The following is a 71684-nucleotide window of genomic DNA, read 5'->3' as shown; positions in this document are numbered from 1 at the left end:
GGGATGTTTCCAGCCTTTAAGCACAACTTTCCAAGTCCTGGTCATGCTATCAATTGATTTCAGGAAAGCTACCATGCGTGACTTCCAGTAGTCATAGTTGGAGCCATCCAGTAGAGGTGGTCTGCTCACATATCCTCCTTCCTTGTCCATATTGCTAGAAAATATCTTCCCTAGAGCTCACCCAAATAGAACAGGGTGCCTGCTCTGATGTCAATTGAAATTCCTGGCACGCAGTCGACAAATGTTGTGACAGGTGCTACAGCAGTTGTCTATATATGTAACACAGCAGACAAACATAATAATAATAAAGTGCAAAATAAAAAAAGACACAGTACGTTTGTTAACTCAGTTCAGTGTAAACACACCTACTCTGGGGGATACCAATCTAGGAGGAATCCACTATAATAGCCCTAGTTCTAAGCCATCGGCAAACATCCAAGTTTACGACTTATCACCTAGCAACTACCCGTGCTATATTTTACCTAGGAACTCCTAGATATGAGACTCCGTCTCACTCCCTTTCACTACCACACAAACTGTAATAGTATACAAACAACAACGATGGCGAAGTCACCCTTCAAGACACAATCGATCTATACCCGTATTTAAAAGCTTAAGGTAACGATCATAAACTACCTAACCTCCTTGCTTACAAGCTTCGGAGTTAGTACACAACTTACAACTCAAACCCTAGTCCTAAGCTTGCATCAAAGTGATGCAAGAAAGACTCACAATTAACAATAAACACTCTAAACCCTAAAACTCACGCTTTGGTAAACACGGTTTAGATTACATACGTAAAACAAGGTTTAAGCCTTCGTATTTATAGCCTTGTATAATCTTGATGCTCAAGTTAGGTCTTTAGAATAATTTGCTTAAATCTTCAATGGACAGCTCGCAAAATTTGCTTGAAAATAATTCTTCAACAAACTCATCATTCTCAAAAATATTTCTTTGAAAAAAGATTTACTCCAAAAAAAATATTTCTTCAACTAAAAGATTTGATACAAAAATATTAAAACATATTTTTGTAACAAATAAAATAAATCGCCTTTTAATTAACTTGCAGTAGAAGGCGCGTTTAGTTTGCTGGATAAGCGCGAACATATTTGTAAATCAAATCTTCAAAAGATATTAAAACAGAGTATTAACACACGCAGCTTCAGGAGACACATGTTGTACAAACATGCTACAGCATCTTGGTCCAACATTTGGCTATTGTTGTTTTTGCAAAATTGTAGTCAACATTCAAAACCCAACAAAAAATATTTGATAGCTTGTGTGTGAAGGATCAATCAATAGTTATGTGTGTCTCACACTCATGGCATGAAAGCATCCTGTATAAAACATTACCAAACGAGAACCCACAAAAAATCGTTGAGAAACTTGTTCCCAACCCCATATCTAAATGAGTTTGCAACAAATATTTCATTGGTGTTCAAGAGTAATGTGTTGCAAGGTCAAACCTAATAAACTTACTGACACATGAAACAAATTTCTCTTGTTTTGTCACAACAATGTTGGGGCTCATAACCTCCCAAGAGGTGTTTATCACTACTATGTCATGAATTATATCACAAAATAATGTTTTGACGCCTATGAGACAAATTTCTCGAGGGTATTCATATGGAACCCCAGTATATATGATCCCATAGAGTCTTGGTTTTTTAAAATTGTGCGTTTTTAAGGTCACCACCATGTCAATGTTTTTCCCTCTGAGAGCGGTGTTTGGACTACGCCGACTCTTTGTTTGCGTGATTATATTATTCCACCTTGTTGGATCAAAAAACTTTATTTACTTAAAGAGGTCTGTCTACCGACTCTCTCAATCAAGGCATTTAGTTAGGATTATAGTTGATCCTAGGAGAATGTTTCAGAACAAGCTGAGGTAATAACTCTCCCTCCTGATTGTACTTTTGATCATTGTCATTGGGAATTAAGTGTGAAAGGTAACAAGCTGTTTATTGTCATGTCAAGCTGTTTATATGATCCCATAGCTGTTGGGAATTAAGTGTTACAAGGGTTGACAGTTTTGTAAACAATCTTTTCAACAAGTTCGTAAACCACAAAATTCACATCCGTTGACATGACAAAAAATTTTTGTTACATTTCACACTTAATTCCCAAATGACAATTATCAAAAAGACAGTCACAAAGGGAGAGTTATTTCTTCAGCTTGATATGAAACATTCTCCTGTGAATCAACTACAATTTTAAATAAATGTATTGACAGTGAGAGCTGGTATAATTATTTGTTTAATTAAAAAAATTGATCCATCTCTACCAAAATAAAATAAAATTGATCCAACAGGATGCAGTAATATTATCAGGCTAACAAAGAGTAACGATAGTCCAAACACCACTCATAAAGGAGAAAAAAAAATCAACATGTTAATGACCCTAAAAACACACTCATAGGAGAAAACAAATTAACATGTTAGTGACCCTAAAAATGCACAATTATGAAAACCAATACTTTGTGGGAACATATACTTGGGTTGCATATCAGTTCTCAAGAAATTTGTTATGTACAGTGTTTTAAAAACCGGACCGGACCGGCCGGTCGGACCGGTCGGACCGCAAACCGGAGGTATATCGGTCTGGTTCGATATCTGGACCGGGTATGCAATTGAACCGGTGTAAACCGGAAAAAACCGAAAAAACCGGAAAAATCTGGCGAACCGGCGGTTTTGAAAACCGGCGGGTTGACTACTTGACTGTTTTTTTTTTTTTCCTCTTCATCGGACGAACAGAAACATCAACAAACAAGTCCAAATCCAGATCTAACAAATTCATTATACATAAAAGTATCAATAAACAAGTCCAGATCCAGATCTAACAAATTCATTATACAAAAAAGTATCAACAAAGAAGTCCAGATTTAACATTGAGATTTTTATAAAGAGAAGAAGATTAGGAAATAGCAGGACGAAGGAAGCCAATAGATCAGTTTAATCATGATGTTTTTGCCTGCTTTGATGTTTAGCTGAGAGGAGAATAAAAATACAAAGAACATGACAACATACATTTGAAAGAAAACCAGAGAGAGAGAGATTGAAACTAGGGTCTCAAAAGAAAAAGTATAAATGGAAGGTAAATATTTGACTTGGAAAAAAAAAAAAAACAAATACTCCTAATAAAGTGGTAGACAGCTGTGTGTGGTAAATAGTAGTTTTTATTATGAATTATTATAATACATATATCTTGTATCTAAATTGAGATATGAATTTATTATATAAACTTTTACCTTTTTTTTTTCCTCTTAAACTCAAACTCCAATTTCTTAAACAACATTTTTCGTTAAAAAAAATTCCCTTATTTTAAATATTTTTAACTTCATTTTAATTTATAGCAATAGTAATAGTAATATATTATAATTAAAAACACATTTCTTACTAACTTGGTTGTTAATTTTGTTATAGAGACCAATTTATTCAACTAAATTTTACGATTCGACCGGTTTAATAACTATATAATTTTATTATGGAGACCGGTTCATTCCATCGGTTTAATTCGGTTTAATCCGGTTTGTCATGCGGTTCGACCAGTGATCTAGTGGTTCGACCAATGAACCAGTGACCCAGTGCCCTCGCCGGTTCGATGACCGGTCCGGTTTTTAAAACACTGTTATGTAGGCTTCGAAACAGCCACACATTATTTTGTGATTTAATTCACGGCATAATAGTGATAAATATCACGTGAGAGGTTAAGAGCCCCACCATTATTATGACAAAACAAAAGTAATCCATTGCATATGACAATAAGTTATTAGGTTTGACCCCGCAACGCATTACTCGTGAACATCAATGGAGTATTTGTTGCAAACTAAGATCTAAAAACGGGGTTGGGAACAAGCTTACCAACAATTTTTGTGGTCGTCATTTGGTAATGTTTTATAGAGCACACATTCACGCCATGAGTGCGAGATACACATAACTATTGATTGATTCTTCCTAGACAACCTATCAAATGTTTTTTATTGAAGCTCTATGAGGATATTGTTGAAAACGAACTTGGGCTTCCTGCCCCGCATGATACTATTCTTTTATTATATAACACTTCACTCTACTGGAAGTGTCACTATATATGTGGTTTTTAGAGAGAACTGACATAGTAGGGATGGAAGAATACTTTGATAGTGAGGTGTTTGTTGTTGAAAGATCTAGCTCTTATATAGAAGCATATGAAACCACGCCCAAAGAACAATTTCAATTAAAATAAAGATTCGTTCACTATTTGAGTCTAACTTTTTTCTTCATTTCCTTTTAAAACAAAAAATTGTTTAGAAAATATTTATTTCTTGTCATATTTGCACCACAAGATACATTGAACAATTTGAACTGTAAGTTTTGATTTTGAATTGTTTTTTAAAAGTAACTATTCATTATTACATATATATCAAAAAAAAATATTTTGACTAATATATATTAAATACTATATTTTGCCTTAAAAGTATTTAATACTATAAAAAAGTATTCAAAGATAAGTAAAAAACTTTAATTATTTTCACTTTTGACTTTATTCTTTAAACATTTTAATTTGTAAAATTAGAAAACTATTTTATATGAACTTTTTGCAGTTTCCCCAAAAGATGCAAAGGTTATAGAGCTAACTACGACGAGTTAGTGCAATTGCCATAATAAATTGGCCAACTGCAGCGGGTTAAATGAACGGCCGCGATAAATTGACTAAGGCAAGAACTATCTGTGGCTAGTGTTTAAATAAAAATAATATTTAAATTGAACACTATTAGCTCTCTTTTTTTCCCCTAAAAACAATTAAAACAACATTTTCAAAAAAAATAAAAAAAAACACCAAAAAAATTAACTTCTCAAGAAAGAAAGGAACAAAATAAGATTATATAGAAAGGAATGAGCAATTTCACTGCCATCAGCTCAAACTCACACGACTCTCTCTGTCTCTCGAACTCTCTTTTGAGCTCGTTCCTCATCATCTTCTTCCTTCTTGTTACTCCGGACCCTTAATCCTACTGGAAACACTTAATCTTATATTTTGCTATTTAAAAAGGATGATTTCTCTCCCGATCCCCCGCATTTCTTTTCTACCCCCTGAATTTCCGTTTTTGCTCTCGGGGGTACTGCGGTTTATACGAACCAAATCTATAATCTATAATATGTAATAAGCCAGACATATTTCTCTTTCTCTCTCCTCTCCTCATTCAACCTCATTCCTCACATTTAATTCCTCACATTTAATTCCTCACAATAATTTCTTACCTCCTTTATCTCTCCAATTCCTCACGTTTATCTGTATATTGATTCCTCACGTTTTTTTTATTGATGCAACAATATACACATTACGTTTATCTCTCCAATTATCTTGCCAATTAAATGATACAGCTATTAAATAATTGATGCAACAATATACATTACGTTTTTTTTTTATTGATGCAACAATATACACATTACATTTATCTCTCCAATTATCTTGCCAATTAAATGATACAGCTATTATCATGATTACTTATTATCCTCATGTTTATCTCTCCAATTCCTCACGTTTTTTTTTTATTGATGCAATTACTGAATTTTGTCCAATTACTCATTCCCCTATTCAATTTTGTCCATATCATGTTATCGTTTACTATTATTAAGGATCGCATCAATTTTGACTAATAATATTAATGATAGTTTTTGTATATATGGTAATTAAAATAATGAGTAAACCATTCAAGTTGGTCAAACTATCATTAATCTCTCCAATTCCGTTTATGGTATTAGTATTACTATTATTAATATTATTGTCAAATTCCGTTTATGCACATTAATATTTTATAATACCCTTTTCAGTATAATTAAGTCACCCAAATACTCTCTTTTAGTTTCTGATTTTATATATGGTAAACAAATAAAATAAAATAAAAAAAACACGTACAGAGAGAATTTTATATCCATGTGTTTTTTATTAATGCATATAATTTTATATCCATGATTACTTATTATCCTCACGTTACCTTAAAAAGCTATTAAAAAATATATGATGCAATTACTCCAAAAGCTATTATCATGATACAGCTATTAAATGCCCCAGCTATTATCAATCTCTCCAATTCCTCACGTTTTTTTTTTATTGATGCAATTACTGAATTACTGAATTTACTATTAAATGGTATTCTTAATAGTGCAATTCTTATTACTATTAAAACGATCATTTATTGGTACAAAGCAATTCTTATTCTTATTCTTATTACTATTAAATGGGTCTCTCAAATCCGTCAAAAATGAACGGGTATTAAATAGTGGATTTGTCCAAATACTCATTCCCCTATTCAGTTTTGTCCATATCATGTTATCCTTTACTATTATTAAGGATCCCATCAATTTACCATTTAATAGTGAATTTGTCCATATCATGTTATCGTTTACTATTATTAAGGATCGCATCAATTTTGACTAATAATATTAATGATAGTTTTTGTATATATGGTAATTAAAATAATAAAATAATAAAATAATGAGTAAACCATTCCCCATAAAATAATGAGTAAACCATTCCCCATAAAATATTTTTAACGTACACATTTTTTTTTACAATATTACAAAAATTAATTACAAATAATGAGTAAACCATTCCCCATACGAATTTTACTAATTATTTAATTTATTTTTTTAAAACCAAAATTCAGAATTTTTTGTAAACACGTAATTTACTAATTTTAATTTATATTTTTTATATAATACACATCAAAAACAAAATAAACAAAACAATCATTGTGCTCTTAATAAATATGAAATTAATTTATTACACAATCATATTTTTATATTTATGTAGTTATGTAATGTATATGAGTGTATATGACATCACAATATTCATTCTCATAATAATGCCACCTAATTTATACGATTTTCATAATTATACTATAATGTCGGTTTCATGTATTTTTGGTTGAAATTAAATTTTAAAGATTACGACTTAAAAATATAAGACACGCATAAACCATTAAACATATTATTTGAGAGCTTTACACCTATAAATAGACTGTCTACAACAAGTTTATATTCATCAAGACCAAAACAACCATATAATATTTTTGCATCATCAACCTTATTTACAATATATCATGGCTTCATCATATGATTCTGTTGCTTCGATCAATGCTTTGAAAGAGAGCTGGAACCTGATGGTTCGTGTCGTGCATTTGTGGTACGTCAAAGATCTTGATTCTTGAAAATTATCATTTTCCATTGAAATGGAAATGATGTACAAGAATGTAAGTTTTTTTCAACCAAACTCCTTTTTTTTTTATGTAATTGATATTTTTGCGTTTTTTTAAATCAAGTGTACAAGTCCTGTTCAATAATCTATTTTAATTTTATATTTGATATTTGATTTTTGATTTTTGATTTTTAAGGGTGATCGTATTCAAGTATGGGTGAAAGGAAGCAAACATTTTATTATGGGAGAAACATGTAAAATATCAGGTTAGCTTTGTAACCAATAAATTATAATTCTTAAACGCAACAATTATTCGTAAGTTTTTCCTCTATTTTATTTTTAATCTATTTACCTTTTGATGTGTGAACATTTGAGTCAAAGGGTTCGACTGATTTTGTTTTGCTCTTTTTTTTTTTTTTGAAATTTAAAAGGGCCAAAAGATCCAAAAGAAGATGATACGGAGATCAAACAATAAAGAGAAACTCCCATAACATTGGCAACAACTAAAGACTTAACCTCAGTTATTGTTAGAAGAATTATGGTGGAAGGATTGTGTTCGTGATATAATTTAAGTTATATGTGTTATTATTTATATGTAAAATAACTGTAAAAAAAATTGATATGTAAAATTTATATTTGATAAAAGTAATCAAAATGATATTATCACGCGGGCCACAATTTTGTTGTTTCTTCCTTATTTTATTTTTTTGGTAGAAATTTCTTCCTTATTCAGTTATTCTTTTTGACATGAATATTTTTTTTTTCTGGTACAAGTAATTTATTCCTTTATTTAGTCAGATTCTTTTTTCGTGTCCCATTTATATATCTTAATAGTTTTTTTTGACATGGTTCTTAATAGTTACATATATATATATATATATATATATATATATATATATATATATATATATATATATATATATATATATATATATATATAAAATTACATATTTAAATTATATTTAGATATTTGTCAACAATCAAATATAAAATAATGTTGGGAGAGGTCGATCTCTAAAATAGATCTCATTTATCTCGAGAGAATTAGTCTCTGCAGTTGAGCATGGAGGATACCTTTGGTTTACCAAAAAGATATATAAAACAATGTACAGTAAAAATATACAAACAATGAAAACAAAAATTAGGAAATAAAAGATAATCTTTGTTGTAGCATACTAATAAATGCTATTTCAAAGTTCTTTAAATTTTATTCGATAATTTATCAAAAAATTTCAAAATATAGAATATGGTTTTATTTTAATACTTAGATGGAGACTTACTTAAGAATTTCTTTATATGGTTTAATTTTAAAAATGCATAAGATAATCCATCTATATCTATAATCTATAATATGAATAAAGCCAGACCTATTCATCTTTTTCTCTCCTATAAAATACTTGCTTCTCATGCATTCTATTCTCTGATGCATTTGACAATTAATTTATTTGTCTATAATAATTGCCAATAATTTCAAATTATCTCTACACAAATGGCCTTCTATAATTTTGAAATATAATTGATGCATTCTCTTTTTGTACTCATGTCTAATAATAAGTAATTAATTCTAGAAACATAGAGTATTTGGGCCACGCCTCATATGTCTTTTCCTTCTAATTTTCAAATTTATTTGTATTTCAAATTAAAATTCCAAATTTCTTTTTTGGACGAATTTCGAAGCTTTCAAACATAAGGAACTTTAAAAAAAATAAAATAAAGAACCTTATTTTATTATTTTAAATCATGCTGTATTTTTTAATTTTATAAATAGACCAAATAACAAGTCATGAAAATTGACATACACAAAAAAAAAAAAAACTATACTTATTTATAATGCAACAAAAAAAAAGTTGTACTACAGGTTATTTTTGCACTACCATATATATCATTATGTTTCACTAGCTTATTTGTACTACAAATATATTTTTAGCATATTTTCTATTAATTTCTATTAATACGATTATTAAACCAATTAAAGCAAATACGTTTTTAGCATATTTTTAATGCAAATACATTTTTCATTTCTATATTCATAATATCAATTAATTGATTGATATTAATTAATTGATTCACTCATCAATAAAATAGAATGAATTAAAATCATATAAGGCAACAATTCAAAGAATTCTAATTCTAATAAATGTTTACTAGCTCATTTTTTCCGGTAAATAAAAAAAATGAAATTGAAATTGAAATATATTTATTTGGGCGTAAATTAGCCACACGTTTTGTTTAATAAAAATATAAATATCAATCTCTATAATTATAGTAAATTCGAATTCAAAGAATAAAATAAAATCCTCTAAATAATTTTGTATTAATCTTTGACATAAAATAAAAAACTAATTAAAAGAAGCATTTATCTAAATGATTTTTTTATAGTGTAAGGAAAAGGTTTTTAATTTTTATATTGTAAATAAAAGCTTTTTAATAATTTTATTTTTTAAAAAACTATAGGTACATTAAATCGAAATATTTTTTTTAAATGAAATATTTTTTATAAATAATTATAGCAACACTAATTTCTTTTTCTGAATACATTAAAAAAAAATTGACCGTAGTAGTATATATTTATTGACCGTAGTATATTTAAAATAGTTGGAAAATATGTTAATGCAATATATTTTCGGAAATGTTAAATATAGAATGAACCTCATAAATTAAGGCAATTTCAAAAATTAAGGGATTAGTAAAAGCTTGAGGTGGTAAACGATTTCTCTATCGTAAATTCATATTACTCACCTATTTTATATATATATATATATGGTAGTTGGGATGCGTATGAAAATTGCAAAGATCTCACTTATGATTGATTGATTTTTATTTTATATTTTTATTTTGTACAACACTTTTGGTTTATGTGTGAGACATGTACTTTGATATCTTTGGTCATATGGTAAATAGTGCTTACGTGGGATATTATGAAATTATGAAATTAATTTAACTTTTTCTGTTTGCTCGGGGGCTTTATTTTAAGACATTTATACGAGATTTTATATTTTTACTCATATATTCATACATTGATCTATTTTTTGTATTTTTTATCGGGTCTGTGTTCATTTTCTTTTTGTTATTTATATATGACTTTTTTTTTTGTTGATTTATATGAAGATTATATATTTATATTCATATATTAAGACGGAAATCTATTTTTATTTTATAATTTACGTGAGACTTTTGTATTTATAATTTACATGGGCATATATTTTTGCACATGTATTACTTTGGGGCTATACTTACCTGACAGTCGAACTGTGAATTATCAGCGAATTCTTCCATGAGAACAAGAGTGTTAATACTACTTAATACCAAAAAAAATATATTACAATAAATACGTTATTTTTATTCATATATTAACACAAAGACATATTTTTTTTCAATAATTTATACGATGTTCTATATTTATTTTATTTGGAGGATATTGATGTGGAAATTAAATTAACTAATATAAGATATATTCAAATAATTTTTTTAGGGTATTTTTGTTTCATATTTATTTTACTATGGGTATTATGAGATTATTTTAACTTTTTTTGTTTGTTTGGGGGGCTTTTTTTAAAAAAGTTTACGCACGAGTCTATATTTTTACATATATATTAAGAGACATGATTATTTTTTTTGTAATTTATACGGGGCCTACTCTTTTTTTTTTTTTTGTTATTCACGCGGGAAATATATTAAAATTGTACGTTTAATTTTCCGTAAAATAAAAAATCAGAGGTACAATTTTAATTGAATTGTATATGATTTTAAAACTATTTTAATTGACTATATTTATATATTAATACGGGATCTTATTTTATTTTATTTTATTTTTGACAAATACGGGATCCTACCTTTTTTATGTTATAGTTTTTCATTTTTCATCCTTTTTATTTCAGAATGATGAAAATTTTAATATTAAAATGTTAATTTTTTTGTCTCATTTTACCCGTGCTTGGCACGGGTCCGGATACTAGTATGTAATAAGCCAGACTTATTTCTCTTTCTCTCTCCTCTTCTCATTCAACCTCATTCCTCACATTTAATGTTGATAATAATAATTGCCATCAATACCTATATAAGGAATTATTTTTGAAGTGCTGTATATAGCAAGAAATTATATAGTCATTATTTTTGTTGACGTAAATCATAAATTTACTCTAATAATAATTTTTGTGCCAAAGCAATTGTTTCTATTTTTTTTTTATGAAAGGAAGATTGCCAGCTGCATATAATAAATTAATAATTAACACGCGAAATTAGTGTTGCGTTTTTAACACACAAAATTTACAAATTGTTTCAATTTTAAATAATTTTTTTTTCGTCAAAAAAAAAATAAAAAATTTGAAGCTATTATATTATAAATTTCGCATATTAGAATTTTTTATAATTTTATAATTTTTTCAAACTACACAAATTATTATCAAATATTTAAATCATTTATTAAAAAATTAATGCTTTTAATTAAAATAACACTATAAGAATTTCTCTCCTATGAAATACTTGCCTCTTATGTATTCTTCTCTGTGGTTCATTTGACATTTAATACAATTATGAGTTTTAATGTCCATTTTCTCACATTTTGAATTTAAAAAATATTTCCTTAATTTTCACGGAGCAATAAATATGATATAATTTCAGTAATACATTTATTTCTAATTATGGTAAAAATACGTTTTTCTTGGCAATAGAAGAAAAATTCTTATATTATTTGTGAATGAAAATCATACATAATGATGGATGAGATGTTTGAACTAATTTATTATCATACGTTGTGTTTTTGTTGATTTTTATGTATATGTTTTTTAATATTTTTACTTTTAATTTATACAATATACTTTTTTATGTGGTTTTGCATTGGTAGAATTTTATGTTATGGTTCTTATTGTTAATTTGATGTAAATATACATGTTTTGATTTCCAGGGATTCCCATGGAGATTGATTTGTGGAGATAAAGTTGAGATTCATGAACAAAATATATGCAACATTCATATTATTGAGGTATTATTATTTTGTGCAATTGTTTATTCTTCTATTTTTCCTACAATTATAATTAATCATGCTATGAAGGACTAAACATATACTCGATTCATATATGAGTTAAGATCCGTTGACACCAGGTGTCAAACTAAAGTTTAACACCAAATCTTAACCATTTAAATAATTTAATCCTACCGTTCAAAATATCTCATTGAAAAGAAAAAAAAACTACCAGATCACTTTAGTCACTCTTTTCTCCTCTCGCTTATAAAAAAAAACTCTTTTCTCCTCTCTTGCGCTTTGCCGTCGCCGATAAGGACACGGAAGTCTGTTTTCACAAATATCTTTCTTTTTCTCATGATCAATATACATTTATTATTCGAGGATAGATGCAATGATATCCACTATTTTATTCATGGGTGGATCAATATACCTTTCTTTTTCTATTATTTTGATATGTAGATATCACCATTTTATTTATGTGATAGGTATTTCAGGTATAGTAATATCACTCTTTTTTTGTCTTTATTTTTTTTTATTCACTTTCTCATCAAATTTTCCTCACATCAATTTTAATCTTCTTATACTTTTGTTTAATCTATTTTTTTTTTCAGCTACAACAATCATAGGTATTCTCCTTTTCTCTTCACCTCTTTTGTGTGACTTATTTGTACGACGTTTTTTTTGGTCTAATTTTTAATACATTTCTATCATAATTGAATACCCTGATTCGAGTGTTTGCAATGTGTATAACCTTAATACATGGTTTCTAATTTTGATTATAATTGTTTTCATTGTTTATTGCAGATTCATGATCCAGTAAAAAGATAAGAATGTTATACCATCTATATATGTGATTGATCTGTGGTTTTTATTTATTTATTTGGTCAAGATATGTTGTTTTTATTTTATATTGGTATTTCTAGACATCTATATCTTTCTTTTTTTTGATAATAGACATCTATACCTTACATGTTAAGAAGATGAAATAATTACATGTAGTAGACATCTATATTAATGGACCTCTCTGTTATTGAGAAGATGAAATATTATATTTATCTTACATGTTTACTGAACCTCTCTATTGTTATAAAATAAAAATTTGGAACTCTCTATTTTTTTTAATTCTTTTTATACGTATTTTTTCATCTCTCATTCTTTATTCTTTTGGTTCAATCTACATATATATACATATATAAATTATTATTCTTTTATTATTAAAGCTTAAGTAAAAAAAATGTAGAAACTTTAAGTAATTTCTAATTTATATAATTTTCTATAAGCAATCATATATAAACCGATTTCATTTTTTCTCTCCTATATCATATGGCCTGATTAAAACAACCAACACATCTCCTTTGATTTTGCCTTCAATGAAATCTATCTATATCTATAATCTATAAATCTATACATATAATAAAACCAGATTTATTTGTCTTTCTCTTTCCTCTTCTCATTTATTCTCATTCCTCATGCATTTGAAATTTAATGTGGTTATTAAAATTAATGACAAAAAATCAATCTGTCCAAAGTGATGATAAAAAATGAAAATGGTACATGTAGAAAAAGCTGTCCAATGCAGTCCATTTGTATATTTTTTTGAACAACCAATTATCCTGTCCAACCCATTTGCGTATTTTATTTCATTAAACCAAATTAATAAAATTGTTGACCACACACCATTTGCGTATTTTTTTGCCTTTTTTTTTAAAACGCATCATTGATTTATTGATTTAATGAAATAAAAGTCATTCCATTTGTTAGACCAATAATGTGTTTTTAATAAGGAAAAGTTTTTCTATAACATTAAACTGATATAAATACAAATAATAAAATGACTTAAAAATTTATTTGAATCTTTTTATGACAAGAAAAAAGTTGTCTAAATATAGCAATAGCAATAATAAATTCCACAATTTTATGCGAAAAAAAAAATTCACATAAACTGTTCAATTAATACTTTTATTTTTGGCCAAAATCGTATAAATGATAATCAATTATGTAATTAAAGAATGACATAAAAAAAAAGCTGTACATATGAGAAATATATGCCATTAAAGACTAATGAATTAATGAATGATGAATATACATAACCGATAAAATAAGAATTATTCTTACTATTAAAACAATTTAAAATAAGAATTATTATTAGTCATTGCAATTGTAATAGGATAAAAAAAATGATTGTAAACATGTTTATTAAAAAAAAATGTGTGATATCCTCTTTTAATTTATTTGTAAAAATTGAGAAGCTTTATACGATTTTGTTTATAATTCAAAATTACAAATTTAGAAAATGACTACTATTGTACATATTTATTTGTTAGTATTTATTTACACTTTTAATTTTAAGATATTTCATCCATAAATCAGGGAAAATAATTAATGTGATTATTTGATGTCTTTCTGTTCTTATTTTTTATTCTCATATCTTATTTTTCTTGCAAATATATGATGTATTTTTTTTATAAGTATTTAATCCCGATTTTTTTATTTTTATTATGATTTTGAAATATTGGATTTAATCATCTGTTATATTTCATTTGCATATATGTAGAAATATTGGATTTAAGACATTTATACGGGATTTTATACTTTTACTCATAAATTAATACATAAACTTATTTTTTTGTATTTTTATGTGGCCTGTGTTCTTTTTATTTTGTTAATTATATATGATCTATTTTTTTTATTTATGTGAGAATTTTGCACATGTATTATTTGGGATATATATGCACATGGCGGTCGAACTATTAATTATCAGAGAATTCTTCCCCTAAGAACAAGATGGTAAATACCAAAAAGTATATATTTTTGATAAACGAATACCAAAAAAATATATTATTATAGGAACCGTATGTTTGTTCATATGTTAATACAGAGACATATTTTTTATTTATAATATATACTAGGTTCTATATTTATTTATTCGGGGGATATTGACGTGAAAATTAACTAATATAAGATATATTATATTATTTGGACTTTTTTTTAGGGTTTAAACTTTAATGTACACATGACACACTCATATCAATCCTCTTCTATCATTATTATGCTTCAAAAAAATAAAAGGAAACAGAGCAAATATTATTTATTTTATCATTATACATTTTGATTCAAATTTCACAATAAGCAATGGTGATTTATTTCTAATTGCAACGTCAATTGCTATTGGAATCTATTGATATATTGTTTGATAGCTGTTTTTCAAAGACTTTTGTACACATGACATTTCGATAGTGATCCCCTTCTCATATGATTTTGACAATAAATTCACGTAAGCAATATCAATCTCATTCAATGTAAAACGCTGCAATTTATTGATCTTTACTAATAATATATCTTTTTTTTTACAAATTTTTACAAAAAATTACTAATAAGCCAAATATATATGAGAGAAAAAATATAATATTTTTTAATATAATTAAATGCTTTAAATGCTATAATTTGAGTATTAATCCTTTCTCAAAATATTTGGTAAGGATTGGTTAAAAAAAAATATTTGGTAAGAAAATACTACAATGACGAAAGAAAAAGTATTTAAAAAAGAGATTTAGTAAAAAGTACTATATATAATTAGTAAAAAAAAAGTAGTGGTTAAACGGGAAGTTAAATTTGAGGAAAAGTATTCATAGTAGTTTTGAAATTTTCCTTCGTCTTATATTATAAATAAATAAATAAATAAATTCATATTTATTAAGAAAAGTAAAATAGAATAATTTAAAATATGAATTTTTGTGTTTTACTTGCTTGAAATAAGTTTCATGGGAAAAAGAATTTACAAACACGTTTTTACCCGTGATTTGAGTCCTTTTTTTCAAAGAATTTTGGACACATGTCATGTCCAAAAGGCTTCTCTTCTCATATAGCTTTGACAATTAATTCACATAATTCACATGAGAAACCAAAAATTCAAATTCTACATAGACAATTGATGATTTATAGCTGTACCATTAATACTAATAATATGCAAATTGGACGTTATTAAAAACATTCTATAATGAAATAGGCGATGCAACATTCTATTAATAGTTGTACAGAAAATTCACATCGTTAAGGAATATTCTTTTTATTGCAAACATTAATTTTATTATATTTATTGTACCTTAAAAATATCCAAAGCAATGTTTTATATTGAATTTAATCATTTATTATATTTTATTTGCAGATGTATAGAAAGACTATGAAAGGAATGAATTAATACCAAGTTGGTTGCGATAGAACTTGACGGGATCAATGATATTCTTTTCTTAGAGTGGATTAAATTTATTTGATTAGGTTAAGATTATTTTCTGTATTAATTTTTTATTTATTTAGAGAAGACCAATAATTTGTACCAAAAAAAAATAGAGAAGACCAATAATAAAGAGGAGGAAGAGAATTGTTCAAAAAAAAGAATGAGGAAAATAGTACAATTATTTGAAGACATTTATACGGGATTTTAAGACATTCTCCTATTTTTTATTAATTTACTATTTTTGTTTATCTATTTTATTTGTTATATTTTTATCGTGGTTATATACTTTTATTTTAAGACATTTATACAGGATTTTATACTTTTACTCATATATTAATACAAAGACCTATTTTTTTGTATTTTTATGTGGCCTATGTTCTTTTTATTTTGTTATTTATATATGATCTATTTTCTTATTTTTGTGAGAATTTTGCACATGTATTATTTGGGGATATATATGCACATGGCGGTCGAACTATTAATTATCAGAGAATTCTTCCCCTAAGAACAAGATGGTAAATATCAAAAAGTATATATTTTTGATAAACTAATACCAAAAAAATATATTATTATAGGAACCGTATGTTTGTTCATATATTAATACAGAGACATATTTTTTATTTATAATATATACTAGGTTCTATATTTATTTTATTCGGAGGATATTGATGAGAAAATTAACTAATATAAGATATATTATGATAATTTCTTTAGGGTATTTTTTGTTTCATATTTATTTTACTATCGAATTTAACTTTTTTTGTTTGTTTTTTTTTTTTTAAAGTTTACACACGAGTCTATATTTTTACATTGAGATTTACACGGGATTTATATTTATATATTAATACGATATCCTATGTTTTATTTTTTTACTAATACGGGATTTTTTTTTTATGTTTATAAATTTCCATTCTTTTTATTTGAGAATTTTGAAAATTTTAATATTAAAATATTATTTTTGTAGTCTCATTTTACCCGTGCTTGGCACGGGTCCGGATACTAGTTTTATATATATATAAACCGAAATATTGTGTTCCAAATTTTTTTCCAGATTTCCTGCATAAATTCTGCATGAGACCCTCAACTTCCACAATTTATTTGAAATACTAAACGATGTCCGATTTGAGTAAACGACCACTTGTTGGAAATCTTAGGGTGTCAAGAATACAAATATAATTTTTGTTTTGAGGGTTAACTATCCAATTGGTTCAGTTTGACCAAATAATGGGTACTGGTACAGAAACAGAGCAGAAACTTTTCTCAAACTTGCAGGTAGATTTTCACATACTATACTTAATGAAATTTAATAATTCCGGCGTCAATCTTGTAGTAAATGTTGTCTTCTTTACATTAGATTAAAATCCATTAGCATACGACTTATATTCAGAGAGCTATGATAAATTTACCACAGGTATCTCTACAACATTTTGCAGAAACTTTTCTCAAACTTGTAGGTAGTTTTTCTCATACTATACTTAATGAAATTTAACAATTCTAATGTCAATATTGTAGTAAATTTTGTCTTATTTACACTAGATTAAAAATCATTAGCATACGACTTATATTTAGAGAGATATGCTAAATTTATCATATGTAGCTCTACACGAATTTTCACATAAATTTTTCTTCTTTTAGGGGGGGTATATGTTATTTTGGTTTATATAAACTGAATTTTTTTCCATGTTTAAAAACTTCGGTTCGTAAAAACCGAAGTTTGTTGGCAAAATTTTTTCAAATCGCAAGGGGCAAAATGAGATTTTTGGGGGGTAGAAAAGAAATGAGGGGGGTTGGGAGAGAAGAGTTCTTTAAAAAAACAAATTGAACAATTTTTAAAGAGATGTTAAATAAAAAAATACACCCATTTTTCATCTGGATAGTTTCTCTCCCAACCCCCCTCAATTCTTTTCTACCCCCTGAATTTCCGTTTTTGCCCCTGGGGGTACTGCGGTTTATACGAACCGAAATAAGCTGACATTCTGATAAATTTCGGTAACCACTTACCGAAATCTGGGACATTTCGGTTCGCAGGTACCGAAACAATTATTTCGGTAAACTTCTACCGAAAATGGCCTAATTCCAGCGACCAACGTACCGAAATCTAGGACATTTCGGTTCGCAGATACCGAACAAGATGACGTTCGTTTTTTGTGTACCGAAAACGCTAATGTTCGGTTTGCAGTTACCGAAATGGTCTAATATTTGGCTTCGGTGAATACGAACCGAAGTTTTTTGGCAAAAATGTTTCAAACCGCAAGGGACAAACTTGGATTTTTGGGGGGTAGAAAAGAATTGAGGGGAGTTGGGAGAGAAACCATCTTTCATCCGACTTTTCAGCCCAACTTGCTGTGGCTTGCAGCCCGTATGGGCCGACTTCAAACAAGTCGGGTAGTCCGTTCTGACATAATTAGTTTTGCACACTAAAATTTAAGATATTATTGATTTATATGTTCACCTCTTATGCTTATTGGACAAACAATTGCTCCAAAACACTAAGACATAGTTTGAATAATTTTTTTATTCTTATAAATATCTCAAATGTTATTTTTAGTCTCTATAAAAAATTTCACAAACTTTTATTCCCCAAATATTTTTTGCCACAACTGTTGATTCATTCTTTTAAATCAATTCATGTGTATCATTTGAAATTTTGAATTTTATTCTGCAGTCTTGTTTCGCATATTATAGAAATCTCTTTAACAAAAGGTTACCTTACTTTAAAATGAAATGAATTAAATATGAATTTTTATATTTTTTGTGCTTAAAAATTTGGAAATTTTTCCGCTGTCTGCATTTTTTTTGTAAGAAAGCTAAAAAGGAAAGGAAAAAATAAAATTAAAAAGAACTATTCACGAGGAAAAGAAGGTTTTCATTGCTTCATTTTTAAGAAGATCACAAACGTCTTCTCGAGAAGAAGCATATGAGTTAAGTAATCGGCATCTGAGAAGGCTTCAAGTCTTGCGAAAAAATCTTAATAAAGTTTTGTATCGGATATTGTGCATTATAGAACCTCGACCATGACGTCCGACCTAACAATTTTGGCATTTTTATCAGTTGAGCTAGGACCTACGGATGATCATATTACATGTTTTAAATCAACTTTATAAAAGTTTTTTCAAACTAGTGATCAAATCTACAAAATCATAATAATAATACTAATAAAAATAAAAGAGATAAAAACTGTCTTAAAAAAATAATGATTCTATATCCCATAATGACATATCCTCTCCTTACAAATTGGGCACGTTTTATGAACGCGTTATGTTGTCTACATGTCACTCTGTCTTAGCCAATATTTACCCAAATTTATTGCCCTTTTTAATATTGGTCTGTCATCTCATCTTAACCCTCAATATATATATATATTATATCTACCGGTTTACGTTGCGCCTCTCTGTCTCTCTCACATCCTCTCCTTAATAAAGTTGTCGTTTTCTTGATCCTATTGTCTCCACGGTTTTGTTTCAACCTATAGTTCTTCAATCCAACGTAGACACATGGTTCTTACAAATCAGACCACCATTTTCTGGTTAGAGGTACACTTCATTACCCCTTTTTTTGTTTTATGCAAATGTTTTTCAATTCAATTAATTAACAATTCTTTTCATTGTTCACTTTTTGTTCTTTTCTCCATTGAATGTATTGAAAATTGTTTTTTAACTACATCATAATGTAAAAATTGGTCAAATCGATCAGATCATATTAGATTCTTGACTCTAATATTCTTTTTTGTATAATTACATTTGTTTTCTAATATTTCGTATTTAATTTCATAATCTCGAGTATATGTGTTTAGAGTATACTAGTTACAAAATAAAATCAAGCGATCATGTCACGTTTTGGATCTATTTGCATTGTGAATGCCAGCTTTATTTTCTACGATGGACGTGAAACATTTTCCTTTTTCATAAAAGCCAATATAGAAGGAAATAATCAAATTAATTATGTTATTTTTCTATTTTGTGTAAATTTCCTTTTTTATAAAACATTACTACCGTTTTAGAAATTACATATCAAATAAATTTTATTACGATAAGTACAAATTTAAGTACAAATTAGAATGAAATCATTGAATGGAAACCAACTGGAATTGACCAATGCATGGAATAGCAATTAACACTTGGTTCAATTCACCTCCCAATGTGTATAGTCAAACAACTGCATTTCATGTTAACTCTACTTCTGTTCATCTGAAATGATTTGATGTATGTAGTGCTACTAGTATTTTTTTTTCGCTTTTTTTTTTTTTTCTGTTCTCTAATAATTTATTGGCTACAAATTTAAGTTTAAAGATAAATAAATACAGTGTTTGAAGTTTGAGGTAATGAAATCTCTTAAGTGTGAGAGAGAATAAAGTGTAATCTAATACCATCTAAATTTATTTTATCTAAATTTTTATATGTTTCTTTCTCTTGATCAATGGTAACAAACCACACTTTATTCTCTCACGTGTAAATTACACTTGAGAGAATCTATTCCCGAAGTTTGAACCCAACAACTACACAATGCAGTATATGCGATATTCCTATCAACTAGTTTATCTTTATTTTTTTTTAGGCTTAATTAGTCTATTGGTCTCTTAAAAACATTTTAGGTTTCACAATTTTCCCTTAAAGGAAAAAAAGGTCTGAATTGGTCCCTTAAAGACATATATGTTTGTCATATTGGTCATTTCCGTTAAATTTTAACTTCAAATATAACAAAAAATTTCAATTGTTAAAATTTTAAAAATTAATAAGATTTTTGGTGGATCATTTAAACTTAATGACATCTACAATCCAGTCAACTAAAACCAACGTTTTTTGTAAAAAATTGACGGAAAGGACCAATGTGAGAAACAGACGTGTCTTTAAGGGACAAATCCAAACTTTTTTTTCTTTAAGGGACCATTGTGAAACCTAAAATGTCTTTAAGGGACCAATAGACTAATTAAGCTTTTTTTAGGCTTAATTAGTAAAATGGTCCCTTAAAGACATTTTTGTTTCAAATTGGTCCCTTAAAGAAAAAAAGAAAAAAAAATGTTTGAATAGGTCCCTTAAAAAAAATGTTCGAATAGGTCCCTTAAAGACATATCCACTAATCAGTTTGGTCCTATTCGGACCTTTTTTTATAGACCAAACTGATTAACGGAGATGTCCTATTCGAACCTTTTTTTCCTTAAGGGACCTATTAAGACTTTTTTTTATTTAAGGAACCAATTTGAACCAAAAATATCTTTAAGGACCATTTTACACTAGTTTTTTTTTTTTTTTTATATATAGAACTAGTCTATGTTTAATTACAAACTATTTTTGTTAAAGAATTTTATAATTAAGGTTATATTTGATGAAGGACGACTCAACAATTTTTTTTATGGAACAACTCAACAAATTGGAGCACTTTGATACCGTTTAATATAATATGCGATACGATTAGGATATATTCGTGTCATAAATATATTTATATATTAGGATATAATTATTTGATTATTATTCATGTCATAAATATAAAAATCAACTATATTAATTAGTCCAAATTTAGAATAAAATATTTAAGATAGGTGACAATTGATTTAAATTGCCAATGCTATTTTCTCTGAATATTTTATTTGTAAAATCATTTTTATTTTTTTATTTTATTTATAATGGAGCCGGGAATTAAACCTACAATTTTTAGCATATTACTCAAGCCTCTCACCGTCGGATCAAACCTAGTAAATTTACCATGTATAAATGGAGCTAATTATAGTAATTAAGTTAAATTTTAGAAGAGTGAGGATCTAATTACTACTTATAAGTAACTTTACCATAGTAATAAAAAACTGAAGTGATTTTTGTGTCAATTCATGATTTTAGTAGTAGAAAGACAATACCTACATTACTTTGATTTCATTGTTTTTTATTGGTTCAGAAATCATTTCTTTGTTTATTGACGTCACTAATATTTTATTTAAATATATTTAAAATAATATATTATTAAAATTTATGATTTATAATTCACCTGAGTTGGTTCGGTGATATTGAAAAGAATAATGCTAGCAACACACTCTTTAACAAACACACTCCAACACACTCTTTTTTATTGGTTGAAATTCACATGGGTCCCATAAAAAAATGTGGACCCATATAAATTTTAACCAATAAAAAAAAGTGTGTTAGAGTGTGTTTGTTAAAGAGTGTGTTGCTAGCACTCCTCTATTGAAAATAATATATTATTAAATTTATGATTTATTAAAATTTATGATTTATGATTTACATGGGAGTGTGCTCTATTTATAGTCTGATGTTCAATTTTCTGATTTACTATATTTTTATTCATATCATGTTAAGATTTTTATTACAATTTAATTCTCTATATATAGAGCTATAGAGCCATAACTAAATTCATTCTTCTTATGTGTCCTTAGTTTTCTGATTTTTGAATTTGAAATTTTCACAGGAACCTGGTCACTGGAATCAGATTTGGATACACTTTCTTCCTTTTTAATTCCTTCTTCATTGCTTGCCACCACCTTCACCAAAACTTAGCCACTACCTCACTTCCTCTCCCCGCTATCTCTTCATCCAAAACACACCCTAATTAAAACCCTTCACTATTCATATAACTCACTAACAATTTTTTTCACACCCCCCCCAGTCCATTTTTTTTCCTCTCTATATATTTCCTTCATTCCTTCTCATTAAACAAACCAACCAAAAAAATTTCAACTCCTTACATTATCATGAAACGAAACTTTAACTTTACATCTACAATATATCCTACAGAAGACTATGACTTCATTGGGAACGAGAGTTGCATCGACTTTCAATCCGAAAATGATGTCTTTAACATTGATCATCAGAATACTCTAACTTCTTCCACGGACAAGAAGATTACAAGGTGCATTAGATATAAGGATAAGAAGAGAGAGTTTCCTCCTCCTATACATTGTCTAGCTCAAATAGAAAACCACGCTTCGCTCATGCGATATGCTTTAACAAGGTACTATACTAATGAGGGAAGGTTGATCATCAAGGAAGAGAAGTTGCATCATGAGTATATTCAATCACACAGAGAGAATGGTAGACTCACCTTGCAGCTTGTTTCACTAGACAATGAGGATGATGAGGAAGAGGAACAAGATGAACAAGAAGAAGAATTAGCATCATTGCCAACTAGTCCACAAGATATTAACAATGTTACTTTTGATCAAAGTGTTGTTATTAATGATGGTTTTGAAGAAAAAGAAGAAGAAAACAAGGACAACACTCAAAAGAGTGTTAGTATTAGTGATGAGGTTGTTGTGGAAAATGAGAATGAGATAGTAGGGGGTGCAAATAGCAGGGGAAATTGTTTGAATTGCAATAGTATGATATCAGCTCCTTCGGGTATTTTTGGGGTATTGCCACTGCATCCTCTGAGAATAGTTCGTGGTTGATTTTTTAAACTAATTTCTTATTTGTTAGTTAAATTCATTAAGCTTTTAGACCCTTTAATTTGATGGCTAGGGATGATTGTAGTTCTTGGCAATGTAGTTCTATTTCTTTTTAGTTCTTCCTTTCTAAGTATAATCAATTTTAATGTCATCTTAATGTTCCTTGTCAAACTTTTGATTATGGATTTAATTGATATGCGCCGATGGTGTAAAAATTACACTGTCAATCAATACCAACCATGTTTTTCGTCATATCACCTCACTTCACCTCACTTTCTTGACATGACATGACAAAATGATGTTTATTTATTGGACGATCGTGTAAAACTATTTTACACCGTCGGTGATCAATTAAACTCTTTGATTATTAATAGGCGACAACTTAGTTGTCCTTCGACAAAAATTGGGTTACCACGTAAAGAGTGATAGATATTCACTTCCAATGTCATTAAGATGAGATATTTTCAAATTTCGCAATGAAGCTTTTTTAATTATCAAAGGTTTGTCTAATTTGTGCAACGTTGTACACGTTAAAATAAATAAAAATAATAACTATTGATTAAAAGATTATACATTAAATATAAAACACATAATAAATTTTAATATAAATTTACTATTTTAAACTTCACATGTGCAAATTTGCACATCATAAAAAAAAAACTCGATTATCATGAAGGGGAGTTTTAAAATCCCACACACAGTTCAAAGTCTATTGTATTACGATAAAAAATCAATCTCCATGGCAATAAATTTAAAAACAAGTTCAGGTAATTTTTTTCTGGTATAAATATAAATGACTTAAGGAAGAACCACATCTCACTAGTGAGATGCATTCAAAGTTAATTTTAAGTTGGCAAACCAAGTTATTTGAGAAGGAATTAAGCGTCGAGCAATTTAGCCAAGTTATCCAAAATATTCTTGTAAGCAGACTTAGCTAGATGAGAGTGAGACTCAATTTAAAGATAATAGGTTTCTAAATTGCACTTTTAACCTCCTAAATTTTAGAAACTTGTGATTTTGACCCCTAAATTTTTAAAATAACACTTTTGACCCATATCTTTACCTTTTTTCTTTTTTGTAAAAGATCAATTTCGATGAAGTTGATGTGACAAGTCACTTGACTTAAGTGACTCAGCTACCACATTATTTTTTTTTTGTCCATCTAATAATTTTTTAAAAAAAAAAGAATGGAATGGGTAGTCACGCGAAACCATATTTCACTTTCACACATATATTTGCATATACGTACAACAAATTTCTAGAATGATGATACAACTTTCTTTTATTGAATATTGATTAATCAGTATTAGGAACAATTTTGTTAACTCACAATAGTTGAATTTTAAAATATAGACAGGTTTTAGTCTAAAACGAATTATTGGAAAGAACCCAAATTGGATTCCTAGTTGAAAGAGGTGGGAAAAGTAATTCAAGTTGTAAGCCCAAAACATTTGTTTGGGTGAATTTTGAGCCCAAAAAACTAAGAATGATGAGTGTGTATGTATAATATATATTGAATTTAGGTAAATAAATTCCCTAAGAAAGCAAACGAAGCGTAGCAGGCAGGATGAGCGACCACGACCAGCAGCAGGAGGTGTTTGATGACCTACCTCGGTCCCTCGTTCTCTTGGAACTCATCGCAGGAATGATTTTACCTCCCTTCGTCATAACTGGATTTAGTACGTAGTATTTTTCCCTATTTCACACACACTTTCATCATAATCATTTTATTTTATCATCTCATTCATTCTACTCCGTTTCTTCCTTTAAATTAGGTTACAATATGGTCCTCCTCAGTCCTCATCATGCACGAGGTCAATTTGAATAGTGATTTACAGGTAATCATGTTGCTATACCTGTCTGTTATTGGTTGAAACTAAGTGAAACAAACAAGGTGCTCTATTTTGTAATTAAAACTAAAAAACAAGTAACTGAAGCAGAACCAAACACTCCCTTATATTAGGAACTTGACTTCTAAATAACAATGCCCCCAACACCTTTCTTCATTCTTTTGGTGTGCATATTGGTGTTATTTATCTTTGTTTTGTATTTTCATGTTTAGATAATAATGGTCTCCTATTGTCGTAGCATTGTTGTGACTTGAATTGTTTGTTGGTGATTCTATATGGTGTTGACTGTTGAGTTTGTTTAATCTATTTCTGTGTACCATGTAATTGATTTCTGATGTTCTCACTTTCGCTATTTATGTTTCTCTGTTGAACTGATTGATGATGTTCTCACTTACTCTATGTATGTTTCTCTGTTTGTATACTTTGGTAATATGTACAGCGGAGCTTTAATCAGTCGTCGAGTCATTGAGGTGTGATCAGTTAGAGAACCAGTCTGTGCACAAGATGGTGTTAACTCCAATAGCTATGTTTTAGTATGGACTTCTGTGTGGAAACCTTTGTGATGTTTGAATGTGATGTATAGAATGCTAACTCCAATAACTTTAATTTAAAACTATGAATTTTAATAGTTTGTGTTATACTAATATAGTGCTCTTAACTATGACAGTTGAAAATTTTGTAATAGTCATAATGTCTCGATGAGTTGTTTCTAATAACTTTTTTATGAAACGATTTTGATGAGGATTTCGGTCAAGATTTTAACAATTAACATCATTGCTATTTTATTATAGACGAAGTGGCAAGAACCACAGAAAAACACACACGCAACAATGAGGTTCCGAGTACGAATTTGAATGAAGGTGTCCTATCCAACCTAGCAATATCAACTAGTCAATTAGATTTTATATTTTCCACCTTTATATGATCACTTAATTAACCATGTGAATAAAGATTCTAAAGTAATATTATTAGTTCATGACTATATGTTTGGCATGCGACATCGACAAAAAAGGTGAGTGATGTGATTTTGATTGCAAGGTTGTCATCCATGGTTTCAAATTGCAGTCCTCAAATGCATTTGTAGCTACAATACAAAGGATTTTTTGAGGTGCCTGCTACCGATTCACAGTCACAATTTTGACTGCATCTTTGTGCATTTTACTGCAATATAACTTAACCGCAATTTAGAACCAGTTTCATCTGCAAGGTTGGATACATAACCACTGTGTTAGAATAATGCAGGGGAAGGGATTAAGGCTGTTTGGTGAAAGATAAGTGGCATGAAATGATAGACAAAAATAATTGATTCAAACTAAAATCATTGGAAACATTGGAGTGACCTATGAACATGTGAACATAAAAAATATAAGATAATTAGAGTGCATATACTTGATTACAGAAACCAGAACACATTTCTAAATATAAAATCTTAGTTACAACGAGATTAGGAAAATGACCTCTTGTATTGTATATTACAAGAGGATCAATACACATAAATGGTTTTAGACCAATAGAAAAACAGGATCTATTCGAGAGATGAAAAATTAAAAGAATGAATAAAGTAATCTTTGTAACAGAAAATTTCAGCTTAATTAGGAGTCATTGGAATCTGATATCTGAGAACTTTTCCTATGTTGATGTTTCGGAAACCACATGAAACACCCACTTGATGTTTTGTCAATAGAACCTTTTGTGTCTATAGTACCAATAATCTCCTTCACCTCTTGTTTTTGTTCTTGAGCTATTTTCTTCATTTTTTCTTTGTACATCTTCTGCATCACGTATGTTTCAGCGAGTCCATATCCAACTGATGCCATGCCTAGTTAGTAGAAATTGATGAATGATAATCAAAAGTGTTTTTTGAAGTGAGAAGAAAGATTGAAGTAATTTGTATATTTATAGACTTAATATAGGCTTGGGGAACAAGAAATGAAATTTCTCTCTCTCACACCGTCTAGTTTGACCCATCAGTTGCCTTTCTTCTTTGGGAGCTTCTAGGGTGAAGTCACAAAACTCACTTCTTTGATGAAGTTTGGTCAACTGTCCAATCAAGAGACATGTTGAATTAGTCAATGCCACGTAAGATTATAGGTAAAGTTTTTCAATGAATCAGCCTAACATATAGTCTATCGTAGATCATTATTTATAACCATTAGATCAAACAATCTCACCAACATATGGATTATATTATTTTCCTTTTCTTCCTTTATTAGAAGAAAATACCTTTCTTAAAAGATATTTCATTTTGTAATTTTATTTCACAGAAAATTCAAAGAACAAAAACCTGTGTGGTTTTTCACCGGCGGTACACACGGCGGCGTTTTCGTTGCCACCGCACACAAAGTTTTTGCCATCACTACGCACAGATTTTTCGTTATCTTTATGCACATAGTTTTCTTCGCCACTGCACACGGCGTTTTTGCCATCGCTGTGCATATAGATTTCGTCATAACCACCAGTCCACCACCACCACTGCTTGAATTACATCAATCCATAACAACACGGTTTGTACTTGTTAGTTTTGGATCTGGATCTGATACTTCACAGTGACAGCGTATGAATGTGAGTGTGACCACATATGTTCCTTAGCTGAACCATTTTCAAGTTTTTGAAAATTTTAATTTTAGGTTTTCTTTTTTAGACCATTTTAATCAAAATTAAAATCATAAATGTATTGTAAATGGTTTTTGCTATGTTTCTGGGCAATTGATTATTATTTTCGACGTTTAAATGGCCTGAAGCCGTCGGGTTTCATGCTGGTATCGCGGGTTTGGAACCGGGTTGAAATGACCCGGCTGAAGGTTGAGGATGATGGATTTAATTTATTTTGTCTACTTTTATAAATATTATCTAACGCGATTTTAAATAGAGCTTCTTGGCAGCGTTTTGTAAATTAACTATTTTTTTAAAAATTTCCAAACAGCCTTGATTAATACAACGAAAAAAATACAAACTTGGCACAAGTAGGATTCAAACACAGAACCAATATACAATACACAGCAACACTTAACATTTTGACTATAAATTTTCCTTGTTAAGGTTATGCACTCCATACATACATATTTCTATTTAATTGTGCTGTAATAACGGTTATTAGTATACCATTTTAATCATGTCTATATAAATTATAATAGATTATAATTAATTGCTTATTATTTATGCAATTTAATTATTTTGAATTAAATATCAATATGATTTGCATAATTTTAATTGATTAGGAAGTAGTTGTAATATTTTTAATTAAGTAAAATTATATTACCTTCGTCTAAATTGAAGATTACACTCTGATTCAACTCAAGCACAATTAACCATAGTTTTAGACTAAAGGTTATGCTCTGATTAAAGATAATGACTTAAAAATTATATAAATAAAGTCAAAATTAAAAATAAAGTATATTTTGACATAAAATTATTATACTTCGATTCAACTGAAGCATTATAGACCCTAGACTTTGAGTGAAGATTATACCCTGGTTCAACTGAAACACTCTTAACCATAGTCTTTGATTAAGGGTTATACTCCGCTTAAAGTTAATGACTTAAAAATTATATAAATAAAGTAAAATTTAAAAACAAAGTATATTTTGACTTATGATTATATTTCAATTCAACTTAAACACTATTAATCATGTATTTGAGAGAAGATTATACTACGGTTCAACGGAAACACTATTAATGACTTAAAAGTAATAAAAATAAATTAAAATTTTAAAATAAATTGTATTTTTTTTAACAAGAAAATAAATTGTAATTTGACTTGAGATTATACTCCAATTTCAATGAGGCAGTATTAACCCTAGTCTTTGACTTATGATAATACTCCGGTCGAAGTTAATGATTTAAAAATAAAAAATAAAGTATTATTTGACTTAATATTATACTCCGCTTCAACTGATGCGTTATTAACCCTAGTATTTGACTGAAGAATATATTCTAGTTCAACTGGAGTACTTTTTAACCTTAATCATTTGACAGAGGGTTATATATATATATATATATATATATATATATATATACTCCGCTTGAAGTTAACGATTTAAAAATTTTATACATAAAGTAAAAAAAATAAAAAATTGATTTGGCTAAAGATTATACTCCGATTTCGTTGAAGTACTATTACAATGAATGATATAAAACTTGCAACGTGGATAAAAGTAATAAGGATAAATTAGTAACTGGTAATCGATTTTAACATATTAGTCTACTACTTTATATCCTTCATCATAATTTCACTAAAAAATTATATATATATATAAATACAAAAAAAAATATATGCTTAAAAATAGAAACAAAACAAATTATAGATTGGAACAAATCAGAATAGTCTATAGTCTATACTCATAAAAGTAGCAACAAAACATATTAATACGATCAACTCAATAATCTATTAAAAGAAAAAAGAGAATAAAATAGTCAATAAGAAGATTTATAGAAAAAATAAGATGAATATTTTAAAAATTAGTAATATAGAAATAGAAACATAAACAATATTTTTCATAAAAAAAAACAATATACTATTAACTACTAATAATAATAATACAATAAAGTTAATTGCTATCAAATTTACTAAATTATCCTAAATATTCCTAATCAAATTTCTAATTTTTTATTAAAAAATATACGCAGGACTATTATTTGTGACGGATAAATAAAAATTTGGATAATTTATCATTGATAAGTAGAGCTGGGTATGCGGGCTAGCCCGCCCCATTTAACCCGCCCCGCATAAACCCGCATATTAAACGGGGCGAACAAGCCCGTCGACAAATATAAACGAGTTATAATATTAAGCCCGAGTCCGGTCCGTATAAGCCCGCGGGTTAAACGGTTAACCCGCGGACTATTACCAAAAAAAATAAAAAAATCATTTTTTTTCAAAAAATAAACTAAATTAGTAAAATATTAATAAAATGAAAGCTTTAAAAAATATATTATTAATAATTTTATGTTATAACATATAAATTGTAACTAACAAATAAAAATAAATAAAGTTTGTGATATCATTGAGTTTATCTATCTTCTCTTTGTAAGTAATTCAACTAAAATCAAATTCAACTGATTCTTATCGTCATTTTTCTACCGTCCATTTTAGTGAGAAAAACTTTCTACATGTACCCAAAAAAGCATAAAAAGATTAACAGATTCAACTTAACTAAATCATATCAAGGTAACCAAATTATTCAAAATATAATAGCGGAAAATACCCCCAAGAAAAATAACTACCCATTTGGACATGTATCTTTTAAATACTAGCAAGTGTATATACAACTAAGACAAAGTAAAAGATAGTGAAACATGATGTTTTGTGTTGTTGTCTACTTGATTAAAATTGGAGTGTGTTGTTGCTTTTTATAATTAGGGTTTAGACTAAGTCTTCTTTTTTTTTTGCTGTTAAAAAAGTTGAATTTGGACATGGACCAAGTTATTTATATCTGATAAATTTTGTAATTAAGACGGGCCACGGGCTAACCCGCGAACCCGCGGATTTAACCCGCATAACCCGCGGTTTTAACGGTCCAACCCACACGGGCAAAAATGTAAACGGGCCAAAAAAAATTGGTCTTAAGTCGTGCGGGCTGCGGGTTAAACGGGTCGGCCCGCGGACCTTGGTCCGTATACCCAGCTCTATTGATAAGTATAATCAAATTTATTCATTTAATAAGTTTTACAAAAATAGCACAATAGTTTCACTTATATTTTAACAATATTATATAACAAATTTTTAAATATTTTATTCTAAGTAAATTTTCTACCATAATATATATAATGACAAACTTAAATATTGAATAAATATTAAAATTTAATTAAACTGTACGTATTTAAAATTTTGGAATTTTACAATCACTTGTCTTGTCATCAGTTCCTACTTCCTACCGTTTCATTAGCATGAAGTAACATTAGCATGTGACTTTAACTTGTTAACTTGGGTAATGAACAGTTTTGGTAGTGTTGGGAGAAGTGTGCTCATTAATGAAACGATTTTTATTTTTTAATCTTAAATAAATAAATAAACTAATAGTCCATCTGTCCCAAATTATAAAAGTTAATTTGACTAATGCACGTATTTCAACACACAATTTTGATCATTAATATATTTGATTTTCTATTAGTAAAAATTATAAAAACTTGATATTTTGAAAATACTCATTAAAACAAATCAAAAAAGATCTTATATGCTAATATTTATATCTATGTATTATTAAAAAAATATGGTCAAAACAAGATAAATAAATATTGTCATTTAGTCAAAGTAGCTCTTATATTTTGGGACGGAAGAAGTAGATAAGAGTAAATACTAAATATATAATGACATGTTAGTACACTATTTTTGTGAGTTAATAAGATTTAGTGAGGGTAATTATGGAAATCTTGTGGTAATTAAAATTCTTATATTTGGTGTCAATTCTTATATGAGTGCTTGCATTGTTATGATTGATTAAGGTTTTTTTGACCTAGTTTTGTTTGCTGACGATGTATTTTCGTTTGGGTTGTAGTTGAGTCTGATTTAATGTCCCCCGATCTCTGTATCTTTTTATTTTTATTTAATATATTTATCCTTTTGCTTAAAGTATATATATATATAGCATATTGTTGAAATTGTTAATTTCCACGGTAGATCTTGAGTTACGCAAGAAAGAAAATAAAAAAGAGAATTTGTCATTAGATTTTAGAGATTGAGGTGATCACTCTATGGTTTAAACTCCAGTCATCGTGTCCGACTTAACAATCTCTTGTATACTAAATTAATAATTGTATTTTAAAAACACGCATGAGTTGTTAAAATTTTATCTTATCAATTTCATCATATCGGAACATAAAAATTGGTTTCAAAAATAAAAGTTCACAAAACTCACGGTGAGAATAATTAACGTATTTTGGCATATAAAATAAACAAATATTTTATAGAAATACATTAATGTTGGTATTTTGAAAATAATCACGAGTTTTCAAATTTTTATTATATAAGTACACTTTATTTTAAAATTTTTCTTTGTTTTTATAATTTTTAAGCCATTAACTTCAACCGGAGTATAAATCTTAATCAAATACTAGAGTATTGTTATCCCGGAGTATAATCTTAAGTCAAATTATACTTTGTTTTTAAAATTTTATTTATTTTTATAATTTTGAAGACATTAACTTAAATTGGAGTGTAACTCTTAGTCAAATATTAGGGTTAATAGTGCTTCAGTTAAACCGAAGTATAATCTTCAGTCACAGGCCAGGGTTAACGGTGCTTCAGTTCGACATAAGTATAATCTTAAGTTAAATTATGCTATTTTTTTTAAAAAAAAAATTAAGATTCTTTTTCAAAATTTAAAGGCATTAAATGTAATACTTTCAAAGTTATACTACTATTTTTATTTCCTTAACCACTTTCAAAGTAATACTTTCACATTTTTCTCTTTCTCCTCCTCCTCCTTTAATCCTAGCTGTCACCATTTTTTCTCTTCTTCTTTGTTTGTTTTGTGATTTCATCATCCTTTGTTTTGATTTGTCCGACTTAGTGCGGAGTATTGTTATCCCGTCTTAGTGTGGAGTATTGTTATCCCGTCTTGGTACGGTGTTCATTTGTTTTGGGTTGAAGGATTAAGGTTGATTCGGTGCAAATCTAATCAATGACTTTTGTGCCATCAACACTACAAATCCGAAGTCATGAATATTCCGGAAATTTCAATATAGTCAAATATGTAGGCTTATGTAATATGCCGTTTTATGCTATTAACACGGATGTTGTGAGTTTGTTCGTCGATTCATCCTTTTTGTTTTTAGCGATTTTGAATTTGTATTGCATCGATGTACTATTATCAATTTGAATGAATGGATACATTTTATTTAGTTAAAAAAAAAAAATACTGCCTAAGAACACTATTTAACATTTTCCAAAAAATTAAATGTATAAGTTCTAAGAGATTGTTATTACACATGACTTCTTAAAATATACTCTATCCGTAACAAAATATAAGCAAAAGTTACATTTTGGATTTATTGATTTTTTTTTTTTGACAAAAGATTCATTGAATTTTTTTTTGGGTAGATTCATTGAATTTAAAAAGTAATAAAATGTAACTTTTGCTTATATTTTAGGCAAATACTAACGAGTGCCCTGGGGACATTCTTTAAGATTTTAAATAGTAAATTTTCATAGACTTTTTATTGGAATGCATACAGTTAACACATTGAAAATTACAGTATTTAACTTTTTAAATAAAAAGTTTTTTTTAAATGAAATGCTTAAAGAGTACGCTGAAAGTAACGATACCCTATATATTATCACAGATGGAGGGAGTAGATTTTAGACACATATTAACATTTTCCTATGACTACATATGAAAATTAAGTGTCCATTATGCTTAAAAAATAAAATAATTAAACGTCCATTAAATCCTAAAATTTATTTTAGGGGAGTGTATTAGATTTAGATTTTATGAGACAATTTTTGCAAAATAAAATCTTGGTGATTTTATGAGATTTTGTTGGACTATATTGATTTTGTAAGATTTTAGAGACTTTTTTACAAGACTTTTTTACAATCAAGATTTTTAACACATGATTTGAATGGATTTTGAGAGATTTTTTTCAAAAGAATTTTTACAATCAAGATTTCATAATACTTTATATATTAGAAAACTTTTGTATATTAGGAAAATTTTAAAAGAATCAATAAATTTTAATAAAAGAAATTATATTTTTTTGGGAATCCAAATATTTTTTTTTTAAAAAAAAACCTTACATTTTTTTACGTATATGTTTCTAATCACAAATAAAAACCACTACCACCATTGATGGGAAAAGAAGCAGATGAATGTAACGAAAAAAAAATTGCTGTAAAAAGTTGTAATGAATCAAAAGTTTGTAAAAAAAATGTAGAATTTGTTAAAATATTATTTTGCAAAAAAACATATTTGATAGGTAAAGAAGAAGAAGAACTGGTATAATGATGATGAAAGTAAAAAATCTTAGAGAGTAATAAAGAAGAAGAAGAAATTTGATACAGTGCACTGAAGAAAATATTTTGATACAGTGATGATGAAAATAAAAAGTCTTGGAGAGTTCAAAAAAGTCTCAAGACTTTTGGTGAGATTGTTGAAAAAGTCTATCAAGTCTATTTTCAACTAAAAAATCTCTCAAAATCCATTCCAAAGAAGAATCCATAAAAATCGATAGACTTTTGAATACCAATAGACATTTTAAAATTAGTACCAAATCTCAATTGAATACCAACGGATTTTGTTGCCCTGAAAAAAAAATCTTGTTTATCTTAATTGAATACCACAAGATTTATTTAACTTTTGTAAAAGTCTTAATTGAATACTTCAAGATTTTTTTGTCATAAAAAAATCTTTTAAAATCTCATTCCAATTTAGTTACTATAATAGTATCGGACGTTATTTGATATTATAAGTTGTTGTTAGCTCAATGAAAAAACGGAAAAAAATAGGGGTACTGGGAAAAAAAATCTCAATTTGTGCAATTTTTGGCCTATATGTACTGGGGCTACAGTTCGATACCGGCTGATGGTTATCTTTCTTTTTATTATTACTTCTTTTACTTTCCCAAAAGGGCAATAAAACTTTAGCAAAAAGTGGCACAAGTGGGATTCGAAAAACAATCCTTCACTTAAGCGAACATATATACATCCGCTACACTAAAGCTTCATACTTGCAATGTTGTTTCAATTAATATATAAATAGTTATATTTAAGAAATATTATTTTTTAATAAAATTCGGTTGTCTTCAACCTCCAGCCGGGTCAGAATACGACCCGGCGACCTTAAATAAAACCCGATCTATTCTGGACATCTTTTTCGCTGAAATCAATGTTTAAAATCTCATAAATCATCCGAAATCAATTTCTATATGATTTTCAAACTCATTTTCAATTATAAATACCTTAAAACTCAGATCTAAAAACATATCTCAAAATCTATTAAGTAGTTTCGTTGGACTATTTATATGATTGGAGTTTTATTTGGAAGCAGCTTTTGATTTTGTGTTTGATTTCATCAAGAACTTCATATTATGTAAATGTTTCATTCCATTCCTGTGTGTGAAATTGGCGGCGATGAGGGTTTGAGATTGGAGGACGGGCGGCGGACGAAGTTGATTGCGGTGAGGCAAGATGAGGAGAGCAACAGTGAGATGTGGTTGAGGGAGAAGAGAGAAGAACTATGGACACACTCACACAAGGGAAGAAAATGGTGTGGATGTGCATAGAGATTGAAAATGGTGTTCTCCAGAATTATTATTATTATTATTATTATTATTATTATTATTATTATTATTATTATTATTATTATTATTATTATTATTATTATTATGTTTTGATTGATCTAATGGATATAAATCATGATGATTCATGATAGGTTATATGTTGGACTGCTGTACTGGAATATTTGTCAAAAAATCATAGGTGGATCAACGTTGTGTTTTTATTGGCCACATGGGCAACTTCATCGAAGAAGCCATTTTGGTGACTTCATGCTAGAATTTTCCTTCTTCTTTTTCAAAGTTTGGGTGTTTCCTCATTATGTATGGGTTTACTACTTTAGGAAGTCCACATAATACAAAATTCACACATTTTTGCACGCTTTTAATATTTCTAGAAGTTAACTTTTGAGTACTATTTAATAAACTCCGAGAAATTTCTCCAAGAATAATTTGATTTAAGTTTTTTTTTTTTGATAAGCAATAATTTGATTTAAGTGATTACAGTTTCAGTCATTTAAATAGACGGTCGAGAGTATGATTCATGATTTTTATATTTCCGATAAAAATTAGTTATAATTGGTACCAATTCTAATATAAGAACTCTCTCTCTCTTCTTTTTATGGGACACACTTTATTTAATATATTCAAAAAATAAAAAAATCACAACTTTTAAATTGGCATAAAAATTTAATGTCAACCATATATAGACGTTGGTAGTCATTGTTTGTGCGTCGCCGGAAACTGGGGGCAGGGCCGGCTCCGAGATTTTGGAGGTGCAGGACAAATAATGAAAATGGACCCTAATAAAAAATGCAATTTTTTTATAAAAAGAACATCATTTGCTTAAATTGTAAATAATGTTAATAACATCAAAAATAGTTATCTATATATATAATTCCTAGATAGTTCTCCTACTATCTATGTAAACCCTAATCCACTTAAACCAATGAATTTTTTCCATTTAGCCAAGTCAGTCACTTACAATGCCACATAATATATAATTCCTAGATAGTTCTCCTACTATCTATGTAAACCCTAATCCACTTAAACCAATGAATTTTTTCCATTTAGCCAAGTCAGTCACTTACGATGTCACATAATTTCTCCTTACATCATTATCAACTCTAGACTCTATATACTTTTCATATACCTACATTTATATAGATGACTTTTCATATTGTCCACATTAAAACATGAGGAACTTATACTAAAGAGCCACACTTTACTACTTACTCACCATATATTCCATTAGATGCAAAAAAAATTCATCCATTTGCATCATACATGTTCCATAGTTAATGCATTAAAATATAAATCTTAGATAGTTCTCCTACTACTCATCTCAGCTCTAATCCACGTCAGCCACTTACATCCAATTAAGTCACTCAATAACGCCACATCACTTCTTTATATTATATCGTTGTCATATATATATATATATATATATATATATATATATATATATATATATATATACATACATACTATTGTCATCTCTATCTACTCTTCATATACCATAATAATAAATAATAAAGATTTATATCTCTCCAATATCCAATATACTAATCAAAATAATATATTGTTACACGTACAAGAGGATAAAATCTAAAAACAATTATGCTTGACCCTTGGCTATCGATATGATATGATGCATAAGGTCACACAATCATGTAACTCTCACTTCCTCATGATTTCTCTTCATTTCCCCTAATAATTATATTCAACAGTTCACAACCTTTGCATAGTTAATTGGTTCCTATATAAATGTGTCAATGCTTCTAAGCATTTCTTCACCTTTCACACATGATAAATATTTTGATAAGGTTATGCAAAGAGTTATAGGTAATGGGATTGAAATGTATAACCATTATCATTATCATATTTCATTCAATTTCGATGATCCCCACTTATTCTCTTTGATCGGTTGTTATCATATACATATAGGTATATATAAGTAGCATATCAGTTACTTCTTTAGTCATGCATACATTTCTATATTGAGTTTAGTTTTTAGTTAAAAAAAAACCCTTTCAAACCATGGCTCCTATCTACACTCCTATGTCCGCTATAGTAGCTAGAAAAGCAAATCTAAAGTTGAAAGTTTGAATAATTCATGTGTGGAATGTAACAAACAAATACAAACCAACTGAGGTTACGTCTATGAATATGTTGTTTATTGATGAAAATGTGATGAACTATCTTGATATACTTTTCACATTTTCACAAAATCTCTATTGATTTTTTTTATTATTGACTTTTTCCCTTTTTTTACTTTGATCATCCAGTGCGATAAGATTCTTGCTACTGTGGGAAATAGTTTGGTGTCAAAGATAAAAAAATAGTTGGAGAAGGATCAACATATAAGGTTGAAAATATATTGGTTGGAGGAAGTGATAAGTATAAAATTATATCACATAAGTATAAGCTGAATTGCATGTTTACTACTACATTTACCAAGATCGATGCTCCACACATTCGATTGAACCATTTTGATTTTATGCCATTCCAAAATATTTTGAATTCAACTGAAGAAGAAAAAAAATAGTTGGTAATGATTATTAGTTTTCGTTTTAATTTTAAATAAATCTCATATATTGATTGATATTTTAATCTAAATAATATGTCTCTATTTTAATTTTTTTAGATGTTATTGGGCATGTGATTGAAAGAAGTGATATCAAAGAGAACCTAAAGATGAAAATATTAAAAAACTAATGGACCTAACTTTAGAAGATTTGGAGTAAGTTAATTAAATATCATATATTATGAAGAATAAAAAAAAATTATATAGCGCACATTGACGTCAATTGTATATTTTTGGTAGATATATGCAATATGATTCATTGTACTCATTTCGAAATGTATAAACACATCTTTAATATCTATCTTATATTTACATTACTTTATTATTATTATTATTATTATTATTATTATTATTATTATTATTATTATTATTATTATTTTGTTGTTGTTGATGTTATTATTATAATTTTCATAATATTTATTGTTTCAATTTATACGAATGATTTTTCAACATTATAATATAAAATACCGCATAACATCCGTGCATTGCACGGGTGTGTGACTAGTTTATATGTGTAACTGACATAAAAAAAAGTCATATTCCGCAACATTGAAATTAAAACGATAAATAAAAGATTAACAGATTATTAATAAATAAAATTAACATTTACACAACAAATAAAATAAATAACAAAATTGATAGTGTCTTGATGATCTAAAAAAAATTGATAGTGTTTTTTCATAAAAATTACAATTTAATTTTATAAATTAATTCTTTATTTTCATAGAAATTTTGCAAAGAAATAACAAAATGTGGTTTTTTTTTATATAGGTAAAGTAGTAAAGTTATTTATGAGTTATAAAGTTATTTTATTTATAGAAAAAATCATCATTTTGTAAAAAGAAATAATTTTTGAATTAGTTTGATTTATAATTTTTATGGTGGTATTGATTGTGATTTGTTGAAAGCTGATCTATTTATTTAAATAAAACAAACAAACAATTGCGAACCAAAAAGTGCCAAGGCTGGGAATTGAACTCACTCCCACCTGATTCGTACAATACAAGAAAGCCATGCACTAACCAACTAAGCTACCATCACTTCACATAAACAAAATATCAGCACAAATACTCAACCAATTAATTTTAACATGATGGGCACAAAAAAAAATTGAGGCCCCAGTTTTTGGATGCCCTGAACTTAGACCCTACTTGCCCTGACCCAAAATCGGCCCTGACTAGGGGTTAATGTTAACTCTTCTAAATTTCGAAACGGTGTTAATTTTTTAGTTAGTGACGTGTAAAAAAAAAAGTATATGTGTCAAGTTTCTATTGAAAAACAGTACCAACAATGTGCATGGTATTATTTCTAAGTTTTCTCCTTTTTTTTATTAAGTCATCGTGGTTGACATATTTTGTCTTCATATATTTTTATTTTTGCTGACCAAGTCTTCATCTATGGTAAAAGAGCGCGTCATTGCAAACGTATGCCGGTTCGGCCAAGCCCAAGAGTAAGCGTCTATCTTACGGTGCTCTTTTTCACCCCATTTTCACATTCTTTTGTGTTGAAGTGAAATTTAATTCAACAAATCATTGTTAATCCCAAAAAAAAAAAAAAAAACATTGTCGGTGAAATTTACACATCCTTATTTAAAGTTTTTATTTACACATCCTTATTATTGTTGGTATTGTATGTGCTGGATAATTTGGTTGTTCAGATTTCATACAAGGAGATTATTTTAACGCTTTTGTATTTCACTGTGCAAATTGTCTATGCTGAATTGCAATTGTTTAATATCAATCCACTAAGTTTGATCTAGTACTGAGAGATTTAGAAAGCACGCATGAGATTTTGAGTTCGATCTTCTCCTCCATTGTAAATAAAAAAAAAGAAAAATATAGTTGGAGAAAGTCTCATGCAAAATAAAGTTTCAATTCACTAATTCTCGATCTGTTTGGGAAGACATATAAACTAGGTTATAGCTTATCGTTTATAGCTTATTAGCTCATTTGATTGAATAAAGATCTTTTTTATAACAACTTTTCAAAAAGATCTTATAGCTTATTTTATTAGCTTATAACTTATTTTTCAGACGCTATTTAAACCTTTTAGATATGGATTGTCAATGGTTGCACTAAACATTTATATAAAATAAAAAATAATATTATGTTATGTTCCATTTAAACCAACAAAAGTAAGATTAAAGAAATTAAGGGGAACAACAATTTGAACATGCTATAATAAGAGATTCCAAGATGGTAATCTTCATTGAACATACAATATTACATTATGATATACTTGATAGTTGATCATACAACGGTTCATTATGATGTCATTTGCAAATAATGCATTTTCACACACACACAAAAAAACAGTTTTTAAGTCGGTTAAAATTGACTTTTTAAACCGGTTCTATATCCGACTTAATATTAGAGAAAATGAAGTAATCTTGAATTCGTACGTAACACCATAAGGAATTCAAAATGGGTTCTATGAGTCATTGGAATCTGATATCCTAGAAATTTTCTTGTGTTGTTGTTTAGGAAGCCACGAGAAACACCTACTTGATGTTTTATCCATAGAACCCATTTTGACCGTACCAATCTCTGTGTTGGTCTTTCTCATATCTTCTTGTTTCTCTTCATGTTCTATGCTCTTCAATATTTTTTCCTTGTATAGCTTTTGCATCACGTATGTTTCAGCAAGTCCATACCCTCCAGATGCCATAGATAGTTAGAAATGTAAATGGTATTCAAAAGTTTATTGGAAGTGAGAAGAAAGATGGAAAGTAGTTTGTATATATATATAGACTTTGATATAGTCAATTTGCTTGGGGAACAAGAAAATAAACTTGCCTCTCACACCGTCTAATTTGACCCATTAACAGCCTTTTCTTAGTTCCAAAGTTTGGGTTATTTTTTCATCGTAAAATAAGTGACAATTGACTATTTTATGTATGTTAATTAATGTATAGTTTGACTGTTAATATCTTTAATCATTTATTAATAAAAGTTATAAAAGTTTATATGCTGAAAATATTCTTAGAAATAAATTTAATAATATTTTATATGTTAATATTTGTTGTTATTATTTTTTTTTTTTTGATAAAATTTGTTGTTACTATCTATTAGTAGAAAAATATGGTTAAAAAAATAAGATATATTAATGTTTTTTTATTGATTAATAGAAAAAATGACATTCTGAATTCTTCTACTTCTTGGATTTATTCAATCACATAGTTTGGGCCCTTAGAATATGGAGCCCTTAGGGCTTTCTATTTGATTGTCTCGAAAAGTCCAATGAACTGGGATTTCGCTATTAGAAAAGGTCATTTTGGGACAAAAAGATCATTTATGATAAAGATGATAAACTTCAAGAGAATGATTCAGAGTTCTTGCAGGATTAAACCATGCAGTACGAGACACGATATAGATCTTCCCAAGCTCAAGAACAAGACTCTTTTCAAATAAGCCAATTCATTTGGGCCCCCGAGGATCCACTCTTTTTGCTATTCCAAGATGATCATCTTGTATCTGTGTTTTTACGTCGAGAATTTTTTGCAGATGAAAAGATGTCAAGGATCCTTTTCACCTGCTAAACAAAACAAATTTATTGCAAATATCAAAATAAACGCTGGTTTAGGAGTATATTAATGAGTTTTTCAGCTATAATATTTGTTGTAGTGTCATGATGTCTGTCTGCATCAATTCAATTGGTGGGGTTTTGTGAAGATGCTCTTACATCCATCTACGGTGTTGCTTTGTTTGCGACGTTTGCTTCTCTTGTATCCATCGTGTGTAACATTGATGTCTACCTTTCACTAACCACTATAATTCGAAATATATTACGCTAAGCTAGATTTTGTGAATTGTGAGTAGTCTTCTTGATTCAGATCTATACTTGGAAATGTTAGGTTTGAGTAATAATATGCTTATTTTTATCGGTAAACACTCTCTATCCTGAAGCTTAGTTGGGTACAAATAGTAATTAGTAAAACAGTTAATATGTATCGGTCTATTTGCTAAGATGAATGATTCCGATTGGTTTATAAATATTATTTATCAATTTTTTTATATTAAATATTATTTGTGAACTAATCACAATCATCCATCTAAGCCATGTACCGGTACATATCTACATAATGTGTACCGGAGTGTTTACTAGTAAAAAATTAATTTCATGTTATATTTTTAGTAGCGTATGTAGTCCTAATCCCCAAACATAATAAAGGATTAGACCACCGACTATTCAAATTATATCTAAAGCTTTTTTTTTAGGCTTTCAAGCACCATCAAACAAGAATTTTAAGTTTATCAATTTTTAGTAGCGTATTGGCGTCACTCTTGTATTTCTATGTCTTTTTCGAATTGGTGTCATGACCTTATGGTTTGTACCAAAAACATTTGATATATTACTTTGTGTTGTAAGGGATTGAATCCCCTTTCCCTTATAATATATTTTGCTTATATAAAAAAAAAAACCGATCATCATCTCCTAATTTGCATTGAATGAATTTTACTTATAAAATACTGCCTACATCCAACCAAACTATCTATCTAGTTTAATAAGCATAAAAATCTATTAAAAAAAAATCTACTTCACCATTTTCTTTTACTAACACTAACGTGATGTGAACATTCTAGGTTTTGGTACTACTAATTATAATAAAATATAGCAATAAAATTAAGTTCTACTTTAACAAGACATTTTAGAGAATACAACATATTTGTTCATGAGTTCATCCATGTGGTGAAGATGTTCCAATAACATCAAAACATACAACAATTAATACATTTTGAAATAAACACTATATTACACTATATTTTTATATAAGTTATATTTTTTTTGTAAGCTCTTTCTTATTGATGTCTTTTATTTGTGTAGTTGTTCTTGACTTCTTAGAAAACCAAAAGAAACATCCACTTGGTTTATTGGCCTTAGACCCAATAATTGTGCTCGTCTTGGGTCCCTTTGCTTCTTCGTCATCCTTCAATTTTTCTTTATACATCTTTCGTAACACATATGCTTCAGCATGATCAACTCCCATTGCCATCTTAATTATGTGTTGTCTATTTTTTGGTGTAAGTTAAGTGGTTGATTTATGTTTTATTTATATCGGCAATGTTTGCATTTGATTGCCTTGGCTACCAAGCAAATTAAAAAAGCCACATAATAAATTATTAATATATATGTGTGTCGAGTTTGACTATTTTCAACTTGGTAGATATATGTATATACTAGAAAATATTTGGCTCTATATTTTATTTATCCATAAGGAATGCTTTTTGTTTAGTACAATATTTGGCACTATTCATGTGAATCTTGGACTCTTGGTTACCAAGCAAAATTGCGAGGTTCCCTGAAGCACGTTTTCTTTTGACCTTTGCATTGCCACTTTTCTATTGTCTTGTCTTGCCACGTTACTACTTGATGTGTACAATGCAGATAGTGATTTACTCCCTCCGATCCTATATATAAGAGAAACTTTGATTTTTAGGTTCATTGTAAAATTGATGAATCTAAACAACAAATTTTCTCTTATATATAGGACTGGGGGAAGTATTTTATTGGTCATGTTAATTAGTATTTTTAGGTTTTATATAAGAAAAGAAAAAAAGTAACTTTTATATTAATTTTTTTTATTTGAAAAATATTAAGTATATTAATTTTAAGATAATTTTACTATATTAGCAAATCAATCGAGGACCCTGAGTTGGATGCAGATTCCATGCATTCAAAAAACATGCATTCATGCAGTCAGTTCTTTATATACCATTTGATTGAAATTACAAAATATATTTATCTGATCTGATGGCTATGATTCACCTGCAGTTACTTTTTGATTGCAGGGAATCAAAATCCCACGTGCAAATTTTTAATTACATTATATGTTGAGGTCATGCAATGGCCACACTTTTTGACTTTCTTTAGAAAAATCAATAACAAAAAATTCGGAAGAATACAAGCAGAGAAGGCTGAAAAAAAATTGTTTTTTTATTTTATTTTAATTTTTTCTATAAGGGTAGAAGGGATGTTCAATCCCTTACAATACAAAACAAATTATTATATGTTTCGGAGACATACAAGAGAATCAATACACCAATCAAAAAATGTGAGCAAGGACTTACGGCCAGAGCGACCACTAAACCAAAATCAAGAAAAAGTTTTACTATCATATACTAATTCGGAAGCATTTGGTAAAGCCCCATTGAAAACCACTTTATTTCTGATCTTCCAAATACATCAGGTAGTGGTCAACCATATCAGATGTCGAACCCGTTTATCTTTTTTTAATTTAGCCATAGAACCAAAACATAAAAAATAATTTCAACCTTCCATACGACCATACCATATGTAACCCATGTCCTAACCATCTATAATCAACTTCCCACCCTTAACGAAAGGACAATGGAAGAAAAGATGGGAGTAATCTTCCATATTAAGAAAATAAAAAATACAAGAAAAATCATGCGGATTAGGCGAAATATCTCTATGGCTGAGGGCTGTCCTCGTAGAAAGCTTCTCTAAAAGTAAGCGCCAACCAAAAAAGATAACTTTAGACGTAACATAATTCTTACAAAGCTTTTGAATTGCGGGCAACACGTTTGAATCCAAAGTATCCAAGTTAGATAATTGAAGTAACAACTTATAACATGTTGAATATGTTGTTGTGTTGTTGGAGATTGTTTGAAGTCCCACATTGCTTAGGTTCCCGGGATGTGAAATGTATAAATATGTGAGGGCAACCTCACCCTTTAAGCTAGTTTTTGAGGTTGAGATCCAAGCATATCTACATGGTATCCAGAGCTTAGGTTCCTTTTTTTTTTTCCCCTCCTGCGTGTTGTTTCCCAGTGTTTGCATTGTTTTCTCCTTTGTTAGTTTACCACCATTGCTTTAATTTTATTTTCTCTGTGGCACATATATATATATATATATATATATATATATATATATATATATATATATATATATATATATATATATATATATTTTGCAACTAGTGATTTTTCATTGAGTCATCGTAACACTGTTGCTCACAATTCCAATTTTATATCATATTTTGTGATATTATCAATCACACACAAATTGGCTAATTTAATTAAAGTTGCATAGTACCATTTACCAGAGAAATCGTTATTGCTTGTGTTCACCATCAGATACTCAACTGACATTTTTAAACTCTTACGGTATTCTTATTATTACATGGAGAAATCCAGTATTGTATCAACTATGAAATTTTGCAGTCACTGCCGCAAATTTGGGCATGCTTTCTCCAATTGTCCTACTATAGAATGTCATAATTGCAAGAAAATGGGTCATATTGCTTCAAACTGTTGTCGATATTGCAAGACACCTGGACATTTGATTCAAAATTGTCCCACTCGCCCTCCACGATTTTATCAGAATAAGAATCACTATCCCGCCGACTTTTCCCAGCCTGCATTTGCAAGTGCTGCTGCCAATGATTCTCTAGAACCCTCTCAGACTGCCTTCTCCATCACAAATCTTGGGTCTCTTCTTAGACAACTTATACTTTCTGGTAATACTCCTGCAGCTCTTTCCACGACACCAGGTAATTCTAAATGGTATTTTGATTCTGCCTGCTGTAACCATATGACATCTGCATCTCATCTATTTTCCTCCATATCTAAAAATGACATTACTCGTTCTATCCACACCGCTGATGGATCCCTTATGCATGTAAGTCATACCGGTTCTATATCTTTGTCTAATTTAAGCCTACCTGACACATATCTTATTCCAAAATTGAATTATAATCTTATCTCCATTGGTCAACTATGTGATATGGGCTATGAAATTACTTTCACTTCATCTGGATGTCGTGTGCAGGATCCACGGACTGGACAACTCATTGGAACTGGAAGTAAGATCGGAAGGCTATATGAGCTCACTGAACTGCATGTTCCTCACGAATCCAATATTTGTGCCGCTTCCACAGATTCTTCCATTCAACTTTGGCATCGTCGTCTTGCCCATAGTTCTATTGGAAAATTACGTCCTCTAGTGTCTCAAGGTTATTTAGGAACTGTCACCAATGAGTCTTTTGATTGTACTGCTTGTCAAACCGCCAAACAACCAGCCTTGTCTTTTAATAAAAGTACTTCTGTTTCAGCTTCACCATTTGATCTTGTGCACTCTGATATTTGGGGTCCTGTTCCCACACCTACTATGGGAGGTTCTCGGTATTTTGTTATTTTTATCGATGATTATTCTCGTTTTACATGGATATATATGATGAAAAATAGGCATGAGCTTCCTCAAATTTACATCAACTTTGCCAAAATGATTCAAACACAATGAATATACAATATTTTCTCATGTTTTCCTGAGTTTCTACATGGTATTAGAGCCGGGTTAAGGACTGCAATGTGGACATTTGACCCAGGACCACGCTAGGCGTGAGGGTGGGTGTTGAATATGTTGTTGTGTTGTTGGAGATTGTTTGAAGTCTCACATTGCTTAGGTTCCCGGGATGTGAAGTGTATAAATATGTGAGGGCAACCTCACCCTTTGAGCTAGCTTTTGGGGTTGAGATCCAAGCATATTTAACATAACATATATGAATTAACTGAGAAGAGATCAACTGACCCCGGCACCCACCGCCACCTATCAGGCCTCTCTGGATCAGGCCTCTCTGGATCAATAGGGATGTCAACTAACATATCCTTGAGAGCACTTAGCTGCTGAACTTCACTGTCTGTCGATTCTTCACACCACTGTGAAAATCACTCGAGGGTTTCGCCATTCCGTCTCAGCCTTTCTGGAACAAAAGCATGCTGAAATATTTCTTTTGCAAAAAGATTAGGATATAAATCACAAAAAGAATTATTTTCAGGGGATTGTTTAATTAAAAGGCAAGTGGATTGTTCATTCACGCGAGCAAAATTGTCTGGACTAGTGGTGAAAATTGAAAATTTCAAGGGGTCTAAAATAGATTAAACTAAAATATTTGGTCTAAATTTCTAAAATTCAGGGGGTGCACTGCACCCCGCACACCTTATTTTGATCTTCCCCTGTTTAGCTTTTTAATTAGTGCCTCAAGACTCAAGAGTATTAATTTACATTTTTCTTTGTTTTATTGAGAAATCCTAGTCTTTTTGAAATACTTTGTAAAGATCTTAAATAGTAATTTTTTATAAAAATATGTAGACTCAATGAATTAAAAATTAAAATGTTTAATTTCTGAAATATTTAACTTTTTGAATAAATAATTTATTTGAATAAAATATTAAAGAATGCTCCAAACACACTTGTTAGCAAGAATCTTATTTACATCAATCTTTCGGGGTGTGTTTGGTAGGAGAGAAAAAGAGAAGAGGAAAATAAAAACACAGAAACCAATGCATGTACTTGGACTAAGACGATGAATTTTTATCACAAGGGCAGACCCAAAAATAAATTATCGATGAGGCTACAAATTTTAAGCACTACCTTACAAAAATTCTTCATTCGTATATGAGATTACTTCTAATATAACATATATATCTAAAGAAAGAACAATAACAAATCAACAAATTCTTTAATAGTTTCATAGAATTTTCGTTTTAGTCCCTGAAGTTTCAGCAATCAATGGTTTTAGTCTCTGTCATCCATATGAGTTTAACGGAGGATAACGTGGCAGCGACGTGGCACCGCCACATGTATTTTTTATTTTTTTGCTTGCCACGTCACCAATCAGTTTTTTTAAAATTTGTTTTTTAAATTTTTTTTCAGTGTCTTTTTTTTTTCAATTTTTTTAAATTAATAATTAAATTGAGAAAAAGAAAAATTAGATTAAACAAGTTGTTAAGAAAAATTCTATTTTGCGTTTATGGTCTTTTAACAATTTGTTTAATCTAATTTTTTGTTTTTTCAATTTAATTATTAATTAAAAAAATTGGAAAAAAAACACCGAAAAAAAATTAAAAAAAAATTTGATTGGTAACGTGGCAAGCAAAAAAAAAAAATACATGTCGCTTCCATGTCATCTCCGTTAAACCTATCTGGATGGCAGGGACTAAAACCATTGACTGCTGAAACTTCAAGGACTAAAAAGTGTGAAAACAAATTTCAGGGACTAAAACGTAAATTATGTGAAACTATAGGGACCAAAAACATATTTAACCCAAATTTCTATTAAAAAACATAAGGAAAAATACTCTAAATATAACGAAGAGTTGAAATCATCAATAATAATAATATTTAACTTATGACTCATAACTCGTCAAAAAAAAAAAAAAAAAACTTAAGACTCGTAACTTATAAGCTTATATTGAAGGGAAAAAAAACTGTTTGACAATTTTCTTTTCATGACCTTATAGCTTAATTATACAGGTTTATAGTTCATTTTGATAAGCTAATTCAATTAGCATATAACTTATTAATTTTTGTTCCAATTTTACCCGTATTATTTTGAAAAGAACTAAATATTAATTAAACATTCTTTTTATGTCATTTCATATTTATATGTCTGTTCAATCACGAATTTTACCCAATACTACAAATTCAATTAATTATCCACCATTGTTTTACAAATAAAGTCAAAGTTGATTATTATAAAATTAAACTATATAACTGAAAATAATACTCTACGTATAACGAATTACCTGAAATCATCAAGAATAGACTATAAACTAATGTTTGCACTAATATTTGAAGTAATATGTTTATCGAGAGACTTACATTCATCAATAATAAACTCTAAATGAATATTTACATTAATATTTATACTGTACAGTATATAGATTGGCTTAAATCATTTATAAATTTTTTTATTTTTTTTATATAAAAATCCGGGCTATGCTAATGTGGCTATAATCACACCTACTGTAGTTTTGAAGAGATTCGCCCATGTTGACAACAATCGAAATTCCCATTTTAAAATGTAAATTCAGTTTGTTGATTATCTCGTGAATGACTTTTTTACAAAAATTTATATTTTTATACACTTGCTTGTTAAGTAGTGAAAAAGAGGTAAAATAAAAAGTGCAGGAGGCACGGGTGAATCTAGACATAAAATATTTGTGTTGCTAAAACGAAAATAATTATGAATTACATTATAGCTCATGCAATATAAATTAGGTTTTATGCTATTTTATAAGTTCGCACTAGTGAAAATTCTATTTTTATAAGCTATTTTATCATAAACTACATTGACAAACTTATAATAATACATAAAAATTGCATAAGCTGTTTGCATAAGCTCAAAAATAAGTTAATTCAAACGAGACCTAAATTAATGTATTAATAATAATTTAAGGACTATTTAGTATATTTTAATAGTTCAAAAACTAAATTGGAGATAAATTAATAGTTTAGGGACCAATTATATATATATATATTAAAAAAAAATTGAAAAATCTGGTGTGGCTAAAAACGGAGTGCAAAGAGAAATTATAGATTTGACTTAAATTAACTCTTTTGTCAAGTGCTCTTGCATCCCCCAAAAAGCTCTTTTGGATGTTGAATTTGGCTAAGGCATTAGAGTATGGTTACTACTTTGATACCACCATGTAGAAACGTACCCCATATCGTGAGCCACATTTATTGCTTTTTATGGAGTAGGACTTAGTCCAGCAAATCATCTTTTGAAGTTTGCCTTTAATTTATGATGATGATCAATTGACTGTGTAAAAACAGTGTGTATCAAATAATTTGTGAAAACAAAATTTGTTCATAATTCATAAATTCTTAAATCGCACGTACATGCTGACTACAAAATAGTTTATGTCTCTGCGCTGGCCCTGCCTGTTTCATGCAACCAACCAAATAAGTTTACTTTTTAATGTGTTAAATCAATGACAATTATTTCCATTAGCTTATTTCCATCCAAATAATAAAACAACTATTTTCTATTTCATATAGTGTTGACTTGTAGTTGTTGGGTCGGTTCGACTATTTGGAGGTCCGACTTATATATTAAAAGTGAACCCTAATTAATATATAAAAAATTCAAAATAATCATCATCATTGCAGTTAAAACTGATTGGTAAACCGTAAACAATGTTTTTTTTTTTTATAATCAACCGTAAACAATGTTGAAGTTGAATTTTTCCTAAAAAAAAAGAAGAAGAGATAAATAGTAATTCTCAAATACAATCACAAATTAGCAAAGTAGAAGAATAAATTAGCAATTAGAATAGAAGAAAAATATAAAAACACTGAGTAATTAGCAGGACCATTTCAATTAAATTAGAGTCCGACTTTTAACGTAAAAGTGAACCCTTAATAAAAAATTATTATAAAAGACAAATTTTCTATTTAAATTGTAAATTAATAGAAAACATAATTTAATTAGGGGGTGAAAACAGAAAGTCAGTGTAGCCTTATTGAGTGGGTTGGATTGGTGGAAGTAGTTGACGACTTACTGTTTACACCCGTAGACTACACTGACTTACTATTGGCACACCTAGGTAAAAAAATTATTATTCCCCCGTTTCAAAATGTAAGTTACTTTGAGAAAAATATTTGTACAAAATTATAAGTCATTTTACATTACCAATGAAACATTTATTGTTATTTTTCCTATTATACCCTTAACTATTTATTACTCTCTTCTTTCAATTATTCAATTTATCTTTCATATACCATTAATAAAGGACAATTTTGTAAACTAACACATAATTTTATTTTTTCATACAACATTAATTACATGTCTTAATTTTGTGTAATTTGGCCAAAGTGACTTACATTTTAAAACGAATGGAGTAAAAAAAATTAAGGCCCCAATTATTTGGAGGCTTAGCTCTGTAGAGCTGTTTGCACCTCAAGGCAGAGCCATAAACTATGAAATGCCGTCAAACATGGGCAAGTTTGAAGTACATGCTTCATACTTGGAACTTCGATTATAACATCTAACCTAATAATTTTGAAATTTCTATTGGTTGAAATAAAATTTATATACAATTAAAGAGAAAACTTTTTTTGAACCAAACAAACTTAATTCATATCATTAACTAATAAATGTTCAATGCATAAGGGAATAATCTCAAATCTATGGAAACTAGTCCAAACATTGGCCGCTCTATCAAGAGTATGAGCAACCAAATTCGCTCGTCTCCTAACAAACTTAACCTCAAAGTTTACGGAAGATGACATAAGAAGAATAATGTCGTTAACAATTAAACTAAACTCCGAATTGTCCCGTCTTCTCGAATGGATGGTATCAACCAACAACTTCGAGTCACTTTCAAATTGGACCCGCTCAAATCCACGATGAATAGCCTCTTTCATTGTATGTAATAGTGTCAATGCTTCAGCCACAAAATGCTCATTGGTATCACGAAAGCAAAGACCCATAAAAGTAATATCGGACTCAATTACTACAAACGCAGCATCAACATTACACTTTATCCATCCCGCTTCTGGTTTCTCCCACTGAACCGGCCTAGGATCCTCAACCGGAACAATGTTATGACGCTGCAGTTGGTGGACAGTAAACCACTCATTCCAGATGATGAACACCATGTTTCTAACTTGGCTCGAGGACTGAATATTATCATTCCAAATCTTGTCGTTTCGATTATGCCAAATGCACCAAAATAATTGTATATATAGTGTTTTTTTCTCTGTCGCCACCGCATATACAAACTAAGAATACGTGTTTGTCTCCCTGCCTTTGGTGAGAATGATTAATGTCGTCTGCATTTCATCACTGTCCTTTTTTCCAGCTACCAAAACGTAAATGTAATTATGTAACTTAATAATGTAACCCCAAAGTTGATGGCTAGGCTCAGTCTAAAATATTGAATGGACAATGACCACTCTGCCACGTATTAATCTTCTTTTATTTATTTCTTGGCTTTTTGTGACTTTAAATTTGTAAACTTCACATTTAAACAATTTGGTGTCAACACTTGTGAGATAACCATGTGGTTAGAGCTTTGAGGAAATGGATTATTTCCTATCACACAATTAAACTGCAGATTTGTACCCTCCGATTATGATTGAAAGGCTTATATATATTTTAACTTTGGTGAACCCATTTTAGGTACAAAGTTTAGGACATAAATTACCCGATTAAGATTGGTCCATAATCAATAAATATAGGATGCAATAGATGGCTTTTTCTATCATGGAAGAGTGAAGAAAGTGGTGCATGGTGCACAAGTTCCGAATAATAATATAACGAATACGAATTTTACAAAATTCACCGTTGGATTGAAAGATTATATCATATAGATTATCCATAATTGTTTTTAGAAAAATTGAAAATCATTTGATATGTTATTGAGACCCATCAAAATTAACGGTATTCAATAAAAACTCATAAACCGTTAATCTTGACGGGTCTCAATAACATATCAAATGATTTTCAATTTTTCTAAAAATAATTATGGATGATCTATATGATATAATCTTTCAATCCAACGGTGGATTTTGTAAAATTCGTATTCGTTATAGTGTTATTGAGAATTTGTGCACCATGCACCACTTCCATCACTCTTTCATGTTAGAATTAGCCTGCAATAGATTATCCATAGTCACGCAATTAAGATGTCAAATCATGTGCTTGACAAAAAATAAATGTCATACAAGGGTGAGGTGAGTATTTCAACTGGTTGAACTAGTTTAATTTAAGAATTAAAAGAATGGTAAAGGTTCACGTCCTTACAATATAAAAAAAAATTTACTTTTTAAATTCATTAAAAATCTAATGTATTTGGTCTTAATTATGAACTAGATATATTAAATTTTTAATGAATCTAAAATATAATTTTTCTCTTATATTTTGGACTTCAGAGTGTATTAAAAAAAAACTAACATAACAATTAATAATATATTAACAATTTGCCATTAAATAAAAATTAAGATGTTGGTCGTTTACTGAGTCCGTCTAGTTATTGAGCTATTGAAAAAAAAAACAATTCAGAGAAATATATATCAAATTATTAGGATCATAATGGATGACAAATTTCTTTTTCAAATTTTTTTTTTTTGATGCTGTTGTATTGGTAAGATTGAATTTAAACATAGTATGTTAATTTAAGTTGGAAGAGACATAATATTTCATCTAAACGTTCTTGACTTAATGTATTCAAATTTCAAATATCGATATTGACCCATATATCATAGATTAATTTGTTTACAAAAAATAAAAAACAATAGACTAATTGACACTTAAAATGAAATAAATTTCCATACGGATAGACCAAAGCCAACCCTAAAAAGATAGCGTCATTCACTCTATACTTAATGACAAAAGATAAATACTTTCTTCGATCACTATTATAAATAAAAAAATCATTTTTTAGGTTCATTGTAAAAGCAATGTATCTGATTTATTTGATTGAGAAACAACCAGTAGTTTAGAAGTTTAAATGTTTTATAAACTTGTTCCAAAGGTTTCCAAAAAAACATCAATAGCTAAAACTCCTTCCTTTGTTCAACACAATCAACCATAGTAAAATGAAAAACGTTCCACTAGTTCACAAAACATCTAAACTTCAAAACAAAACATTAGTTTTTGATTTTGAAGGTACTCTTCTAAGATCCACTTCGCTCTTCCCTTACTTCATGCTAGTTTCTTTTGAAGCTAGTGGAATACTAAGATCTCTCGTCCTGTTTCTTTCATACCCTTTAGTATGGCTAGTTGGTGAGTATCAACTAGGCCTAAAAATTATGGTTTTCATAACATTTTTTGGCATAAAAAAGGACACATTTAGAATAGGAACAGCTGTTCTTCCAAAGTTCTACTTAGAAGATGTTGGTTGGGAAGGATTTGAAGCTGTTATGTGTTGTGAAAGAAAAGTTGCTTCTAGTAAGTTACCAAGAATCATGGTTGAAGGTTTCTTGAAAGATTATTTAGGTGTTGAAGCTATTATTGCAAGAGACATAAAGTCCTTCAATGGTTACTTTTTGGGTTTGTTTGAGAAACATAAACCAACCACTTCCTATGATGTTAAAGTACTCCTAACAAGCAAAGACAATAGCATTGGAATTGTTGGTAGCCATATTGAGTATATTGACCAGAAACTTTTCCCTCATTATAAGGTATGGTCTTTTATTTAGGACACACACATGTTCACACTTCACACACATGTCCTGCTTCTTTGGAATCACAAATATGTTTCATAAAACAGCACGAGGATTTTTCTGAATCTTGACAGCTAATGTTTGGTTCCACATTTGACGATGTCGGAAGCTATCCAGATTGATTCCGAGATGTAAAATTAATTTTGACATGTTCGATTTTGTTTTATGTTTATATTTTATTTTATTTTTTCTTAAATAACTTTCTCTTGGGATAAGGTCCATCCTCTACTTAAGAACAAAAAAAAAGTTTGACCCCCACTTTATATAGTTCTTGTTTTTTTTAGAGTTAAAAGTATTTTTGGTTTCTCTAAATATATTAAATTTTATTTTTAGTCACTCTAAAAAATTTCTTCGTACTTTGGTTCCTCAAAATTTCCGGTTTTTAATTTTAGTCTCTATTTTTCTTTAAAAGTTCATGTATCATGTTTGTAATGACTTTTTTAAAAAAACATATCATCGTTAAAATCTTATAATATTATTACTTCAATAATTTAACTATTTAATCTTTAATTTTCCTCAATTTATCTATAATTTTAAATTAAAGGTTAAATTGTTAAATTAAATATTAAATAATTAAACTAATGATATTTTTAGGTTTTAATAATAATATTTTTTTATAAAAATCATTTATAAAATGACACGTAAACTTTTGAAAAAACAATAGGGAATAAATTGAAAACTGAAAATTTAGAGGGGTCAAAATTTGAAAGAAATTAATTTATAGAAGGACTAAAAATATATTTTTTAATATTTAGAGGGGTTTAAAACATATTTAACCCATTTTTTAATATTATATGAGTTAAGATGTATAGAATTAGTGTTACTAGATGTCTTTCTCATGTCTTACTACTCTTAATAATTTACCTAAAAATGAAGTTGGGTTGCTCTCGAAAAAAATTAATTTTGTCTTCGGAATTGATTCTTACTTGAAACTAAATATGATTTTTACATTGAAATTTATTGTCCAATTCACTTTTACAATAATATATCGAAACATAAATCACTTTATCTTCAATTCAAATCTAGACAGTATTAATTTTGTAAAATCAATTCACTCAAAATCAATTTTTTTTTTCACGGCAGAACCAAACAAATATGTATTTTGGTTTTCTCAGGATAACAAAAATGGATTTCCTACGATCAAATAGTGACTACAGTTGAATCTCAGCCATCAGATTTTGATAAATAATTTTAAATTCATTTGCCAGTGTTAAATTTGCATTGTCCGATTTCAATTGATGGGTTGTACGTAATGCAATGACCACACCGTTTTCTATCTTTCCCAAACACACACTTCATATTTTTTTAAGCCTAACAATAATAAATTTTGGTGGTTTTTTCCCCTCTATTATTGCAGAAGGCTTGCTTTATGTTAAGGTCTGATGAGAGGAGAAATTGGAGATTACTACCAAGAGAGTGTTATCCCAAGCCATTGGTTTTCCATGATGGAAGATTAGCTTTCAAGCCAACTCTAATATCTTCACTAATCATGTTTATGTGGTTACCACTTGGACTATTTCTTGGCATTTTCAGAGTTATATTTGGTGTTTCATTGCCTTTTAATGTATCAGCTCCAATATTAGCATTTTCAGGGACAAGAAGCACAGTTTCATGGCCTCAAAGCTCGTTCTTTTCGACCGAAAACCAAAAAAATCAAAAGAATATGCTTTATGTGTGCAACCATAGAACTTTGCTTGATCCACTTTACATTTCACACACTATAAACAAACCACTCTCAACAGTCACATACAGCTTGAGCAGAGTCATGGAGATTATTTCTCCAATTAGAACAACGCGGTTAACGCGTGACAAAGACCGAGACAGGAAATCGATGGACAAAATGCTTAGTGAAGGAAACCTTGTTGTTTGTCCAGAAGGAACAACTTGTAGAGAGCCTTATTTGTTAAGGTTTAGTCCTTTATTTGCTGAACTAACTGATGATATTGTTCCTGTTGCTGTTGATGTTAAGGTTAGTATGTTTTATGGAAACACAGCTAGTGGACAAAAATGGTTGGATGCTTTTTTTCATTACATGAATCCAAATCCTGTTTATATTGTTAAAATCCTTGAGAGGTTACCAACATCACAAACATGTCAAGAAGGTGGAAAATCTTGTGTTGAAGTTGCCAATTTTGTTCAAAATGAAATTGGAAAGAGTTTGGGATTTGGTTGCACCAATTTGACTAGGAAAGACAAATATATGATCTTGGCTGGTAATGAAGGTGTGTTAATAACTGCAAAGTAACTACAAGTTCATTTGTGTTTGTGTGTAACATTTATATCTCAACCTCCTTATGGTTATCTTAGTTTGAAATATTGGTGAAAATTATTCAGTGGGTCAGTGATAGTGTGGTGAGGAGTTTTATATTTTATAGTTTTATTTTTATGTTGTTATATACAGTAGTGACTAAAATATTGTAATATTTCTTGACATTAAATATAGGGTATTGTAGTTGTTGTGTTGAGAATTATTAACTGTCACTCAAGTTGTTGAAAATTATTTTTCTTTTGCTTTATATAGTGGCAAAAATATTTTAGTTTTATTTTTAAAACAGTATTTACATTAATGAAATAAATTTGCTTAAATAGGAAAGATGGTTCACGGTTTGTACCTACAAAACAGGTTACCACTCTAACACTCAATTTAGTATGTGATTAAGGAGGAGTGAAGTGAATAGTGATTGAATTGTGTACCTTGGTGCAAAAGTATTGTTCTTATATTGAGGGAGGGAAGTCATTGGAGATGAATCCAATGGTCCTATGGCGTTGTAGGAAGAGTATTCGTTGTAGGCGATATACAGGAATAACGATATCTTTTACCGACAACGTGCGCAAGAAGCCACCAAGATAGAGTTGAATTGGGCTGAACATGAAGTACTTGGGCCGCATGTATTTGGCCTCGACCCGGTCTAGAATACAAGTGACACAATAATTCTTATATTTCCCGATTAATATTTCATTTCTTTCTTCCTCATGATTTTTTCATATACTAGTAATGTATATCATATATTTTATAAATATAAATTAGATTAAAATTTAAGTTTAATTGTATATTTGATCTCTTACATTTGTTGTAGACACTACAATATTTGCTTTTTTACGCAACATGTCAAAATTGTAGTGTAAAAAAAGTTTAGGCAACATTTTATACTTGCTGGTACGAGATAAAAAGCTCGTCGTGGGTCAAAGATGTGCCAACCTCGGGATGCTTTACTCCTAAGCAGTGGCGGCTTAGATATACGTGCAAGGTGTGCGACGGCATCGGGCCTCAAAATTTTGAGGGCCTCGGCTCAAAATTTTGAGGTCCTATAATATTACTTATATATTATTTATACCTATAAAATATCAGATGTATATTAATAGATTAATTTTTAGGCCCTAAACTAATAGTTATATATTGTTAATGTTCATATAATATCATATGAGTATCAATAAATTAGTTATCTATGCTCGTAAATATAGTTTTAGTCCATTTATTCTTTCCATAAAATTTAAACTTAGATTAGGAGGTTCTTTTTTGACATTATATACAAAGATAATTATTTTGTATTTCTTATCCCATTTGATTTGATGCAATTGGTTTAATATTGATAATCTATATGTTTACAAGAATAAAAATGATTTTTTTTATATTATACGCAATTTAAATCGATAATTTAAAAAAAATTAATTTTTTTATATTTAGGACCACTTTTATATTTTGCATAGGGTCTCCTAAAACCCAGATACGCCCCTGCTCCTAAGCCCAACACTTGTTTTTGCAACCCTCGTAAATGTTCCCGAAAATCTATTTGGGGACGCTAGTGCCACTATTATGACAACATTTGATAAACGTCTCCTATGACACTTCTGGGAACATTTTTGAATTTGTTGCACATTTTTAAGAAAAAGGCTACTTTCATGCGTTGCCTAAAAAACATGTCAAAACACGGAACTCAGGACACAATTATCAAGTTACATAATTACCCTTGCATTATTTTGAAATCTAAATTTCAAGTTGATCCACTATATTTAAAATGTTTCCAATGGTTCCTTTATATCAATATAATGATTTCAATAGTGAATGTAATGATTTGAATTCAAAGAATATAACCGAATAATTTTCTTTTATCAAATATGTTTTATTTAAGAAATAATTTTATGAACCTATAAAGTCTCATCAAAGAATAACCGAATATGAACCTATAACGACAATTCTAAGGGTCAATTTGTGAAACCATATACATTTTACTTAACTATGTTGAAGGGTCAATTTGTGAAATTATACATTTTACTTACTTAACTATGTTGAACGGTCAATTTGTGAAACTCCATTTTACTTAACTATGTTGATTTAGTGCAAAATGAAATTTGAACATCAAAATGAAACTCAAATACGGCATCCTTTTGTTTTGGTGGGGTACGTATTTTCAAAATTTATGTAATACTATAAAACATATGAAACATATATACGTTAATCACCTATGATATCTTAAATGTGATATTCAAATAATACAATTGGTGCAAGATTTAAAAAAGAGGAATTGAAGGTTCAAGTAACCTCAACGCAAGTGTTAAGGATGAGTGGAAAGACAAATGAATGAGAAAAAATTGTGTGACAAGTATGAGGTGTGAGTAAGTTAAGTTTCACATTGTTTGAAAAAGTGAAGGTTGGACACATTATAAGTAAGATGACTCATAAACCTAATGTCTTATGATTGGACACATTATAAGAAACATGGAGGGCCAGAAGAGAAGCTATCTCTAGGGACATTTACTCAGCCCATATCATATTGGGCCTATAGATCAACCCATCACTGTGCGAGTACGAGAATCCATGACCTAAACTATAATTCATGCATCAAAGGAGGTGTACATATACCCATACGTGGTCAAAGGTTTGGCGAGCACGTTCATGATGCGGAGAGCAATGTGACATCCATTATTTTAGTAAGTTGGCCATTGTTCGGCCACAATGAAGATAAAAGCTAGTCAGGCATAAACCCTAATTGACCGATCGTAAATCCTATTACACTAAAAAGCCAAAATTCAAGAGACATTGTTTGCAATGTTTAATACCTCATATACAATATACAAATGCGGTGATAATCTTTTCAAGTTTTGTTTATTATGTGTACAAGTAAAATAGTCTTGTATTATTCATAAATGTGTTTTTCACTGTTGAGTCAATATGCCTCATCATATAACTTGATTCAATGGTGTAAATATTCAATTTTGCATATAAGTTCGAAGCCCCTACCTGCTAACATATAAGTTTTCTGAGCATATCTCAATTTTGCATTCTCAAAAAAAAATGTCTGGTGCTAAGTACACTTTGGAAGCTTATCAATGAAAAAATAAAGTAGACATCCCTCGATCGATGGAGTGTTTTTGGCCACACTTGAAAAAGGTCTTCTAAATTACTATGTGGGAACCAATGGCATCCACATGCAATTGACAAAGACAATGATAATGATATGATATATGAACATTAAGTAGAAGTTAGTACTAGTTGATGTCGGTGAATAAATTTTGAGAAAGGGAGATTATAATCTAACATGGTTTTATTTAATGATTTTATTAAAATTAATTAATAATAAAACATTGATTGATTGGAGCATTAAAGCACATTGATTTCTTCAACTTCCGATAATAATTTTGTGCATAGGATAAGTACTATATGTTATATACACTTGTTTCGGGCCATCAAGTGAACGCCACATACTAATCGTTAAGAGTCCCACATCGGTTGAGAGATGGTCTGACTAAGTGTTTATATACTAGAGGCAATCCTCACCTTACAAGCCGGTTTTGTAAGGATGAATTAGGCTCAATACTCATTTCTAAGATGGTATCAGAGCCTCTCCACGATCCGCTGGGCCACCTGTTATCAGGTTTCCGCTATCGGGCCACCCACCGTTTATATACACGCACCAAGCCCAATAGTGCTGGGCGTGAGGGGGTGTGTTAAGAGTCCCACATCGGTTGATAGATGACCTGACTAAGTGTTTATATACTAGAGGCAATCCTCACCATCTATGAAGGAAACAGCTATCCAAGAGAAAGTTCCACATGACCTAACACTCTAATTTCCTCACTATATATTATAAATCTTAAAGTCATGGTAAAAGCTCATGTTACGTAGATACTTTTCTAACACCAAAATCTCAAACTACGACACTTAATTTCTTGATTGTCGAAAGAGTAGTGTTATATGAACACAAAAAGATCGGACAAAAACACGACACAACTTTTCTCCACTCAATGCACAATTATCGAGATATGCAAAAAATATTAAAAAAAACATAAAGTGAAACTTTGTTGTATTTTGGTTAGAATATTGTGTTGAAATAAAATTTCTCTTGTCGAAAAGTTTGTATGTACACTCCCACATTTGAGAGTTGCAGATCAAGAGTCCACCATCAACAATCCGTTCAAGCTCTTCTGATTAGAGATTTTAGATCCAAAAAGATAATCACTTATAAATTATAGAATTAACCATTTTTAACCAACTCTGGGAGTTACTCCAAAAGTGGCTTGATAGTTTGATTTTGGCCCACAACTTTTAATTGTTCGATTTTAATCTCTAAATTTTGCAATTGCTCAATTTTTGTCCCCAAGTTTATCACCTTTTGCATATGATAATCACTCGTTGACTTTTTTAACTAAAATTGTTTGTGACATGTTATAATTATAAAAATATTTCTAAAATAGATAAAAAATGTTCTTACAAAAAATATATGTTTTAAAAATAAAAAACGTTTATAAAATATTTGTTTTCAATTTTTTTTTTTTAAAAAATGAAAATATGTTTTTTTTTTATAAAATAGTTTAATAACTATTTTTTAAAAAAATAGTTTATAAAATTTTAAAAATTTGTACACTATTTTTTTTATTAAAAAATCATTTTATAAGCTATTTTTAAAAAATATTTTATTTATTTTTAAAACAATTTTTTGACTTTGTAAACGTTTTTTAAAAATATTAAAACATCTTTTTAATTTAAAATTTTACATAAGTTACAAACAACTTTTTAAATTTTCTCTTATATTTGACTCATAAATTAAAAAAAAACGTTTTAAATATTTGACTACAGTAATTTAAAAAAATTACGTTTGTGACTTTAAACTCATTTCCTAATATTTTTTAAATCGGTGAACTCATTAACTTTTTATTTTTGGTGTCTTGTTGGCTTTTTTAGATATTTTAAGATGTATTTATGAACTTTCGAATCATAATTTTTAAGACTCACTAGATGCATATTTTTGTTACATAAATTGTTCTTTAATTAAATTATTTTTACATATTGTCCTTGTGAATATTTTTTTTTAAGAAGCTCCTTGTGAATATTTTATTTAAAAAATTGGTGGGATAGCCCGTCGACTCACCATAAAATGGAACGGAGTTATATATTGAACTCACTACCTCTATATGGCCTGCCTCACACCACTTTTGATGGGTGGGTTGTTGCGGGATGGATTGGCCCAATTTGTCAGGCCAATTCTAGGGTGGGAGACCATGACAGGTCTCTTACCGGTGCACCGTATGATATGTGGTCAGGATTGAATGTGTACATGATATTATGGTGTACTGTCAGTATTATATTATTTATTAAATTTTTTTGAAAAAAAAAAGTTTTCAATTTCTTTTTTTGAAAAAAATTTTTGATTTTTTTTTTTGGAAAAAAAGTTTCAGATTTTTGAGGAAAAAAGTTTCGATTTTAGAAAAAAAAACAATTTCGGAGTCTTTGCTGAACAAAAAAGTTTCCGTTCTTTTTTCGGGAAAAAAGTTTCGGATATTTTCCGAAAATAAAGTTTTCGATTTTTTTCTGAAAAAGTTCCAATATTTTATTCGGGAAAAAAAGTTTCAAATATTTTCTATTTTTTTACTTTTTTTGTATCGACAATAATTTTTAGGTGAACATTTCGAAACTATTTTCCCCAAAAAATCGGAAACTTTTTTTCGGAAAAAATCTGAACTTTTTCCATAAAAAAAAAATAAGCAAAAACATTTTTTTTCCGAAAAAAGAACGGAAAATTTTTTTCCCAGAAAAACTCTGGAATTGCTTTTATCTGAAATCGAAACTTTTTCCCCCAAAAATTGGGAAATTTTTTCCAAAAGAAAAAATCGAAAAATTTTGTGCCCGAAAAAAGTTAGAAAACATTTTTCCGGAAAAATTTCAAAAAAATATAAATAATATAATACTGACAGTACACCATAATATCATGTACACATTCAATCCTAACCACATGTCATACGGTGCACCGGTGAGAGACCTATCATGGTCTCCCACCCTAGCATTGGCCAATTTGTCATCCCTATTATCATCATGTCGTAGGATTGAAACAGTCACTCAACATAATTAGTTGATTTTTATTTTTGGCTTATTTAACTGTTGTGGATAACTATTTCAATTATACGAAAACAAATGCTTTACTAGTTTTTATATTTATATAGGGTTTTATTTATTTTTATTTTAATAAAAATGATCATACATACTATAATATAAAAATATATAAAAAATAATTAGCTTTTGGTCGGATTTTTTCTTTTTGTATAAATTTGCTAAACATCAATTTTCTAATTTAAATTTAAAAATATAAAGCATGTTACAGGTACAAAAATTTTACCGTTAATAATTAATCTCTATTGAAAAATCTGTGAGACATAAGGTAAATTATCTTTCAACGAATTTTCTTCGTACACAAAAGTAGAAACCTTCCCTATCCATATTTTGTGTTAATATATATTTATTTTTCTTCAATTTTTTTTTTTTGTCAAAATTTGTGTGTGAAAATAACAACTGTTCCAATGTAATTAGCACTTCATAGATCGTAATCAATTTTTACAAAGCGATGCTTCCCTTTATTTCGGTTACTCCTAGGACCAATTATGTTCAAGATGTTTTCTCTTCTGACCTCATAATTTTTTTATACCCCTAATATTTCAATTTTGCCCTTGCAGAAAAATTCGGTTCACAAAAACTGAATTGTTTCTAGTGCAAATTCAGAGTAAATTTTGGTTTCTAGAAATCGAAAAAAAATTTCAAGGCAAAAAAAATCAATTTCTAGAAACCGATTTTTTTTGCAAGGGCAAAATTGGAAATTCGAGGGGTATAAAAGAAACACGATTGGAAGAGAAAAGATATCTGTCCAATATATGTAGAAAAATCTAACTATCCCTAACCTTTTTCTTCACACAACTTGATATATAAGAACTTTTTTTTTTTGGTTGCATGATATATAAGAACTTTAATGTGTTCCATTTGTGTTAAAAGACAGGTTCATGGGGGTAGTGACTCGACCTGTAAGTTGAAACTTCTAGATTCAGTTAACCAGTATTTTTATTTAGAGTAATACTCTAATTTTATGCTTACTTTGAACTGCATACAACTATAGATCCATTTGAATTAAGCAAGCACAAAATATTTATGTCGAAAAATTATTTCCCAAAATATAAATGGATGACTTGCCATGGCTCAATATCCCACGAATGCAGAGTACATTTGATGGACCATTCTAAGTTGTATTTCACAATTTTAGTGCCTAAAAGTTATGTACACTCTAGACATGAAAAAGGGGGAAATGGATTTCCAGCCGTAACTACATAACGCAGTTACAACTATAGACCATCCGATCAAAATCAACAGATGAAATTACTTGACTAAGTGAATAATCTAATCCGTCCGATCTAAAATTAATGTAACTATGGTAAACTGTGTTGTTCTGCTATTGCAGCAAATCCAGGTCCGAAAAAGGGCAAGTCAAGAATGAATTTTCTGTGATATCTATTTTGCCAAGTAAATTTTAATAGAGGTATGAAATTGAAAGAGAAGTAAAATGTGATGTTAATTACTATAATGCTAATATCTAATATATCATAGGAATATTAATTAGGACTAATATCAATGTCATATTTACAAAAACTTAATATAACAACACACTAACAGTTCAATCCCCAGTCATAAGGCTGATATATCACCTTCAACTCGGAACTGGCAAGTAAGTCAAACAATAGCTCTGACTCAGAGGGATCTAAGTATATTGATACATGCTTCATAACCTCTACCTCATTCTTGCCAAAATCTATACTGAACCTGAATTCATAAAAAATACATTGTAACAATCCCCAAAAGAAAACATTTAATACACTTTATAGATACAGTTAACTTGAGAGTACTTGTTAAATATATGTTACGTAGTATAAACAGTTGAGATGTCGTGTTTACGTCTCTAAAATGAATTACAAACTTTAAATGGATTTTCACCAGTATATGGAGCATTTGCATATATGTATGAAGATGATACTTCATATGTGTAATTGTATTTAGTTCAAGGGATGTTCTACAACGGTCACAAATTTCTACCTTCTCCTACTGAGATAATGTGCTTGTGAATAAAAATATTCAAGTTGTTCTTGGTTTAAGTTTACCTATCAGAACATCAATCATATTAGAGTCTCAAAGAACTTACCATTTAAGGATCTTACTGGCATATGCAACCTTTGCAGTAAAATCTATCAAAATGCCACCATTTCTAAGGAAATTACGAGCTGCATCCATTAATTCTGAGTCAATGTCTCCAGGAGAATAGCACCGAAGTGGAGGCCCAGATCGAGTACCACATACTATAGCAAAATGAATGAGAGGCTCTGGGGAAGAGAGGGCCACCTAACCAAAAAAAAAAGGAGTGAAAAGTTAGCATCAAGTCGGTAGCTTTACTGATGAAGTAACCCTACCAAAACATCATTTTAAGTCTTTTGTAGGCAACATCATCTTGCATCTTGCACCTCCATCATTGAACCAAATCTACCCTATGTAGATAGCAACTATAGCGACATAATATGGGAAGAAATGTATAAAAGATGGAACTCAAATGATAACAACAAAAGGAGAGTTTTACTGAAATATAATATGATGGCTAAAAAGATGATGAACGTAAGTCCCTATTCATTATACGAGATTTAAAGGCAAATTACTGATGCTCAAGCTGCAAGCATTAGCAATCTTGAGTTTAAGCATCATTAAAAAGCATCATGCTCCAGTCAATTAAAAAAGTCCAATGCTAATCACTTGACCACACAAATAAAAATAATTAAAAAACAAGTTTCAAGTCAAAATAAACTAGAGCTCCTGCATCTAGCTAGTAAATTAACATAAAGGATATTCTGATCAATAAAAGAATTTTTATTCTCTCAACTCTCTAAATCAAACATGGTATCATAGAGCCTTCTCTTTTCAGTTTTAGGCTTTTAGCAATTCTAGCATTTCTGTGTTCAAATAATAATGTTTCGTTTTCAAACTCTACTGTTGTTGGTGGTATTATTTCTCAGTAGCACCTTCGCTTAGGGCATGCTCCTAATGCTATTGTTAAACAAGTTCTCAATCTTTGTAGTATTCCCTACAATAATAAATCGATTTTCTGTATTTTGCAATGCTTGTTGTTTAAGTAAAACTCATTGTATGAACTTATCTATTACTTTTGCACTAGTCCCTTTGTGGTTATGCATAGGGATTTTTGGGGTCCCTCCCCAACCCCTTCCTTATGTGACCAATATTACATTAGCTTTTCTGATACTTTCACTATGTTTACTTGGATTTACTTTCTGAAACACAAACCTTATGCACTACATGGTTACAAACAGTTCCTTACCTTGGTTCACACTCAATTTCAAACACCACTTAAGGGGCTTCAAACTAATTGGGGAGGCGAGTTTAGGCCTTTCGCTAAACTTCTTACTGACTTTGGTATTAAACATAGGTCTTTCATTTTCAAGGTTGAAAGAATACAAAATATGGACTACTTACCTTTAAACGTTTATCTTTTACACCAAATGGCTTCATAAGGGTATATGGTTGTCGCTGGTTCCCCCTCAAAATGCCATTCTGAATAGCTGAAAGTGAGTAGGCGGACCCACCAATAACATATTTGAAGTCTGCAAACAATCTCCTTCTTTCTAGTGGTCCAGCTGGATGACCCCATACTAAGATTGCATGGATGGTCATCATATTATACAGATTAAGAAAGAAAGCAATCGTATCTTGTCTAGACAAATCAAATATTTCCACTCTTTGTAGCTCTTCTACGATTCTTAGATACCTAGAAAAATGGTTTTGTAAGTAACAAACTAACAGCGAAAACATTCTATGGATAACTAAATGGATCTTCGTCATTATGGAACTTCTGAGTTTAAAAGTATAAGGAAAAAGATGGTTAATATTAAAGAAACCTTGCAAACTCTTCACTTCCATGCATACTTCTGTAATCAACGTGACGTCCATCTTCAGAGGCGTAGGCTTCAAACATTGCATAGGACAGGAATCTCAGCCTTGATGCAATTTCTGTGATAGGCTTAGGCTTCACAGTAATTATTCCCCTTGGAATATTTTGACACTGAGATGCCACAATTGGATCGTCATCCAAAAACCGATAAAAGTAATTGCCATCCTCAAATAGATTCTCACTACTGCAAAGGTAAACAATTTAAGGCATGTAAGGATGCCAATTCTTTAACAGTACAATTAAAACACCAGAAAGTGGAAATACAAAATCGAGAATACTTGGACTCACTCAAGAACATGCTGAAAGAAGAGCTTGATAGCGAGCTTTCGTCCAAACTCAACAGCCTATACAACCAGACCAGACAAGAATTAGGAAGATATAAAAGATATTATGAAGCAATATTTAATTTTAGTTAGACATATAGAGCGATTGATATGCACGACCAGGCCATTGCAAATGTAGCAAGACTAAAATTTCAAAATGAACAGATTTACCAGTAAATGTATTTTAATGGCATACTTGTTAAGAGGGAAATCAGTTAATCAGATTGACCTAAATTATAATGCATTTGCAATTCTAACTTGGAGACACGTCAATCAAATTACAACGTGCAGGAAAACACCGTCAATTTATTGCTATGACTAGATTTCAAAATTTCAATACACTCACCCCCAATATTTTGTTCAAGTATCACCAAAGTATAGACCCGAGGCATTTACTACCCTGATGTTTTACATTAAAAATTTATCTCCCCTTCTAGTCAAGTGGTACAGAGGAAAATATGCCAAAGTTTAACACGAAGAGGCATGAGCAAAGTTCAAGAAAGTAACTGTTTCTGGAAGTTTGAATTTCTTTTTTGGGTAGAGGGGTTGCTATCCCAAGTCAAAACATAAAATGTCCTACATAAATCACAAAAAACATGGTTCCACAAATCAATGTTGAGAGCCATTGCTGCAAGCACAAAAAATGAAACTTAAAGAGAACAAGCTACATAACAAATAAAACTGAACCAACATGTGCAATAAGATAGTTTCCACAGAGACCACTAAAAACCAACCAAATCATATCATCAAATTATACATCTAACAACCGCCAGATAAAAAAAAATCCAGAAATCGATAGTGATACCATTTGTTTTTTGGTTGTAATGAACTAATAAAAACAAAAGCCACCGTAGGCAAATAAATGTAAAAAGGATAGAAGTAATAGGAAAACAATCCCGACAAAAAGTAACCAACATACGTAATGATATCTTAATAAAGAAATTATAATAAGAACTACATTCCCACTACCATGGAACTACAAGTTGAACTGTCATATTAGATATACAGATATAAAAACATTCAATTTTTTTCACCTAATAGCTTAAGCTTTAAGAATTGATGATCTATGACAAGGACAACCAAATTCGATCAACACAACCAATGACTATACCTTAGGGCTAAGGATTCATTCATGCAAGAACTTCTAAAGGGGACAAGACTATGCTAAGCTTGAAACTCATGATCAAGCTTACCTCCTTCCTTTCCAAATATTGATCCTCTGATAAGAAGTCCACAGCTTCACAGCCAAGAAAGCAATTAGTAAACCTTCTCAATTTGCTAAACCGATCCTTCACAACAATAGATTCTTTCATTTTGCGGACAATTAGGGCCAATTCATCAATTGCCCCACTACTGGACACATCATCCTCTCCAGAAAGTGGTGGAAATGGTCCTTGAAATGATGGTGATTCAGTTATCAGGAATTCAATCTTATCATCAAGATTGCCAGAATCATTTAAGGTCTTTAACTCACTCATGCCTCCTATTAGTATCCCATTGAAGAAAACTTTGGGAACAGAAGTAGATGCAGAAATCTTTTCCAGCTCCATCTTTCTACTAGGGTACACATCAATGTTGATTTCAACATATCTAAGCCTTTTCATATACAAAAATCTTCTAACCTCTTTAGATTCTCGGCATCCTAATCTCGTGTACAGTATAATCCTTCCTTTCATGGCTATGGGTCGCAGAGGACCTTCAGTTACCGGTTCGTCTTCAATCTGATAAGTCATTTTCTCTGCTGTTTTCTCAGGAACCTCTTTGGATTCACTGTCTCCTAATACTAAATCTGAAACATTATTACGTTTATTATCAGAATTACACACATAATCTTCATCAAATTTTATAGAAAATCGACGCAGCAGAGTGGAGACCGCTACTATACTTTTCTCTCTCACAAAGTTTTTAAGCGCTACAGCCTTCTCAACCACATGTGTTGTCTCTATTTCACGAGTCATTTGTGGTGAATATGAATCCATAGTTCTATTTTCAACCTTCTCTTTCGCGAAGTCATTTTGAAACATTTCATTGGGAACAGAACTACAACTGGTCTCCATGTTTTCTTCCTGAGTTTCACACTGCAAATCCCTATTCACACCTACTCTATTAGCCAATTTCCATTTTTCAATCACATTGTCTATCTTCCTCTTGGGAGTATTAGTCTCTACATCTACCATCCCATATATATTATCTAATATATCATCTAGATTGTTCTCAAACCCGGGACCATCATCAAAATCTATAGTTTCAAATATTTCCTCCTTTGAATCTTTGTTGTAATCTTCATTGTGAATAGTAAATGCATCACCTTGTTGCTTTTCAACATCTTGAGAACTTGCTGTGTCTGATGATATATCATCTTGTTCATTCTCATACTTGGGGCCATCATGAGAAATAATTTTACTTTTCACATGTTTTGATTCTTCATGATCTTCATTCTTAACAGCATAAGCATCTTCTACCAGGTTTTCAATAGCTTGAGAACTTGATGTGTCCGATGCTTTATCATCTTGTTCATTCTCATACTTGGGACCATCATGAGAAATATTTAGACTTTCTGCCTGTTTTGATTCTCCATGATCTTCACTTGGAACAACATAAGTATCTCCTTCCAGATTTTCAATATCTTGGGAACTTGACGTGTCTAATGATTTATCATCATGTTCATTCTCATACTCAGGGCGATCATGAGAAATATTTTGACTATTCGCCTGTTTTGATTCTTCAAGATCGACATTCTGAACAACATAAGCATCTCCTTGCAAATTTTCAACATCTTTGGAACTTGACGTGTCTGATGATATATCATCTTGTTCATTCTCATACTTGGGGCCATCATGAGAAATATTTTGACTTTTCGCCTGTTTTGATTCTTCGTGATCTTCATTCTTAACATGAGCATCTCCGTCAAGATTTTCAATATCTTGAGAAGTTGACGTGTCTGATGATTTATCATCTTGTTCATTCTCATACTCGAGGACATCATGAGAAATACTTTGACTTTTTGCCCGTTTTGATTCTTCATGATCATCATTCTGAACAACATAAGCATCTCCTTCCTTATTCTCAACATGATGAGAACTTAACGACCCTGATGATACATCATCTTTTTCGTTGCAAAACTCAATATCATCATGGCCAATATTTGGCATTTCTTCCCCTTCTGATTGTTTTTCCCAATCCTCATTCTGAACGACAAAAGCATCTCCATCTAACTTCTCAACAGCTCGATGAGTTGCCTCATTAGTCTCCTCATCCTCCATGTCGAATGCAGCTAGAGCCGGTATGCTATTTCATCTAGCCAAGAATCACATTTCCCACATACTGTAAGAAATTCAAACACCGTATTAATTAATAAAATCGTTATCTTCCAGTTAACACCAAAAATTAGAATGCAAAGCTAAAATAATAACCCAAATCGTATCCACACACTCAGCATAACAATTAAGCATACTGATGTTAAAACAGTAAGAGCCAGAAAGTTAAAATAACTGTAATTTAACCGTAAAAGTTACTGCAAGAGACAGAAATTGCAATTATTACCACAAAACAATCAAATTATTTTTCTTAAATTAGTTTAATTTTGACAATTACCATCCTTAATTAAAGTCTTCCTAAAAATTGAAATTATTCCAAATTGTAATTGAATTATACAAGTGTGAAGAAACAACAATGCTTTTACAGTGTTGAACATTACAAACTCAGAAACCAGGTTTGTGACCTAATTAATTAATTAACAAGTAAGGTTGATGAAGGTAATCTATATTTAGTAACTAAATGTGAAAGAAAATAAATAAATCTTATGAAACGAAAAAGGGAAAAAGCGATAGAGAAAATAAAAAGGGGAAAATAGAGATGAAAACTTACGAATCCGATGGGAAAAATGGATGAAAAGGGGAAAGAAGGTTTGAGAAGAATGAAAATGGAGATCGGGGAGGACGTGAGTTCGGACAAAGGAACTGCGAGAGAAGCGGGAACTCCGTAGCGTAGCATACAAATAAACTACCAAAACAATCTTTAAATAAAAAGAAACAAAGAAAGAAAAAGGGTTCTCGTATACCAAAAATAGAAATAAAAAATAAAATTGATGTAGATAAGATGAATTTTTACATTTTTAATATTTATATGTTTAATTAGTGTTTGGGGTACTATTTAACATTTTTCTTAAATAAAATAAAGCTTAAAAGATCAACTTGAGTTTTGACAAAAAAGATCAACTTTAAACTTTTTAGATGTAAGAGATCAAATTAAAATTTAAAATAAATATACGGAACCAAATATAAAAATTAAACTTAAAATAAATATGAAAACAGTCTCTACAATTATGTCTTGTTTTGATTTTAGCCCTATAAAATAAAAAGTTTGATTTTAGTCCCTACAACATGTGAAAACTTTTAAAAGAATCCCTTAACTGAATTTTTTGATGACATTTTCTATTTTTGATGGTTTCGCAGATGCTGAGTATGATTTGTTTATGACATGTTCCATTTTTTATGATGTGGATTAATACATGGATTTTTCATTTAATTCTTATTTTTAAAAATTAAATTTTCCATTTTTTAGAAAAATAAAATAAAATTAAAAAGGATGAATGTTAGCTTGTTGTTGTGAGGATGAATGTTGTTATATCACAATCTTGATAAGATGAAGTTGCTTCTGATCTCTATTCTAGAGGCAACTTATTTCATATTCACTTTTAATGGATTAGTGATGAACC

General features: G+C 29.5%; 4 protein-coding genes and 1 long non-coding RNA gene across 5 annotated transcripts; 3 read left to right on the top strand and 2 right to left on the bottom strand.

The window, feature by feature from the left end:
* Positions 1-19756: 19756 nt before the first annotated feature.
* LOC123907336 lies at positions 19757-24002 on the top strand. The gene is made up of 2 exons (XM_045957550.1): positions 19757-19906; positions 22788-24002. The coding sequence occupies exon 2, from the start codon at positions 23071-23073 to the stop codon at positions 23764-23766; it is 696 nt and encodes a 231-aa protein (XP_045813506.1). The 5' UTR covers positions 19757-19906; positions 22788-23070; the 3' UTR covers positions 23767-24002.
* A 1241-nt stretch (positions 24003-25243) lies between these two features.
* Positions 25244-26310, top strand: LOC123910044. The gene is made up of 3 exons (XR_006810114.1): positions 25244-25442; positions 25539-25601; positions 26053-26310. It is a non-coding gene; the product is annotated as an uncharacterized LOC123910044 (long non-coding RNA).
* A 24061-nt stretch (positions 26311-50371) lies between these two features.
* LOC123904493 lies at positions 50372-51816 on the bottom strand. Its single transcript, XM_045954152.1, has 2 exons — positions 51520-51816; positions 50372-50404 (listed from the first exon to the last, which is right to left on the bottom strand). The coding sequence occupies exons 1-2, from the start codon at positions 51814-51816 to the stop codon at positions 50372-50374; spliced, it is 330 nt and encodes a 109-aa protein (XP_045810108.1).
* A 1727-nt stretch (positions 51817-53543) lies between these two features.
* Positions 53544-56852, top strand: LOC123910313 (probable glycerol-3-phosphate acyltransferase 2). Its single transcript, XM_045961411.1, has 2 exons — positions 53544-54342; positions 55742-56852. The coding sequence occupies exons 1-2, from the start codon at positions 53758-53760 to the stop codon at positions 56627-56629; spliced, it is 1473 nt and encodes a 490-aa protein (XP_045817367.1). The 5' UTR covers positions 53544-53757; the 3' UTR covers positions 56630-56852.
* A 7346-nt stretch (positions 56853-64198) lies between these two features.
* LOC123905231 lies at positions 64199-71000 on the bottom strand. Its single transcript, XM_045954852.1, has 7 exons — positions 70835-71000; positions 68161-70291; positions 66933-66988; positions 66592-66828; positions 66170-66461; positions 64836-65032; positions 64199-64459 (listed from the first exon to the last, which is right to left on the bottom strand). The coding sequence occupies exons 2-7, from the start codon at positions 70228-70230 to the stop codon at positions 64306-64308; spliced, it is 3006 nt and encodes a 1001-aa protein (XP_045810808.1). The 5' UTR covers positions 70231-70291; positions 70835-71000; the 3' UTR covers positions 64199-64305.
* Between the last annotated feature and the right edge of the window lie 684 nt (positions 71001-71684).

This window comes from Trifolium pratense, linkage group LG2 (assembly GCF_020283565.1).
Source record: "Trifolium pratense cultivar HEN17-A07 linkage group LG2, ARS_RC_1.1, whole genome shotgun sequence".
Classification (NCBI taxonomy): Eukaryota; Viridiplantae; Streptophyta; class Magnoliopsida; order Fabales; family Fabaceae; genus Trifolium; species Trifolium pratense.
This window is presented reverse-complemented; position numbering and strand designations above follow the sequence as displayed.

Coding starts and splice junctions, on each gene's coding strand:
- LOC123907336 (XM_045957550.1), top strand. CDS start 23,071: ATGAAACGAAACTTTAACTTTACATCTACAATATATCCTACAGAAGAC.
- LOC123904493 (XM_045954152.1), bottom strand. CDS start 51,816: ATGGTGTTCATCATCTGGAATGAGTGGTTTACTGTCCACCAACTGCAG. Junction 50,405..51,519: donor AAAGTGACTCGAAGTTGTTG/GTTGATACCATC, acceptor CTTTTTTTTTAG/GAAAAATTCAACTTCAACAT.
- LOC123910313 (XM_045961411.1), top strand. CDS start 53,758: ATGAAAAACGTTCCACTAGTTCACAAAACATCTAAACTTCAAAACAAA. Junction 54,343..55,741: donor AACTTTTCCCTCATTATAAG/GTATGGTCTTTT, acceptor CTATTATTGCAG/AAGGCTTGCTTTATGTTAAG.
- LOC123905231 (XM_045954852.1), bottom strand. CDS start 70,230: ATGGAGGATGAGGAGACTAATGAGGCAACTCATCGAGCTGTTGAGAAG. Junction 66,462..66,591: donor GGAAGTGAAGAGTTTGCAAG/GTTTCTTTAATA, acceptor CCATTTTTCTAG/GTATCTAAGAATCGTAGAAG. Junction 65,033..66,169: donor TAAAAGATAAACGTTTAAAG/GTAAGTAGTCCA, acceptor TTTTTTGGTTAG/GTGGCCCTCTCTTCCCCAGA.